This window comes from Phalacrocorax carbo, chromosome 9 (assembly GCF_963921805.1).
Source record: "Phalacrocorax carbo chromosome 9, bPhaCar2.1, whole genome shotgun sequence".
Taxonomy (NCBI): domain Eukaryota; kingdom Metazoa; phylum Chordata; class Aves; order Suliformes; family Phalacrocoracidae; genus Phalacrocorax; species Phalacrocorax carbo.
Genome location: NC_087521.1, coordinates 4,179,189 through 4,251,277, shown reverse-complemented (window position 1 = coordinate 4,251,277; position 72,089 = coordinate 4,179,189).

Sequence of the window (72,089 nt, the reverse complement as noted above, 5' to 3'; positions counted from 1 at the left end):
TCATTGACTAAAACATTTGTAACAAACAAACAAACAAACAGACAAAAGCTATACTAGGTGGACAATAGTGAACAGCAAATACCTTTGCTATTGTGAAACTTCGGTGTGTTGTCACTCTGCATATCTTCATATAAAAAAATCATGGCATACATAAACTAAAGAGGAAATAGGCAAGTAATGCAAAGGGGGACTGTGAATGCAAGTATGTTCACAAAGAGAAATCCGGTCCGGCTTCTTCTTTTCTCTTTTTTATCTTCTCTACCCTTCCTTGCCCTGCCCTCCCCTCCTCAACTTTTTCCATTTTCCTTTCCTTAAGTTAGGCTGTAGCTATCTTACATTGTATCCTAGCACACGCTGTAGTTTGTTTCCCCCATAAATAGGCAAGATGGAACGATACTGTACAGTTCCTATAAGAGGGTACTCCCTTTGTTTCATGACAGGTTTCAGTAGAGGGGGGAACTTACATAAATGTCCTTCATGATTTATTACCTTGGTCCTGCAGTCAGACAGTATGTTTCTGGACTCCGGCTGACTTAAGCAGGTAAAAATACTGGCTGCTTACAGTCTAGCTGCAGGAGAATAGCTTGCTATGTTAGAGAATAATATCCTACAGAAGAGAGAAACCTGTCAGAGCTTTCAAAGTTTCATTTTCCTACTTTATAGCACTTATTTACAAGTTTTTCATTAACCACTGTGTCTTTTTAAAATATATTATTTTACTTCTACTTGGTCCATCCTTGCAGCATCAGTGTATTAATTTATAGTTATTTGTCCATAAAATCATTTATATTAACATGCTACCACTGTCTCATGGTTCTTTTTTAAAACTAAGACTCTAAAGAAGAAGAGATGTTTGAAGACAGCAACCATTCCTCCTTCAAAAAAAAAAATAGCATCATATAGTTAACACCACTCTGTTCCCTAACACAGGTAGAAAACTTTTAAAGCTTCTCTCAACATCTTACCGACCGATAACAGTCATCAGACCACTGGAAAGCCAGCATTTCTAATTTCAAGTCATCGTCTCCTGCCCCCATTTGTGGAGAACTGGTGACGCCACCCCAGGAAGGTGGTGTCATGCCTCGAATAATCATAACAGGAGGTAGGTTTAGTAGTTTCAGCAGTTGAATGTTATTTACTTGAGGAATGTAAACTGGTGACCAGCAGCTCCAGGGAACAGATGAGAAATTCTGAAGACAATTTTCAACTGTCATCAGTTCTTTCATCAATTTTTTCAAGTTCTTACCTGAAGAACCTACTGCCAGGATGCAGCGACATTGTACAGCTGCTTATTAGCAGAGTCCTCAAGCCTGAAGCAGATACTTGGGCTTTCTGACCTGTTGTATGCCAATACATATCCCTCATCACCGAGGGTGGTTTGTCCGAAAATCAGCCCTTTTTCAATCACTATTTTGGTACCTTACAAGGAAGTACATATCTTCTTCCACTGAAGAGTCTTAGCTTGAAATATGTACCTCAAAGTAGATTTGTAACCCCTTTCTTTAAAAGAGTAAGGGTGGGAGGTGAAGGGAAATCATTCCCCACAATCAAACACACCCACCTGAAGAAATTACGCCAGTGATGGCATCTCACTTCTATCAGAACAATAGCTTGATAGTTTGTGCAGTCATCCAGGGCAGAAAATTGTTTTCAGGACCCCATCACTTCAACAGGTGTCTTGTACCTCAAACTATATATTTTTCTAAAAGGAGGCGGGGTCTTCAATCCAGCTGAATCTTCTCCACTTCACGCAATACTTCTCACCCAGTGACCGAATGTCATTCTTCAGCCTCATGATTACAACACTCACCTGGCAGTGGGGACACTGGAATTCAATTCTTCTGCTAATTAGTTTGACTGGTTTCCTGAGTGGAAGCTATAACCTGTGAGTTAGTCTTGTTTGCTTTCACATTGTGTCTCTCTGGCCTAACGAATAGTTCTTACCAACTGCAATTCATCACACTAAAAAAGGTACTGAGGGCCCTCTTCCTCAGCTGCCAGGGTGGCATATGCTGTGTGTGCCACGGTGGGTCCAAGTGGGCTACGATCAGGTCAGACGCACAACTGTGCAGTGCTATTGCGTCGCTGTATGGCAATGCCTTGCATCTGGCGTAGTAGTCAACGTAGTGAGAAGTCAGAACAAGGAACAATAATTGGCTCAATATGAAGCAACCAGTCTCTAAGTAAAAAATTACCTAAAAAAACCTCAACATTGTTTACACCAGTGATCTGAAATTCCTGGCAAAAAAAAAATGATTGGAATGCATCGTGTATTACCCAGGCTAGGACAAATTATTAATTACTTCTTTTTCAAAAGTGTGTTCATCTTTATATATGTGCTTGAAGGCTCTATTTGACACAGCATGCTAGGATTAGAAACACAGTGCTGCTGGCCCCTTGCTAGCGTCAAGGGCTAATCAATTATTGCTATACTATTGCAATAAAGACAGTGAATCTGTTTGATGAATTTCAGACTACAAGAGAAATGTAGGTGCATTTGTTTTGTCATTATTTATGAAATCTGACCTGGAATGAAATGTTGCCTTTTGCTAGTTTCTGATGATGACTGGATTTCATACAACTTAGACAAGTAAAATTCTCCATAATTTCATTGCAGAATTAACTCTGCACCAATAAAGAAAAAAGTTTAAATAAGAGATTTGCCTTGAGCTGGACTATAGAAAGAATATCCTGCATCAACCCCTGCTCCCTTCATTCATGCATATATATTTCTATTAAAAATAATGGTGATATACTTGAATGAGCAGGACTTGCCCCTGCCAGAGGATCTGATATTAAAAACGATCTCAAAGGAATAAGACCTGCAGCATTAGAAGTACACCGGAAGTAACTGAAATCAGTGAAACTAATAACATAAATAAGAGCTTGCAAAATCAGGTGGTTTGTTTTTGAGAAAAAGAAGAAAAATAGAAAAGGGAAGAAAAATAATAGAATATTTGCCACTTCTTTAGTGAGAATAAATACACTTTGGAAAGAAAACGGTTTCCCTATATCTGATTTATCTGGCATGGCAGAAGGATTTACACAACAAAAGACAAAACCATTTTATAAAATTGGATGCAATGTGTGTTTACAAAGTGGACATTTCCTCTTGTCCCAGTGAATAACATAAGGATCTTGTATGCCATTTTAGTTCACAACACCTGTGATGAATTATTTGTAAATGCAATGAATAACATTACTAGGAACATGTCAAATTATACGTTGATAATGAATTTTTGGATGCATCTGCTATGTAATTGTTCCCAGCGGATGTGTATTCATCTTCACCTGGCATTATTTTCCTGATTTTGGGGTTTGTTTTATTATTATGCATTTTCATTTCTATCATAATTGTTACAGTGATCCCTGTTCCTTTGTTCTAATCAGGTCCCTTTAATGGTGTTGCACATTCTGAACAAAAGAGGAGGGGAAAACACACCAGGCTATTGGCAAAACAAAACACTGGTCTTTATTTGTGACTTTCTAAGTGCCTGCTTGGCCTCAGAAGGTTGGGTGGTGTTGACAGGGACCAGTTGTTTCCCTGAATGTGTCTGCCAGCTGCTCCAGGCATGTGTTCTGCAGAATAGGAGGTGAATAAATGCTAAAGGCTGCTCTGCTGACAGACAGGTACCTGCTGCTTTTACTAAGTGCATCTGAGATTTTTTTTAAAAGGTAAATAAAGCAAATTAGTAGCATTAGAAGGCATGGTATTTTCACAACACTCTGATATACAGAAATGCTTGCAATGAAAATATCTGTCATCAGTTTATGGTTTCAGTAAGCGATCCTACATTAATTGTGTTTACACAAACTTTCTGTATAAGGTATTGTTTATCATCCAAAGGTCATTTTTACTTTCTAGAGTATACTTGTCTCTCAATAAGAGTAATTTTAAAAAGCTGCCAAAATCAACTGATCAAATACTGGATCAATGTGTGCGGAACTTAGGCTTTTATTAAAATTTTACTTTTTTTCTAATTCAGTAAATAATTTACAGCATCTGCCTGAAAGTGTTTTCCCCTCTGAAATATTTCCTCTACACTTTACACCCCTTTGACTTCTATATTGGTAAGCACAGCAGCTGATAATTCTCTGTCTCACTGGGTAGTGGAGTGAACGACATGAACAATTTTAGCTGTGGTCAAAAGAACAGTCTGGTTTTGGTCTTTTTCAGAGGTTCAGGATTTCTCTTCCAGGACTATTTTTGAGAGCAAGGAAATCACTGAACTTTTTGTATCTAGATTTGATTTTTTTTCCCTTCGAATTCAGAAGGATGAGTTTGGCCCTGTCTATGAAAAACATCAGGTGGACATTTTTTAAAACACCTTAATTAAAAACAAAACAAAGCCTGAAACAGGTTTGTTTCTTGGTTGGTTTGTTTGTTTGTTTGTTTGTTTGTTTGTTTGTTTCTTTCTTTCTTTCTTTCTTTCTTTCTTTCTTTCTTTCTTTCTCTTTCTTTCTTTCTTTCTTTCTTTCTTTCTTTCTTTCTTTCTTTCTTTCTTTCTTTCTTTCTTTCTTTCTTTCTTTCTTTCTTTCTTTCTTTCTTTCTTTCTTTCTTTCTTTCTTTCTTTCTTTCTTTCTTTCTTTCTTTCTTTCTTTCTTTCTTTCTTTCTTCTCTTCTTTCTTTCTTTCTTTCTTTCTCTCTTTCTCTCTTTCTTTCACTCTTTCTTTCTCTCTTTCTTCCTTTCTCTCTTTCTTTCTCTCTTTCTTTCTCTCTTTCTTTCTCTCTTTCTTTCTCTCTTTCTCTCTTTCTTTCTCTCTTTCTTTCTCTCTTTCTTTCTCTCTTTCTCTCTTTCTTTCACTCTTTCTTTCTCTCTTTCTCTCTTCCTTTCTCTCTTTCTTTCTCTCTTTCTTTCTCTCTTTCTTTCTCTCTTTCTTTCTCTCTTTCTTTCTCTCTTTCTTCTCTCTTTCTTTCTCTCTTTCTTTCTCTCTTTCTCTCTATCTTTCTTTCTCTCTTTCTCTCTCCCTTCCTCCCTTCCCTCCATCATGGTAATAATGAAATGGTTTATGACTGTTATTTAGCAAAATACTCCATTCTCTTTTGTGGAACACTGGAATGGAAGGTACTCCCAGCTGAGCTGCCTGATTTTGAAACACTCATTGGCATTCTAGATTGTTTTACATTTCTTTTAAACATTTGTAGATTGCTACATTCAGCCTGACGGTTCCATGAGGTCTCATTACAATAATTTATAGGATACTGTCCTGAAAAAAAAAAATAAATTTCTAAATATTTGGCCTTCTGAAAGGGTATACAATATGAAGGTAAAATACAACTGGTCTCTTTAATCAATTGGGAAATGTTTGTATTCAGAATAATTTCAAAATATTTTTCCCCCAGTGTTTTAACGTCAGTCTCCCTGTATGCAGCATGGCATGCAGCTACACAGTATGCATCTAGGTTTTTTTTCTTTAATTGTGAATGTGAAAAATAAACTTAGCGTTACATCACAAATATTAGTTTGCAGTAATTTTTACAGGGCTACAGAAAATGCCTTCAAAAGAGCCCTGCATGAATGCAGATTATATTGCATTTATTTACATTAAATAATTAGAAAGTGAACATTAAATTGACGGTAATGTAGAAAGATGTTTATTTATAAGGCTTAATAGCTATAACCCCATACCAATACTTCGTACATGGACAGCACCTCTTAACAAGGAGTACTTTCAAAAACTTTAATGAGCTAAATGTTAGGGACACATGGAACTAAATTTTTCTCTTTATTATGTTGGCCTGAGCTAAGGAAACAGGTGTATTTAACCTCATAGTTACTTGAGGAAAATAGGGAAGAGAATCCAGTCAAATGTGAGCTGTTTAATATCCGTGTTTTGTAGATACGTTGCAATAAAATTTGGTTTGGTCTTATAGAATATGTTTACATTTCACATACGGATATAATTGTTTTTCTCTTCACTATCACTTTCTGTCAGTAATATAATCAACAACACAAATATCTATTCACAGTGATTTAATAATTTATGCCAGTTTTCCCCATTGAAACCTGGACTTTAAATTTCTTAAAAAGAAGATATACAGCTACTGTATGATGTATATTTGGGAGTTAGTCTGAATTGCAGCAATAGTCATACATAGCAAAATATTTGATTTAATGATTCATTAGTGTATTATATCTGTTCCTCCTCTGATCCTACAAATTTCTAACAAGGCAATTGAACACCCTCAGCTTTTGATCCTCTGGGATTTTTTCATCTGTCAAGAAAATTTTGCCCAACTATTTCCAAAAAATTATAAAAATGAAAACCAAGTGGCTCAGTTTACAAAAGCTATAATAAAATAAATGTCACTTTCTTCATTATACTAAACCAATTAAATCTAATTTCTCTTCTGTTTCCATACATAAGCAACAGCTGTACATGCCATCCATGGATAATTAATTGCTTCCAACTGCCTGCCAATGAAAGTGGTATTTCTTTAACTTGGAGACACGGCACAAGATGGGCCTCTAAGTGTGTCAGAACACATCAGATCATGCAACATGTGTGACATACTACAAGGCACACATTTCTGCACACACAGCTAAAGAGCAGCGCACACCCCTGCAGCCTGCGTCCTAGAGCTGGGCTTGCTTTAGCTGTGGAATGATCCCTGACACCACGGGGCTCAGCACGCAGGCTGCCTATAGGGCATCCCGCAGAGATGGACGGCAGATGGCACGGTTGGCACCACTGAGCCGAGCAGGTAAGATGTAGGGCACCCTCCCATGGTACCCCCACTGCCAAACACAGCTGCCTGCAATCAGCAGGGAGCCGTTGCTCCAGAAAAGTGACCTGCCATCAGAGAAGGAGCAGTACAGGTCTTACCAACCTCTAGCAGTAGTTGAAGTTCCATAAAAAAATGGGGTGTATTGTGAAACAGAGAGTGGAATTAGTGTCCCAAATGTGCCTTATCAACCTCTTGCCCCCTCAGTGGATAAAGTAAATGTTTTTCTTTCAAAAGAGGACATACAGCCTGAGAGCCTACTGCTATAACTGGATTGTGTCTGGTCTGGGTTGTTACAGAAATGAGTTTATGTGATCCAGAGACAGCAAGGTAGCCATGTGGCTCATAGTTAATAATAAATGACATATTTTTCCTTTTTACTGTTTGAAAAATTCATTATAAAGATTTCATATAACAAGAGATTTTTTCCAGCTCCATTAGGGAAAAAATGAAAGATGTTTGAGCTGGGGGCGGGGGGGGGGCAAGGCATGGAAACAGCTTTTATTGTTTACTCTTGAAGTTCAAAAGAAGTATCATGTGTGCCAAGCCTTTGTAAAAGCAAAGAATAAACAAACATTTTTCTGTGAAAATGAAAGAAGTCGCAAGGATTTTTAAAAAGGTACATTGTTTTTTCAGGTTCAAGCCATTGAGTTAAAGCTTTCAGTCTCTTTATTCTGACACGTTTTTCTTTATTTTGATTTTCAGGTTTTGTGCTCTGTATGTATGCATATGAGTACAACTTTTAAAACTGTATGTATATGAAAGGGAGGAGAGGAGACCCGATCCACCTTTTATATACATCGATATGAAGTAGGAGAGAAAACACAGAAGTCTTTGAAACTACACAAATGTAAAACTGGGGTAACTGAGAAGAAAATTAGACATGTGGAAAAAATTAACACACGTTAAGAACGTTAGAAGAGCCCAACAGCTTCAGACCCATGGTCAACATAGCCCAGTATTCTGTCCATGCCAGTGGCATGGGAGACACTATTAGGGACTTTCTACCTCATATCCCAGGTGTCCAGAACTGCTGCATTAAGAATATTAGAAGGTACGTCCCTGCCTAGACTTTGTAAGAGCCATTCATGAACGTGTTGTTTTTCTAATTCCTTTCTGAACCTGTTTATGCTGTCTGTCCTCCACAGCCTTCTCTGGAAGCAAGTTTCTGTAGTTATCTACTCACTGCACAAAGAAGTACTTTCTTTCATTTGTTTTTAGATGGCTCCTTATAGGTTTCAGTGAGTGCTGCTTGCTTTCATATTGTGTGGAACTTGTTGAACATTTCCACACTCAGATAATCCACTTGGTAATAACCCTTGACCACAATTGTCCTCAGCCATCTTTTCAATCCCAGACTTCCTAGGCTCTCCATATGCAGTTGATCCATCTTCTTGATTACTTTTATTGCCTCTTCTGTTCCTCCTCCAATTTCATGGCATCTTTCGTGAGACACGGAGACCAGAACTGCATACAGAACTAAAAATGAGGGCACAGTCACATGTTTATATAGCAGCAAAATTGTTTCTTCTATCTTGTTCTAAAAACCTTTTCTGATGATGCCCTGCGTTTTGTTCATTTTGACTGCTGCTGCAGACGGAGCTCATGACCACAGAGACTTGCCAGGGGTGATTCCAAGATGCCTTTCCTGAGTTCTGAACGGTCATTCTGAGTTCAGCATTACAGGGCACGGCTCAGATTATCCTTCCCTGATACGTTACCTTAAATTTATCTAAACTGAAGCTCATTTGCCATCTTCCTTCTCTGCTCAGTTTTGCCACCTTTATTCTCAGCTCTGAAGTTCCTTCAGCCGGTCGGCAAGGACATTGATCACACAGAATAGCTTGATATCATCCTCAAACTTGGAAATTTCACTGCACACTCTCTTCTCTAGGTCATTGATTAAAATATTTAATAAAACCAATGTCAGTGTCTGTCGCTCAGGGGGGACAGATCCATCCTGCAAAACAATTAAAAAGCCCTACCCTTTGCTTCCTATTCTTTAACCAGTTTGCAATCTATGTAAGACATTTTAGTCAACACCTGTGGTAACAGTTTCTTTACTAGCCCTGTCAAAGGCTTTTTGAAAGTCCAAATATATTACGTCCTCTGTATCCTCTTAATCCATGTGCTTACTGACACCTTCACGGGACCCGAGCAGGTTATAGAGGCAGAATTTCCTGTTGTAGAAGTTATGCTGATTCTAGGCAGTTTCTATGTGTGCCTTCAGTGATCTTACTCTTTATTACAGTCTACCCTCTTACCAGGAATAGAAGGATACGAGAACAGCTCATGATTCCTGAAAGGCTTAATGAAAGATCTGTGCAATTTTTCTGTAAATCATGTCATGCACATGCTCTTTGTAATATGTCTGTGGAATACAGCTTTTTAATATCATAAGCATTATTTATTATTACAAATTCATTAAGAATGGAAGTTTTCTACTTGCCAGTTTTCATACCCTGCCGCAGAATTATCAATTATTCAATAAACTCTGAAGGAAGAATGAAGTTGGAATAAAAAGGTATGGACATGGAAAGAGTGTGGTTGTGCATTATGCTTCCTCCACGCACTCCAGGTCTTCTCCAGAGCCCAGCCCTGCACTCTTTCTAGCCATGGGAAATTTGTCCTTTGGAAGGAGACCAAGCTCTGGCACCCCTCACTTTTTTCATGGAAAGTCATAGTAGCATATTGGCTTTAGCCTGAGCAATTTTATCCTGGTTACCCCATAATAAGAACCCGTCTAAAGAATTTCTATTCAAATTCTACTTGCAAACCAGTATTTCTGGTTAAGTTTATCATTAGAGTCTACAGAGTTTTTGCCTTGACACTTCAAAGAGCAAATTCAGAATTTCTCCTTTAGTACAAGCAATAAAACAAATGCCTGACCTTTTCTACTCAAGGCTCTGAAACACAGGTCTTCTTTAAACCAAAGAACATGATCAATATTTTGGTAGCTTGTGTGTGTCTATTATGAATATATTAGATACACTGCACATGCACAATAAAAATATACTTGCTTCCTATAAATTCTATCCTGTGTACACATATAAACCGCTGCAATTTAGTTATTTACTGGGTACTACAAGAGCTATAAAATGCCACTTTCTAAGAATACAACTGAGGCTTAAGTCAGCGTTTTTATGATATCATCTGTACTGGGAAAACATTAAAGGCTCAATATTTAATAAACATAATAAACATCCCCATGAAACAAATTGTTCATAAACTACCTGTTTAATTTTTCAGGGTTCCTGAACCACATATTTTCTTATTAGTTGTGAGCCTGCTGGGTTGCAGGATAGATAGGGCCTGTCAGGGATAGAATATAATGTAGCAGTTTTATGAATTATTTCTGTGAGGAAAAGCCTATTACAGCTGACAAGAGGATGATGATATTAGCCCATCATCATTCAGATGGCACCACCCTTCCCCCTTTCATCCATCAGACCTCTTGTATGGAGGCTGAAAGCCATACAGTCTTTGCATAGCCAATACAAAGACAAATACTGCTCTTTTTCTGCGTCCATGAAACATTTAGTATTTCATTTTGAATCATGGCAGATGACAGTAACAAATGGCCTAATGAATCTCCCTTATTGTCCCTTGTGAATCTGAAGATGAGCTAAAAGTAAAATCTCTGTTTCTTTTTTTGGACATGCTCGTTTGGGATTGAAAGGTTTTTTGCTGCATTCTAAATAGTATTCCTCCGTTACGGAAAATTAGACCAATAAACAAACAAGCAAGTTGCAAACCACACTGCTATACCATTGTAGACCATTCTTCATCCTGTACCTGACAAACAGTATTTTGGGGAAAGGGCTGCAGTCAAGTTTGGCACAATTATTTAAAGCAATGTACAAATCTTAAAAAAAAAAAAGAAAAAGATATGTAAAGCCAATAGTAAAACTACATAATGAAGTTCTGTATTAGAAAACAAAAGTAATACATCAGTGGGCATCATGAATTATAGACCCATTTTTAACACCTTTTTGTTTTATTTAAAAGAAAACACACTAATGATGCCCATACTTTACTGCAAGAATATGGCATTGCCTGTCTTTATAAGACCTGATCGTGTAACCATTTCTTTAAAGAGGGCCACCACAAAAAAAATCATTCCAGATGATCATTCCCCTCTCACAGCCACCGCCTCCTGACCTACAAACTGAACGTAGTTACGCAGCCATCTTGTCTTCTTTTGCCCGTGCAGGATATTTTACAGGCAGAAATTCATAATGCGGCTAGAAACAGTTTAGTGAGCACTGTGTGATGAAATGCTCCTATGACAGCACCTTGCTCTCCTTGATCCAAGTGTAACACGAGCTTTTGTTTCAGTTGTACAGGCGATTACAGCACTTGCATCTCACCCCCTGCGGTAACTGTCTCAGGTGCAAGGTGAACACCCGCTCGGGTCACACTGGGCTGCGCGGTGGCACCCACACACTCCTGGCATTCACCCCGCATGACTTCATCTCAAACCTCATGCAGGCCGCGTCTGCCCTACTGGGTAGATATGCTTGGGGTGGGACATTTGGTTTTGATTCCCTGGCTGCATCCTGATTCCAGGTCAGAAAGAGAAATGCAAGTACAATCCCTCAGTCTGTGTGTCTCCTTTCTGTGGACACCTAGGCAGACAAGTACAGAGGGAGCTGCAATGCTCTGGAGTAAAGTCCACTAACCTAGATGATGAGGAAGCTTAAGACTATGGACTGCACCTACCCTGCAGCATAGACACAGGAAACCTTATTCTCATTGGCCCCATTCAGTCTGACTCCAAGACGTTCTGATGCTCTGTATAAGCATCTATATCATGACTACAGCTGTCAGGGTGTAACCTATTTGCTCATTCTTGACAAGGAGCTATCATATCCCTTTCATGGATGTATGTAATGATAGCGAGCTCACATTTGTTCCCTTTTACTTGAAAAAGTCTTCCCTTCTATTTATTTCACTTTTTTCCCCTTTTAAGTGGTTTCATCTGTCCCCAAAACATTGTGATTCATTGGGCTTTGCTCTTCAGTAATGTCTCTCCTGATTCCCTCTCATGCAACACACAGGCTTTCCTTTAGCAAAGCACAAGGCAGAGGAATGGCAGGAACTCTGTTTCATCTATTATGAAAAGTTGTGAAAGTACTTCAGCAGCAAATGCTTGTTTTGTTTTGTCAGGGAAGCTAACAAAAATAGCTTGCTTTATGTATGAAACTTTTTGCACAGCTCTGTTTGTATCTACTGTAGGCACATGTGCATTTTTGACGTGACAGATCATAATGGCTCTTTCAGAGCCATTACAGTTACCAAGTAAATCCTTCTTAGTTCAAGTACATATAATTGATTCCCATAGACTGTAATAGCTCCAAAACCAAGGCAATACCCTTACCAAACATAAAAGCAGTGGCAGGACTAATACATAATAGCAGTCAGTTTTTACCACCATGGTACTAGAAAATGATGCAGTGCTAACAACATGGCTTTTTTATTTGCTGATTTTTTGGCACAATAGAAGGGCAATAATTCCACAGTATTACAGTGGTATCATTCCTGCACAGTCCTGGTAAAGCTATAAATCCTCAAGTATCACAGTAGTCATCTCAGTCTCCATATGGAACATAAATTAAGGTCTTGTCCATTCAACTTCTATGCATACAAATATTCCCCTACAGTTTACTGGGGCAACTGCATGACTAAGTTGTTTTTGTTTTTTTTTCCTTGTAAATCAGGGATGCAGAATAAAAGCCAAAAGACTAGTTAACTTCAAAAATAACACCACAAATTATAATGTAACAGTAATTTAAGCAGCACTGAATACAATTTAATCTATAGGAAAAAGGAGAAGGACCTCAGTTATGCTCTCCTGTACTCAGAGTGCTGCAGGTTTGTACTGCTCACGGAGGAATTGTGCAAAACCCTTTCCCAAGCAGCTTGGTGAGCAGTGGTAATACAGAGCAGGCATTACTTTTTTTAACGTAATAGTGTGCTCCTCCTCAGCATGTCTGATAGATTCAATAAACAGCTCGGCAACATACATCCCTGCCTTCCGACTGCATAAGGGTATGCGAAAGGATAATCTCTGTGCTAGTGAACATAGATGACCAATGACCCTAGAAGGAAGGAGAGCACCAAATGATATATTGGCAAGAAGGGCCATTTTCTCTCACATACAGAAAATAGGTAGAGCGCAATAAGAACCTCCTCCTTCTCTTTCTTTTTTTTTTTAAATGACTTTTGAAGAAAAGACAAGTTTTAAACATTTTTTTTTTGTTCTGAAAGAGTTTATATTACAATAGAAAAAGGTGCTGTAAACTTCAAGGAGCTAATGTACCTTCTGTAAAGAAGTCTCAGTGGAGATCACAGAAATTTCACACGACTCCCATATGTTAATAATGCCTTTGAATATAAAATCCAAATTAAAAACTGGAGCTGAATAAAATACTTTTGTTAAAAGTAACATTTTGAAATGCTGTCAGTAACTATCATAAATATTTGAGAAGTTAATATTTTAATCTTCAGCTATAGCTCTGAAAACATTTTTAGTGACAGACAGTGCTTCATTAATAGAGTTCTGTATGTCTAATTGCTTTAGGCAAAGTGGGTTGCATTATTTTGACACATGACATGCAATTAGTACATGGTCACACGGCTAAAGGAAGATTTTACACCTTTTTTCCTTCTACATTCAGAGTGGATAATTAGCATATTTTTTCTGCTTAGAATAATCATCAGAGCCTTAGATCAGAAATTGCCTAATGAGGTAAAATTCCAGTTGTTGACATTAATACATGTGACATTTTTTTCAGTTGTAAAAGTAAACCTACTGCTGCCATTTCATTTACTCTTTCGAGCGTGTTCTTAAGATTCAGCGATGTTTTTTTAGCACTAACCCATTGAATAATCATATCTTTTCAACAGAGCGAGATGAATGATGTTTTTATATTTTAGCACACTTGCTTGATAGTGATAGTTTAAGAAGATTAAATTTGGCTATAACCTGCAGCCATCCTAGGTAGATTGCAGTTCTCTTAACGCAAAAGGTAGACCACGATCACGATCTACATGCTCCTTGATTATGAACTTTCTTGATATACTATACAAAAATTGAACTCATTTTGCTCAGTTATAAGACCCACTCTACAGACTGTGCTTAACACTCCTTTAATGGAAGTCTGTCTTTTTGCATAAAACCATATTTTGATTACCCTGTGTTGAAGAAATAATGAAGATTTATTACAGATAAGCTGATGTAACAAAATACACTTTTGCTACATAAGTAAGCGTTTTCCTAGAGAACAGATTTTGAAAATTTTAAGAATAATTATATTAGGTCTTTTTAAGTTGCTTTTTTTTTTCTTGCATTTAGCACAATTGCATATAATCACCTTTTATGTTCAAGTTCTAAAAAGCATATTCATTTGGGGCAAAGAAGTGGTTTGGTGTCTCGTTCCTTCACTCCTTATTCAGGAAAACTTTCCTCTGAAAAATTTGCATGTGGTGTGGTGTCTGCAACTGAGCCAGGTTTTCTGGATAAGCGTTCTGCTAATAATTCTGAGCATAGAACATATAAAGGTATTCTTCAGAACTACATCAGACAGTGCTACCTATAACAAAGGGCTGACTTAAGCATGAGGTGGGCAGAATTTTTTTTTACTTTAGTATCCTGCTATTCAGTTAAATGCACAGGACAGAGGAATCATAGAGCACACTCTTGCCTTATTTCAGATATTTGATATTTACCAGGTTTGAAACAGCAGTAGGGTTAGAACTTAACATTTACAGATAACAAAAGAGGCATAGACATTTACCTTTTTTCACAGATGGGGAGGTAAATGTATTAAAACCAAGCTTGCTAATTCCACAGGAAGGATGAGTTTATTCAGTGACCTGACTGCTTCATAGACATCACAGGAGAGCAGGATGCCTATCCTGCTTCAAGTAGGGTCAAACTTTATTTTTCCTTTTAGGTTTTGTTATTAAGTTAATTAAAAATGGGCAGTGTTAAGGTAACCATAATGGTTTTATTCAGCATATGTGTCCCTGGCATTCTTTTCCTACTACTTTTTACTTTGAGAGCAATGATTCCTTTAACATTACTTCCCTTATTACAATCTTCAACTTCTCCCTACGTGTGTAGCAGTTGGATTGATTTTACATATTAGATGATGAACAGCTGCTGATTGAAAGAGTCCTGACAATGCTAGCCTTACCTTGTAAGACCTCCTTAAAAAAAACCCCAAAATTAAAAAAAGAATGCAAAAACCTGTACTTCAGACCATCGTGTGTGTGATGAGGAACAGTTGAAGAAAGATACAAGTGTATGCTTTTAAAGAACCAAGAGATTCTATTGAATGGAATGTAACAAGTCAAAAGAGTAAGGCCATAATATATGCTGGCAACTGACAGGGAATGAAGTAAAGAAAGTCTCTTTTGTCACAGGCTTCACTTCCTCATCTTAACTCATTCCCAACATATAGTGTGAAGGTCAAAGTAAAACAGGACAGAAGAAGAGGTTATGCCAGTCCAAAGTCCTTTGGTGGCTACTGAATACAATGGTATAGGTGAAATGTCCATCTTTCACTCAGAAGCCCCCCGCTCCTGTAACAGCCAGATGCTTGGAAGATATGTTTCCAGAAGATAAACATGTATATACTCACTTTCACTCTTCCTTTATCTTTTTCTGCTCATTTATTAGGCTAGATAGGCTAGATGTTCTAATCTAGTCTGACTACTCTCCTATAGCATCCACGAAACTGTGTATTGAAATTGTTTAGAGATAGATTTTGATGAGTCTTAACTAGGGCTGATAAACTCTTACATATGGCCATTTCTAGCCTGAACATGTGGCATGCAGGATTATTTTATTACTATACTTTCCACCCTGCCATAAGGTGGTCATGTACCCCTGGTGCTACAGGTAGGGTAGCACTGAGCTCAGAGAGCTCATGTTACCGACGGGTGTATGTAGCACTAGTTACTCCATGCGTCTTCCACTGGCTTTTGGAATTACATTGTCTAAAAACATGCAGCTTGTGATAAGAAAAAAAGAAAAAAAGCTTTTCTAAACTACATTTACGGTTGTAATGAGACCGTGATAGTGGAGTTTAGTGGCAAGATGCAGCCGTTCATCAGCAAGTCAACAAGAAACCAAACATCCACAGATTATATTACACTGCCACAATCTACATCACAGTAAATCAATGAAGATCAAATTGGCAACCAGCAGTATGCAGGAAATCAGAAACACCAAAGAGGGTGTCTTTGTCATTTTTGTTTAAGCATAGGTTCACTGATCTTACTCATTTTGTAAAAGCTAGAGAGACTAAATAAAACAGATTAGAAATTCACAAACTTACACCCAGATGTAGAAAGATCATCACAGCTAAAGAAATATTGCTACAGATTCTCAGTATTGCCTGAAACCAAACTGAACACATACCAGCAAGATTTGTTTCAACCAGACCTACATGTGAAAAAAGGTATATCTGCTCAACATGTTTAAGATGGTATCCAGCTCGGACCATGATATAAATAGTTAGATTTTTTTTTTTTTTGGTAGTGTTGATCCTGATCCATTATTTCTTCATTCTCCTATTATTATCACTGGTACCAGCTGGTAGATATTTGAAACCAGAGCTGAGCAAATAATTGGATGTTTTGGTTCACTGACACGACTGAAAAACTGGAAGTGGGGGGAGGAAATGATAATTTTAGATTGACTAGGAAGGATTGTTTGTTTGGTTTTGGTTTTTCTTACCCACAGAACAATCAGGGAAAAAACGACTTCTGGTAACATAAAATGATTATTTCATTTTCAGGCTGTGTGTTTTATTTTAAAGTTATGAATAGTAACTGAAATTAAAATATGAAATATTTATTTAAAGAAGCCTTAAATTAAGAATATTTTTTCTATTTTTTTCCATTTTGTTGCTGGCTGAAACTGTTCACCAAATTTGTAATTATTTTTACAAGTACTTTTATTTACATAAATATTTTTTATTATTTATTGAATACAATATATGACCACAAATGTTTGCCTAGCTCTACTTGAAATATCACTGGATTAATGGCTTCCAGATGATTAAGTTGGAATCACATAGGAATCATTTTGTGCTTCTCTTGTTCATAGACTCCTTAGAGGAGTCAAGTCCCTGGGACGCATTAGGGCAGCTCTGGGAACTGCCATAATATCTACTTCCTATTCTCTGCCACAGTTCCAGAAGGCATGTAACAGTGAAGAATCACTGAGACACATGGAAGGCATTATACCTACACTATGACCCTTTTGGCCAGCTATATCTGGCACAAAGAGCAGTAGGGCAATGCTGAATCTTAGTTTTTCGTAATCACATATAAACACTTCTCAGAAATATGATCGGTTGCACTAGGCAATGTTTAATGTACTTGCATATTTTAGCCTTTTGAGTAGGAAATTAGGTGTGTGGGGAAATAGTGCAGATGCTTTTCTGATTTTTTTAGCTTTGATGAGTTTTTTTTCTTTGACATCATCCATTTTAGGGTCACCACATGAATTCCTATACTCCCAGATTAATGCACAAGCAGTCACTCCGTTACTGGCTTACCTAAACTCCTTTCAGTACCAGCTACAGAATTTCATTTCAGGAAAATTTCTCAGAGAACTCTGAGATTAAAAGTGATCAGATGGCCTCAACATACATTGCTTTCTATATATCCTAGTCTTTTAAAAGGCACAGGTATAACTGAAGTGGTATGAACCCTATGAGAGAAATACAAAAAAGAGTCCCTTCCAGTATTTGTTTGTATTGTTGCTCTGAAAACTTTCTAAGTACGCTTGCTAGAGAGAAAATTAAGCAACAGTCCTGCAGAATACACTTAATTATACTACTTGTTTTACTCTCCATTGTCTTGCTGATTAACCTGTTCAGCAGAAAGACTCCTGTAATATCTAACACAACGTGCACATGTCACTTTATTGCTTTCAAGCTGGCACAATAGATTCCCCTAGATTATGATCCTGGTTTCCATCTTCTATAGCTGTAATTCTTTTTGAACATATCTTTCCCTTATCTTTCATGATGAGAATGCAGATTCCTTCACAGTCCCTTCTATGCAACCCGAACAACCCTATTTTACAATGCCGGATTTTAAATTTTGGCTGAAAATGATTCTTACGAAACAAGGTCAGCTTCTGTGCATTCATACCCTAGGCATTATGTGCCTCATAATATTGTTCAGTGCTTACATCCTGTTACATAGCCACACGACAGAAAAGGATGCAAGGATACTAACCGGGGAAGGGCTCAGAAAACCAGGAAGTTGTATGTAAAATTTGCCAAAATTATAGTCTTGTAGATCAATCAAAAGTAAAGATTTTTGTGTTCAGTCAGAAACTTCTCAATAAAAGCCATTTCCAGCCCTGCTTTTGGTTTGATAACACTGACTAGGCAGTCAAGATACAGAAAATAAAGCCTTTTTATCTGTAATTTCAGAATATCTTTTTCACTTCCTTAATGCTGCAACACTGCCAGGAATTTCTACAAAACAAATTTTAAGTACATGGGCACATACACACACACAGGTCTCTGCTCTTTAAAGGAAATTAATCCTGTAAAAAATAAAGCATCTAAATTCAAAAATTTACACTATAAGAAGAAATATCTTGGAGGTCTTTTAAAATTTAATAGGTCAAACTTCTAATGAGAATTGGAAGATGGGAATTGGAATGCTCTCATAAAATTTTATAAGAGCCACAACATTTAAATTATTGTGCTATATAAATAGAGACATTAAATGTAAATAGGTGCATACCATTGGCCCCCACTTACATTCAACAGAGATCAATGATAACTTGAGAAATACTACATATGTAAGCACACCAGTGAAGCAAGTGTCCTTTGGCAGGATATACTAGCATATTCCAAAAAAGACAAGTGCTTAATACGGGGGACATAGAGGCAGAAAATCTTCCCCAGCATAACACTATTAATAATGTTTATTTTAGTTCGATCTTGAGTTAGAATGTTAAAAAATCAGTCAACAACACCTTCATAATTTCAGTGTTTCTCGTTCCATGTTTTGATTCCGATCTGCCACAATTGTTAAATGAAATTAGGTTGCAGTTACTTCAACTGGAAACACAAAAAGGTTATGACTTTTTTGTTTCAAAAGTCAGAACTTATACCTGAAGGGCCTATTCTTCTCTCAAAGAGCATATATAAGACTAATTAAGGGCAATGGGAATGACATCTCTCTACTAAGAGGAAAATGTAATATTTCATTAAAATATTTGTTAGTGATAATGCCAATTATTAAGGATTATAGTCTTAATTTAAAAGAACTAAATAATTTTGGTAACTTCTTGTAATACTTCTTTTTAATGTAAATTTAAAATAAATCTGTGAACCATTTTAATAGTAGAGAGAAGGTAGGATGGGAAAAAGTGCATTTATCCCACAAATAAACGTCAGAAAAGAGCTTTACACCTGTTTCCCCTTGGAAAGAATATTTTTTTAAAGTTAAAGATATCTCAGTATGTTGCTCATTGATACAGATGTATTGGTATAGCATATTCAGTCCCAGTATCTTGGAAGTAACAATTAATTATTTTTCAGCTTTGTATAATCCAGTATTCATTAATATAATTAATTAGTAAGATTAAAATCATAAAATATTTTTAATAATTCAGCTTGTATTAAATCCCTAACTGCTTGCTCAATGCCTCAGTTCTGAAGTTTCCTGCAATCACTTTTTAATTTTACTTTACATGTCACTTGGAGACACAGAGATGCTTGAAGAAAAAAAAAATGCAGTTAGTTCAAGTTTTAGCATTTATTTTGTAATGCATAACTTGTTTAAAGGATGGTTTTAAATACTTTGGAACTAGGTGCTTGGAAAGTTTTTGAAAGATGGTATTTAAGTTAGTAAAAACTTTTCTTATAATCCATATATAAATTATTTACTTCGATCATTTGGGAAACTAGCCATAATTATGATGACTATTTAATTAAGGCTTCTGCAGAACTTGACAACAATGCTAATAAAGCAATTGAGGAGGTACGAGTAGTTGATCTTAATTGGAAGAGATGACACTATTTACAAGAATAAATGACGGTAGATAATCTCACATTCGTAATTATCAGTGATGGGCCTACTTCAAAAGATGCTGTGGTTCTTGTCTGCTTTAGCTGAGCCCCCCAAATATATGTGTTTATTCAGAGTTTACGTGTCTATCTGAATTGTAAATGTAGCAATTTTTCTTACAGGAGGCAGCTGAGTTGCCTCCTGGACCTGAACGCTTCAGTGACAGAACAAGAAAAAGCTTTTATATTTGTCACCCAAACAACCTCTTCTCCCCTTCTCGTCTTTTGGAGCTGTAAGCTCTCACCCTGCAGTTTCCTAATGAAGAATGTATTTGATTATCTGGAGCAAATGATGCCTGGCTGCTCCATAGGAATACACTGAGCATCCATACCCTCTGATACCATATGTCTGCACCTTGCCAGGTGGAGCTCCACGTGTCCTCCGGAGTACTGATATCCCTCTCTCTCCCTTTCACAGACCTGGCCGACAAGCATAGTGCCTTATAGTTCCTGGCAGCCAGTCATTCCCTCTATAGCAACTCCAAACCTGACTGGAGGTCCAGGAGATGATGCCATTGGATTAGCATTTTCAAAATGAGCTATTTAATTTATACGATCAGATTCAGGTGGAAAAAACCTTATGTGGTTGGGTTTTTTTCACATGAGTACAAATTTTACGCTGTGTGTTTAACAGGGTCCTGAAACTATTCATATCTAGGCACTGGCTGAAACGATGCACAGTGAGCAGCATGTATCACAATATGTATCATGTTTCTCTCCCTTTCCCAACGAAGACTTTATGAGATCCTGTGGATGTTGACTGCTCATTGCTGGGATTTTGGGGTAATTAAGATATTTTAATTGCCATAATTTCCTGTCACATTCTGGCACAGAGAGGCAGATTTTGTTTTGTGATAGGGTTTGTGGCAGCAGGGTAAAAGGTACTCTAGAATCAATAACTTCAACTGTTTGTGGACTACCTCAGGGTATTACAGAAAAAGTGAATGAAGCAATTTGAATTCTCATATTTTGGAGTGGATACTATGCTTCCTGTACTGTTCCTCTGAAAGCAGGATTTACATTGATTAGCAGGTACTGTAAATGAAATCTGAAAAGAACACTGGGAACATATTTTCTGCTTGGAAAGGATATCACTCTTCTCCTTTGGATGAAACACGGCAGCAGATCAAAAGCAAACACTTTTACTCTTCTCTAGTCTCACCGATGACTTTGGTAATATTTAAGTTGTTTCTGGAAACCTCTGGTGATTATCTCACTGAAACCTTTTATTCCAGGATAACCTAGTCACTTTGTCTTCATTCAGTCCCAGTTGTTCACCACTTGCTTGATGGCATGCAAAGACCTGGAGGAGTAATAGTAGCAGCGCTGGGGTCTGATAACCAGTGACACAGTAGCAGTGAACTGTGACAAGTCTATTACAAAGCAAGAAGTATCATTCCCCTCCCTGCACTAATTTTTCAGTTATCTTTCATGTTATACACTGCATATAGAGAATTTCAATTTGCGCTAAGGATATCTCCTATATCTAACAAAAATAGACTATCTAGGATCATAATGTCTCTGCTAGGAGAAGACAGATGTTGCAGCTGAAATTAAGGGGCAATTCCTACCTTGACTAAACTAAAACTGGTTTATAACCTCATTTCAAAAAATCTTGAGAAAAATTCTCAATGCAAGGAAATACCAAAAGAAAACAAGAAAAGGTCACAAAAAAAGGTCTAAATCATCCTAAAAGCATTTTTTTAGACTCAGGTCCCCAGTAAATAGCATGTGAAATGCTTTGTGAACAATGGTCAAGCAAACAGGTTTTAAACCTAAAAATATGCCTATCAAGAAAGACCGTTTTTAAAAGAGTGATGGATCCACAGACATTGCTGTCTCCCTTCCCCCTTAATAGACTACCTCTTCTTTGGTTCTTAGGAGTTGACTGCTTTCCATCCAAGGAATTTGCATCCCTCCCTTCTGTACCTTTTCCTGTGACTTGCATTATTGTTTTCTAAACAGCTTATCACATGCTATTTATCATGGGAATGACTTTGATACCTATGTGTGGGCCCCACAGACCCCCTCTTCTGATGATTAAATCATGGTGTCTTTTCCATTACATCATATTCATAATGAATTTCTTTATCCATCAATTATTGCAGAACTATTCTCATATCGTGTGATAATGATATGGACTTTCCACACCATTCAAAACAGAGGGTATAGCAAACAACCCTGCCATCAACCAAATATGAAAATGAAATTGAAACAGCAGAGCAGTCAGCAGCTGTGACATCTGTGAATGCACAGCCAATACTTACATCACTGTGAGGAATGACACGCTTTCTTCCACCAGCACAAATACTGCGCAGCATATGATGCAGGAACATGACAAATCAAAAAGGTACAGCATGCAATAGCACTAGATTCTACAGGTATTTATCTCTTCTGAATCAAACCCTTCTAAATCTTGTATTGCTAGTCATTATTTCATTGCTTTAGATACAGTAAATAGTCATTTATTAGTAGATAAATTGGAAAAACTACTTTTACAGAGCTCTGATTCTTTTTGCCCTACAAGTGTTTTTGCTTAACAGTGCTGAGTTAGAAGCAATTTAGGGATCTTTTCACAGAATCATAGAAATGCTGGGTTGACGCAGACCTTTAGCAATGTCTAAGCCTTTCCTCTACTGTGAGCATGCGTATGAATACAAATGTTTGTCTACATTATTTTCCAAAATCTCTAGTTGACCTATTGTAATTAAATTATCCTTTATGCCAAAACAGTTTTCCCTACATATTTTCCCTAAAGCCCTGCAGTTGCAGATTAGCACTTTCTTTCCTCATGCAATCTGTCTGTACAGGTCTTACATTCCACAAGGTGTTGCATGATTTTTCTTGTTGTTTTCTAGAGTTTCTACCCCACTTTTAATTTTATTCCCTATCCTTAACCCTGTGTTACTCAAAACTGGACACAGAATTCCAATTGCAAACTCTGTGGTGATTATCACAGAATAATAATTACTTCAGTTCTTACATGCAACTATCTCACTGGTACGTTACAGGATGATTTTTGCCTTTTTTTTTTTTTATAGCATTATTTGTTTTTTCAGCTTGGATTCAGTTTCGTTATTGCTTCCAGCTTCCCTGCTCATTTTTATTTATGCAGCCAGGTGGAGGTAGGGGGAATATTTCCCCTTAGTACTTTGCAGTTATTCATACTGAATTATAGCCGATTGATTTCAGATCCTTCTTGCAATTTATCAAGATCTCTTCAAATTCTAACCATGTTCTCCAGAATACTCAACGTCCTCCTTGGCTCAATGCCATTTTCAAATTTTACATGCAAACTTTCCATTCAGTCACCCAAGTTGTTAATCAAAATACAAACACCTGGATAATGGGATAGATGGTCCACTTTTTCTACAGATCAACCTTATTAAGTGGAAGGCAGTGGCGAACCACACCTTGGCGTAGATCGGAATCCTTTTTTGCTTTAATAACCTTTTAAGAGGGATTTAACGCTTACATATTCTGTGGTCAGTTATACTGTCTTGATTGTCTTAGCACCCTACAATGAGTGGTCCTTGTCCAGGAGCCCTGTAAGCGAGCTTCATGCCTAAGGGGTTAAGCTTAATAGCACAACCATGTTGAGCCTAGCACCATTGCATCCATTAAAAACAGTATCTATATTTTAGTAGGTGATAGCAACAGACATAATACTTGTCATTGATTTTATAGGTTGAGTTTGTATCATAATATATTGACATTGTACTTTTATACAAGACTTGCTTCAGGGTGTAGCTGCATTCAGCATTGACTAACAGGCTAATAAAAACTAGCAGAAACAGCTTTACGACCCTCCATTGACTTGTGTTTTACATTGTATTATCTTATTGCAGACACCTGAATTAAAGGTTAACAAACACTATTTAATGGGTTGTCGGAATGAATGTACAGTACATGAATACATGCCTAGCAATGTCTATCAGTTATCATACTGTACAGGCATTGTGATTTGGGTGAAGACAAGACTGTAAATGGGTGATGGCTCCTGACTGACTCTTTTTAGTAGTATGAAATAGCACATTTTGTTATACTTCCTCCAATTAAGTGCATATCCACCATTAAAGCAATCTGTCATCATTTTAACAATGTCATTAACTTCTACAGTGTCTCACAGATGCTTTGTTCTTCCTTCAAAATTAGCAGCACATACATTTATATAGAAACTTCGAAATGCAAAATAGGGAAAACAAGTTAAAGGAGCCATCATCGGTAAATTATATAAATAATAAAAAAGTGGTTACTGAGAAATGTGACTGCTTTAAAAAGAAAAAGTACAAAGTACTTAATCTGCAGAAATTGTACAATAATAAAAATGTACTAACCTATAAAAAGATAAATTATTTTTCTCTCTCTGGTAATTATAAGGAAATATGGTTTACCATACTATAAAAATGTACTAACCCTATAAAAATATACTAAATTATTTGTCTATCTACAGTAATTATCAGGAAATATGGTTTACAATAGAACAAAATGTATTAAGCCTGTAAAAATACACTAAATTACGTTTCTATCTATAGTAATTATTAGGAAATACAGTTTACAACTCATAAAAGTAGCATTTTAAATATGATATGGTTGGCTACAGAACTACAGAATCAAAAATGAGACTGATCCTCTCCTATTTTATGCTCAGACAAGCTAAACTGACTTTAGGTGGCTCCAGTAAACACAGGAAGAGCTATTAAATGCCCTGCTCAGCAATGGGTGTTTAAAACAATTGATGGATAAAACATGAACACATAAAAAGAAATTAAAATTAATGGGTTATTTATTTCCTGAAAGTTTCACATTCAAATGAATAGTGATATGTCAGGCTGATGAAGTATCTGCTCTAGAGGCTAGCTTTGTTAATGCTGCACTGTATTTTTCTAAATATGGTTAAGCTGTTATCCTTTTAAATTTGATTTCAAACAATATAAATCAAGCATCTTATTTAGTTAAAAACTAAACCACAATAAATTAATCTGCATTACAATTTTTAATTCCTTTCAACTGAAACGGGGCAAAGATACCAAAGACTACTTAAAAATACATTGCACTGTGCCAATAATGTGTATAACCTATAGGGACTATCAAGGGAAAAGATTTCAAAAGCATCCAAATCACTTAGGAACCTAAGTTCTAATTTCAGAAGTGACTTAGGACTGGATCTTTAAAAGTATGAAGCCCATAAGTCCTTCATCATAGGTGCTTAAATGCTTTTAAAAACCTGTAATATAGATAAGTGCATACATTTGCTAGCTTTCAGTGAGGCTTCTGTCACTCACTGTTGTCACTTCAGACAACGGCACACAGAGTCTCAGGTCACTTTTGGGAACTTCTGAAATATTAGCCCTAGTTCCAATAGTAGCCGGACTTTGACTCAAGCACCACTGCACTGTTATCAGCTTCTTTAAGTACTCTCGTCAAAGGGACTATGTTTCTTTTATTCCTTAATACAATTTAATGTTGGACTTAGCACTGTCAGGAAACTGGCATTATTGCATCGCTTCAGATGATTTTTTGTAATATAGATGTTTGTCATTCTCTATATTCAGAGTTTTTCATAGCCTAAAATAATACTCTTCTTGAAAGCTCAGAACTCAAAATATTCTTCTGTTACATAAAAAGCTGATAATAGGCTTCTCTTTCCATGTAATGATGATCTGATTTGATAAGAACATTGTGTTTTCTTAATTACAACCTACAGATTTCACAGGACACGGAGTAGAATTTATATTAAACAAAATTTTCATAAGGCACAAGTTAGACAGGGATAGATTTATCATTATAACTCTGAGAAGAATAATTATCTCCATGTTATTTTAATACCTCAGGTGGGGCATTGTTTCCTTATTCATAAGTGAAACTGTAGTTATTTCCTACCACTTCATTTCAAGCAGTGGAAATGAGAAACCCGTCAGGTAGAAGGAGCAATTAGAGAAGGTCTCAAATATTGGGGATGTGAGAATCCTGATCTCCCTCTCCTTCCACGCTAACAGAAGTAACAGATCAGTCCTGGATATAAGGAGAGTTACTCAGGTCATACTGAAAAACCTAGTGCCTGTTCCACTTCTGCCTGCGTGAGATCCTCTGGAGAGGAGAAAAAGAGTAAGAATCTTTTGCTTGCAGTGTCTCGATTTCTGCATAATAAAATGGATACCCTACTACGCACTCTCCTCCACAGAAGCTAAGGGAAACAGAATGGCCTTGTCAGTATCTTGACATAAACCCAGAAAATTCAAGGGGATGTGCCAGTAATTCTACAAGAGCCTATTCCTTGGCTTTCATCCAGCTTGATCCTACAGAAGTTTTGACACCAGTCCAGCAAGACAGAAGGCCTGAGTCAGTTCTCCAGAGAGGCCTCTGCTTTGACATCACTGTGCTATTCAGTATACTGAGAAGCCAGTGACCTCAAGGATGCATGGCAAAGTCTACCACTTTAGGAGGCACTAGGCTGGAGACCTGAGAGAAACTTATGCTTTCAAATCAGCATGGCAAGCTAATGTTTCTGACCCAATCACTTCATTGTTACTCACTGCTTGGCAGCAGACCAGGAAGTTACAGATAATAAGCCAGAGACTTCATAGTGTTTTTTCCTCATTTCAGAATGTTCCTGGTTCTTCTGCTTCAATATCAGTTCATGGAAATTGCTGAAAGGGCTCTGCCTTTGCTAAACTCCAAAGTTGTATGGTTAACACAATGGCCTCTCAAATGCTCACTCTTTCCCATGCTGTCAGCGAACTAGGGCTGCTGAATGAGACAGTGCATGAGAACCTATGCCTTCCTATAAGACTAGTAAAATGAATCTGGAAAATACAGTTTCACTGAGAAAAATAACCCTGTTTCACATGGGAATTCAATATCTAGCATCCCACAACTCTGCATTTTTAAACAAGTACCTGGCTTAGAGCCGTTGACACTGGAAGACTCACGTCTGCGTTCCTGGTCCTCAGTTACAGAGCTAGCAGCTTCAGGGTCATGGACCCTAATAGCCTTTGGATCATGAGCTTGCAGTCAGCTGATCCCTGAGAAATCAGTGAAAAATAGCCTTGTCCGTCAGACAGGATTCTGTTGGAAATTCTACCTTCCCCCCACCCCCCACCTTGCAATTAAGGTACAATTAGGCCATCTCAACCACACAGTCCAATTCATCAGCTTGGAAACCTCTACCAACGCACTTTTTTGTTGGAACATAGCAAAGCAGCTCTCCAGAAGAATACCGCAGACCTTTCTTTGGCTTGATATTATCCCAGGTACCCATATGTGATGAGCTACTTATTCTGTATTAAACAAGACAGATCCTCAGAATGGTTTTTGCAGGAGGGCAGGAACCCCATATTATCTGACTACTTGATATGAAGATGGCATAAACCTGCTCAACATTTCTATTTATATTTCTGCAAAAATTGCACATCCTTGCTTTCAGCTACTTTTTTTCCTTCTTGATTTGCCACCTTTGAGGCAAATTAGATTAACAAAAACTGAGAGGCTATGCCTTCCCTGATGATGGAAGATTGTAGCATGGGAAAAGGACATGGGTGAAAAAGGATACGGCTAAGTGCAGGATCTGCTGAGAACGATTCAATGCATGTAGATAGTAAGAGGTGGCAGAGAGGATGGAGTAGCAATAAAAACGTGTCAGCCTGTCGGGTAGACAGCAGGATTTGAGTGAGTCAGAAAATATCATAAAAAGTGTCTCAGCGTTGTGACTGTCTTTCATCCTGGTGCCTATCCAAGAGGAAGAGAGTATGGCTGCCAGTTACCAAGGGCTCCCTCTTATCCTCTTTTCTAACAAGCTGAAGCCTTCTCAGAGTTGTTGCTTTCCTTAACTGCCTTTTTAACCAAGTTACTTCCTTCTGTTTGTATGCATTACTTTCAGGTGCCCATAGAGGTACGTGTCATGGGTGGTATGTCCCCAGCTTGAGAACCTTTGCATTCATAGCTCTCACATCATGGGAAGTAGGTATGATGTGAGCTCTAGTGTGCCAAGGGAGTGGAGAGCAACCTTTCTGCTGGTGCCCTCCCCTGCCCCAACCTGCTAACTTAGAACAATGCAGCAACCTGTTTGGTTCTTGAGCTAACAGATTTCATCACTGGAAACAACAGGCCTCCTACAGTGGGCGTTAATTTAGGAAAGAGTATGAGACAAGTGCAAGCATATTGTGGTATTTCCTCAATGTACACTCCTAACTTCCAAACGTTTCACTCTAACATAGTGTCACCTATCAAGATGTACCAGAAACTGAATTTAAAAGAATGGTAGATCCATATCCTCGCTTGGCTACTGTTCCTCCTGTATTTGCCTGTAAAGGATCCATGGCATTGTCTCAGTAGCATTACGGTGGTAGCTTTTGAAAAGTTAGATCAGGGAACAAAGATGTATCTGTTAACGCTAGAAAGATTCACATTTCACCTGCTTATTGGCAGTAACTCACTTGTGACAATTGAAAAAAATGAGCTGTTTTCTAAATGAGTGAAGAAAATGACATAACTACAGGAAAATGTATGGGGTGCGGTATATTTTTATTCAAATTATTTACTATGCTATTAGTTATATGCATATTCCACTATGAAGGAATAGGTTTCTATCCATTTTCCTAGCCATATGACTGAATTCACTTATACTACATTGCCCTGTTGAGGATGTGGTGTGACGGTCACTACTAAATGATATATGATGGACTTCAAATAACCAGACATCATGTCCTATTGATTGACTTGCCAAGAACGTGGCAGCTTAAGAAATTATAGACAATGCAAATTGCTAACTTCCTGCAACTTCACTTAAGTATCTTACTGTTGAAGTAATTAAACTGAAGTGGCAACTGTAATTTATGAAACAAATAATTTTGAAGTTACATTTTGTATCTTTTTTTTCTCCGAGTGTTGGTGAGTTCAGGGAACCAGATGCATTTTTTTATTTTATGGATTTTTATTGTCCTCTGTTGCGAAATATTTTTAATATTGCTTAGATTTTAAGTGACAACATTAGAGTTTTCCCTCAGTGAATTACTAAATGATTTTCTGGTACATGAGTCAAACATCTGCTCTTATAAAATCCTTTCACAGATAACAAATATGACTGATTACATTCAGATGGCAAAAAGGCACAAAAGGGAGTATAAAGCTCTCTTACTCTTATTTTTGCTAAAGGTATTAAAGGAGATACCTACCGACTATTTTCTCAGGAGCTTCTGGAGTGGGGGCATGCCACAGCCAAGGCCCAGGAAACAAGGTACATAACAAGCTGGGAAGGTGTGAAGCTTTACTAGAGGATTCTGCGCAGTGCTACTTCCCTGGGCAGCTGGTGACAAGCTTTTATAGCTAAACCATTCAGTCCCTAAAGCTGACAAAACCCCAGAGAACACAAGATTGTTTTACCACAACTTTAATCCTGTTTCCCTAGGGTGTAAGTTTAATGCTGCACCTCTTCCCACACAGCAACTTACTCAAGCTTCTAATTGTTATCCACATTCAGATACAAAACCCACAGTATTGCTGTTGGAAGGAATAAGAGAACAACTTTTTTTTTTTTTTTTAACTGAAACAATGAATATCATACAGACAATACAGACAGTACGCTACCACTTAACGACAAAACCTGGTAAGTCAGAAGCTTTCCTGCTGTCTTTTATGTGCAACTGCAAATATTTGTCCTGCTTGTTTTAGCGTTATCAGATAAGCAGTCTTCCAAGCACTGTCTGCTAAATGTACGTTCTTTACTTATGAACCATTGTGAAACGAGTTATCAGGAACATAATTTCCTCTGTTGTATGGAAGACTACAAAAAAGAAATAGAACTTCACTTTTACTTTTTACAACGTAGGCAATGGCACATCTTCATGAGCTGGGACCAACGAACCAGAGCAGCAAAGGCAGATACGAAAACTGTTGGAGTTGAGGAAAAAATTCATTTTGAAACTTGATATACCTAAGTCCTGCTGCCCGCAAACAAGAGCTGTGATCAAGGGTATTGGCTGCAATCCAGGTGAGAAAAAGACAAATAAAGCAGCAAGAGAATGAAGTGGGTCAGAAATAACCCTAGTTAGATGAAGGAGTCATTCTAGTTACCACTGGAAGTTCATGTGTAGATCAGGTAAGTTTCTTAGTTGGCAAACTTCATGTCAGTGAGGGGAGCATACAGGAGAAACACTTTGCTGGGATGAGATGTTAAATTCTGGATCATATTATATCACAAAAAAACCTTTGTGACCACCCAACTACTATTACTATTTAAGAGGGGGAAAAGGAGAAAGAAAAAAACAAAGAATAAATTCTTCCAAGTTTAAAACAACGATCTTAATATACAAATATGTCAAATATATACAAAAATGTTTTGTATGCTAATTTCATTTTTTGTATTCCATAGCATACAAATAATGTTGCAATTTCAGGCCATTAAGCTGCTTTACCAACCACAGAGTTTAACTGGCCACAGTTGCACATTGCAGTGTTATCCAGAACAGTGAAACCTTTCTTTTGCTATTGTCTTCCTTCCACCAGACCATGTATGTATTAATTTACTTCTTATATTGGAGGCTGATGTAATGCCCTTCAAAATCCAAGGTGCCTTTCAACTCATTTTGTTGGGTTTTGCTTCAAGGGCTTTGCTTATACTTTTATAGAGTTTCCAGTATATCTAAGACAAATATGTTGTTTGCTTTACCTTGCAGTCAGACTTTAAAGCTTCCTCATTCAATCAAATTTGTCTTAATATTAATCATATTATTACTAAACTGTCCTTCCTGTGTCAACAAGAGGAATGACTATGATAAGTAGCAATATCTGCTCTGAGAAAGAGTTAGTTTTAATTAATCAAGGTCCACCTGACCTTTAATAGAAAAAATGGGGATTGTCATAGGGATGACTTGTTTTAAAACTCCGTGTTCATAGTCATGAAACGAGTCCAAGCCTAATGCAGTAGCAGGAAGGTTTAAGAGGAAACAGAGTGAACAGAAATGGAACAGAATGGATCAAAAATGAGGACTGAAGGTGGGGTCAAATCAAGGCTTAATTTTGCTATAATATAGTGCTAAACATAAGAAAAGACTATTCAAAATGCCATGGAGTTAGTAAAAATCTACTCCCTGGAACCCCTGGGTTAAAGCATAAGTATGTAACTGACCAAAGAGTTGAGGGCCTCATTTATGTCAATATACACTGTAATTTTACAGGTTTTGTTGCAAGTGTTTTTAAGAACACAAATTTGAATGACTATGTGTAAGTTTGCAAGTGCCCTTTTTATAAATTAAGAAAAGCATGATAAACATAAACCTGAAGTTATAAACTTCAAGCTTCTCTTGTGGGAGTCTCCATACATTGCAGTTAAGACTGATAGAAATAAATATATTTTTAATTCACCTTCCTTCCCGTAAGATTGGATGACTTTGTACAACAATAATTTTGTGTCTGATTCTTGTGTAGGAATGGTCCGTTTGAACTACACCATCTTTAGCAGACGATTTAATGCAGCGATTTTTAAAGCAAAGGAACTAGCTAAAATGACGCTGAGGTAATTCTCCAAGACTATGCTATTAAACCAGCCACTTTCTCCGTTTCCTGTAAAGTGATGCCAACTGTTCCTTGCTGAACGTAGTAAAAGGTATTCAGTTACTTAAAATGTGCTATTCCATTACATGGTAGAGAAAGATGAAAAGGGAAACTATATCAGTCCTCGTTTAAAAATACCTCCTCAAGTGTGTGGTCAGTGAAAACCTGCCCAGATGTTATTTTATACACAAGCATTTTGAAAGCTCTTTCAGAGGAATGGCATCTAGCCAGCGCACCTGCCCCATGGGGAAAATACACATGCGTAACTCAGTTAATTAAGGAAAAAGTATGTAAATGGTGTCAAAGAGGGAAAAAGGCAATGCATCTAGCCAAGAGCAGTCTGACCCTGAAAGGCATCCCAAGGACTGATTAATGAAGAGGCCACCAAGCTGCTGTATAAATATACCCTTTCCTTCATTTTATCTACTGTGTTACTGATCAGTTAGAATAACTCTTCAGCTGCAAGAACCAGCCATTTCTGGCACTGAGTAGATAATCCTGGAACGCCAGACTAAGGAAACAGTATTTTCGGAATAGTAATAGCACCCCTGGTATCTGTCAAGCAGGCAAAGCATAGTCTTGATTTTAAAACGACTACCCTACCCGCAGGCAGAGTTGAAAGCAGTCCAACTGATGGATGATTTACTTATTAAGGAATAGTTTCACAGCACATTTAGCCTGTACGCACAGAATGGGTTTGGATATGAAAACCATGTTCTGGGGCACATTCAGAGGGAAGGCAGCAGAGTTCTATCACCCTGTCCACAGCCAGGGCGGTACAAGCACCCTCCTTAGATGTGGGAGCACCTGGGTCCATCGCCTATTCTCCTACTTGCCCCCTTTTTGCACGCATAGGTCAGTCCCCAACCGCAGTGCTGTGCAAGTTACTCTCAAGTCTTTCATACTAACATGTTCCTAAGACACAAAACATTATCATCAGGCTCGCCGTTTCAAGGCCTTTTTCCCACCTAGCAGCCAGCAGGTAAACGAGGGAAGGCTGGTGAAACCCCTCCGTGGCAGGACCACAGTTTGGCAGCGGAGTTGCCTCGGCCCCCTGCAAGCTGGGAGCTCCCCTGGGGTGGCCAGGTGCCTTCCAAGGCCAGACCTCCCACCCCGCTCGGGCGCCAGCAACACGCTTCGTCTTCTGGCCCTAGCGGGAGCGGGGCCCGCCCTCGCCCTCGCCCTCGCCCTCGCCCTCGCCCTCGCCCTCGCCCTCCCTCAGGGCGCTGCCGGGGGTCAGGGTGAGCCTTACCTCTCCTTCGGCCTCCGTGCAGCCGTACCCGCGTCGGGGCGGGCGTCCTCCACGCGGCCTGGGGCTGCTTTCAAGCAACAGCAGCGAGCTTTCATAGGGGCACGGTGGTGGAGGGAGACCCGGGCTGCGGCGCCGGCCTGCAGAGTGGCCCTCTGACCGGGGCGGGAGGAGGAGGAGGAGGAGGGGAAGAAGAAAAGGAGCAGGAGGGGAAGAGGAGGAAGCGCAGGGGAAGAAAAGGAAGCACCTCCCCCATGCGTGGGGCCCCTGCGGCCAAGGGAAGGCAGGTGGCCACTGCTCCATCTCCAGCGGCTTTTGGGATTTCACCCTTCGTTTGCTTGCTTTGAAGTTGAACAGAAACTTTTTTCTTTACTGAAAATTGAATTTTGGGGAGAAAACCTTATTATTGATTTTTGTTTTTTCTTTTCATTTCAGTCCAGTCTCCTCATGCTTCTCTGTAGCGTGGCTAAGTACTGGTAGATTACACATGATGAGATGGATGCAACGTTAATATCAGCTGTCATAGGCCCGCGGAATTCAATCAGGCCGATATAATTTACAATCCTAGAGGATACGATCAAGTATCACTAGTCCTAGAAAATGAATAATTTTCTAACCTCAAATAATAACAATGAGGAATTAGTTTAATCTGAAACCTTTATTTCATGTGTTGCTGCACTTTGCTGAGGACCAGATTCAGAAACTGAACTGGGAAATGAAAAAAATTGCAGTTCCCCTTGCTTTGTAATGGCCCAGATCGAAAGCCTTGATTAAAGCATTGCTCATGGTTTATTTGTGAGGTGAGAACCAAATGTTGCAGCTGGCAGTTATTTCTCTTTTTAAAGCAAAGTAAATTTAATAAGAGACAAGTTGTTAGCAAGATTAGTGAAATTTGTGCCAGCCTACAAGTAACTGATAAAACTGGCGCACAGAATTTTGAAAAAGTAATGTAAATTAAAGGGTTTTTTGCAAAATGTACCAGTTGGCAAAGCATTCTCAGTTTAATTTAAAGATATATTTATTTGGTCTATCTAGCTGTTACTAGTTTCCAGCTCTCTTTCAGCTGTATGACAACATTCTACCTCATCCCAGCAGGTATGATGCTGTGCTGTCAGAGCTGCCATGGAAATTGCCAGTGCCTAGGGGGACAGGTAAATAAATGCTGCTTTTTTACTCTATAACATTTTTCCCAAGTGGTGTATCCCAGCAAAATGGGAGACAGTGAGCCACAATACCGATGGAATCTGAAGTGTGTACACTCAGAAAAGCAAGCTTATCATCACTTCATGTTCTGAACACCTTCCTTAATATGGAAGAAGAAAGGGGTCTAATATATCTTTTCCAATTAATAATTCTTCTCCAATACTAAGCTATTAGGTATCATATTCCTTAGGAATAACAACCAGAAACACCCCAAACACTGAAACGATAATGATGTGCGTGCAGCATCTGAAAAATCTGGAATGCAGTTTCCAAGTGTTGCGTTTCCACTGTAGGAATTTCAGCTACTTTAGCTAGAATCAGTAGTATTGATGTAGCCATGATGGTTACAAAGAGGAGAGTAAAGATTATGGGGAAAAGTAAAATATTTAATAAATATAGTCAGGGAAAAAAAGTTTTAAGGCAGAGAAGAATCTGAAGAATGGCGTGTGTAGCTGAAGGTTCATTTGCTTTCTATGGCTATATTCAGTGAGTCTGGTAGAAGAAATTACCTCTCCTTATAAATTATGCCTGATTGGATTTGAAGCTCTTCAGCAGCTTTTGGCTGCCTTTAAATCCACACTATTACATTGTCCTAAAAATACTGTGTCCTAAACATTTCCTAACAATTCTGTGTCTTGCATCGTGACATCAAAGAGAGATCAGTAGAGCAAATGTTTAATCAAGAGTGAATGGTAAGTTTAGGTAAATAAGTAGAGACTGTGAGGGGGAAAAAGCAGAAAGAAATTCTTCAAATTTAAAGTAAATGGGGAATTATTTCTAATGTGTTAATCCCTTTGATACCTTTATTTTCTTTAAAATACTTTGTTGAAGAAAAATCTTTTAAATTTTTTAAAAAGCAAAGATTTTCACCTGCCTTTGCTGGTGTGTTGAAACTGACTGATACTAAGAAGGTAGGATTGTTTTTGTTCTTATGTGTTTGTGGAGGCAGCCTGGAATATAAAGAAAATACAAGTGATCCAGCTATGCCACTTGAAAGTGGAGCTTTTGAGTTCCTGAGGAATTTGATAAGGAAAAACTGTAGCTGAAGAGAAGGGTTGATGAACAAGGAGCTGAGAGAGTATTTTGGAGATACAGCTGGTGCTAAGGCATGTATCTATTCATAAGGCTCCCCCGTGAAAAGTTCTTAACCTTTGGTTGCATATAATACTTTCTATTCCTTCCTCTAAAAGAAATAGACAGTATGAAGGTAAGATGTGTCTTAATGTCTTAAGAACTTTACTAATCAAATCTGGCATGACACATGCAACCTGTTACGTTTTGTTTAGCCATACCAATATATGTTATGATAAGGATTAAAATTTTGTCAGCGCTGTCCACTATTTCTTCATGTTGTTGGGAAGGAGATAAAAGAGAAGAACAAGTGTGATTGCCATTGTAAGGCAAGAAACCGTTGCATCCAGCTCAGAAATGTGAAGAGACAAAATAGAGAGAATTTTTGTAATAGGAAAAACATCAACTCAGATTTTTAAAGGATAAATTTGAAAAAGTTTATAAGTGTGTTAATATTACTCTGCATTTGGGAGTTGATGCTGCTGCTAAAAGATGAAACAGCCTGTAATCTGAGAGGCTAGACACTGACGAACTGCCTCAGGTTCGTGCTGATAGACCTCCTCAACAGACGGGGAAAACCTGACAGGTTTTGACACAAGCATGGCTTCTGAGTGTTACACACAGCCATAATGCATAAGTCCCGTGTACGTCTTAGAAAATATCAAATGATGGTAATTCCCTATCTAAGAAGTGAAACAGAGCAGGTATGAGTTGCTGCCAAAGGCTGGAGGAGGTGAACTCGAGGGCTGCCCACAAAGTGCAGCCTGGGGCAGCACATTGTGTGGTAGAGGAAAGGCTCTGCCTGTCTCCAACGGGAAGCCAGTGCCTGAGCTCCCTCCACTTAAATCCCCTCCAGATCTCCCACCTATGCAGGAGGTAAAGCCATCCTAATGGAGCATACTGCTATTTTGAGTTTGACAGCAACATTCGCTCTTTCTGGGTTTTCTCTTCTCTATTGGCAGTCGGCGGCGAGTCAGGGGAGCAGGCATGCTGCTCCCCTGCGCAACCGGCGGCGGTGCCGGTCAGGGCAGGCAGCACCGGAGCTGCTGCCCCACCTGCCACAGCAGACCATGCCTGAATCCCTGCTGCAACTGTAAAACCAAGATACGTGTAGGACTAGGCTTAATTTTTCAGTACCATATTTGAATCACTTGGAAGTGCAGAATTAACTGGCTGCCACTATTCATAAATTAGTGTAATTTCATAAAATTCTGTAATTCTGAAAACTTGAAAAATAATAATCTTAGAAAAAAAAGTGGAAAAAAAATAAAAGATATTTGGGTTGTTTGGGTTTTTTTAAAAATTACTTGAATATACTTTAATGGATAAAAGTAATCTTCATGGCGGGAAAGAAAAACAATTTAATTTTGAAGTTGCCTGACTTTTTCTGTGGTAGCACTGCTTGCAAAAAGGTGATATGATTTTAATAGATTGTAAGGCAATGCACATTCTTTGGAAAATAACAGTGAGGATCATCTCTGCTGCTTCTTGTCTCATATATTTAGACTAACATGAGCTACTAACGTGACTGGTATTGTAATACCCAGTGCTGCTCCACAGTTCAGTTATTTTCTAATCTCTGCAGATACAGTTGGGCTTTATAAAAAGTTTAGCAAGAACCAGCTCCTAAAGAGAACAACATGGGCAAAGCCACAATTTGCTAAGCACACACTAAAGGAATTAATTTTAATTAGATTTAGTACATAAGTTAGTTTTTTGAAAAGTCTCTGAAACTTAGTTTTTGTTTAGAGATTCTGTACTACAGATTTGAGCATGAGAAACTATATATCCTGGCAAACAAAGAGGATGAATTCTCTGTGTTTGAAAGTCTTATGTCTCCCTGTTCAAGCCCTGGATTTAGAGTTCTTGTGAAAATTTTACATCAGTGGCAATGATTTATGAATCTAGTGACCTTGCTGTTGGGATATTTTCTTTCAGTACTGTTGGGCCTTTGGCATGTTTGAATTAGGCTTATGACATTTAACTTCATAGAAGCTTATTGGGGAAACTGTAAGGCAGCACAATGCTTAATATAGCAGGAATTAGTAGAAATCTGTGCCCTAGCTTTTAGCTACTGGGGTGCTACTTTGAGGATCACATCAGTGTTACACAACTTCTTCCATCAGTGCTAGATACCACAAGATCCAAATGAGCGCATAAATGTTTAAAAAGCATGCTTTTGGGGCTGGGAGGTTGTTGTCATGCAAAGCAGATGAAAACAAGTTGGTGCTGCTGTAGGGGCAGAAGAAACAAATCTTTTCAAGCCACTTCTCTTAAACTCTGGTTTCTTTTATGTTGGACTTTGTTTTCATTGTTAATATCACGTAATATTTTGTGTTAAAAATTCTATCTTGGTAGCTGTATTAGCTTTTGGACATGAGCCCCCCAAAGAAGACTTAGAAGTGCAAGATCTGGAAGTCAAATCTAGCATCTTAGCTGAGGGTGAGCTGGCTTGACCCATGGCACGACCCATGGCTCATGGCGCTGTTGCTTACAGTGGAAGACAGGGCTGGCTCCTTGATAGCAGCCCAGGACCTGTGCCAGACCCTGCCCTCTCCCTTCAGCAACACGTAGCAGCTCCCCAGGCACACTGCTGTGCTGCTGTAGCCCTGCTTTGCATTTTCTTCTCCTGCCTTCATTCCCAGGTGCTGCGGACATTGGGGATGGCTCACAAATTGGGAGGGAAGGAGGCAGGCAAGGAGATCTGAGCTTCTTGTTCCCTATTATTTTCCCTGTCCTTGCAAAGATGTCTCAGTGGGTACATGTCTACCTATTTGTTAAGGGCTTGGCTCTAATAATTGTTAAGGGTGTTGCTCTGATAGATATTCTGGTAGTAATACTGCATCATGTTCAACATGTTAGCTCAGTGGTCTAAAAGTTTTTCCAGTCCTCTGCATTGCACAATTTCTTTAACTCTGAGTAAGAAACAATTCAAAACTCAGTGGACTCAGTATTGACTGAGTCCACCACCTAAGGTGACATGATATGGGAAGTTGCCACCAGTAGCTGGTGTAGATTTTGTAGCAAACCCCTCATATGCCATGTTGTTGTTTAAACTCTGGTGACAGTGACTGAAACTGGTGGATTGCCTTCTGGTACTATTTCTATTGGACACCATGACAAGTTGAATTACTGCTGTATAACAAATTCTACATTCTACCATAGCTTTTAGAAAATTGTTTTTGTTACATAAGAAATTATTGATTGAATAAAAGAAAATATATTTAAGGTCAGGCAGTGAGACAACTGGTGAAATGGTTAGGTATAGTGTACTTTCCCAGAAATCACCCCTTAAATTCTTCAGTAATCAACACGAAAACCATGATATCACCTAAACTTCCAGGTAATCATCTCTAGCTACAGAATATACGCTTTAAGAGACTCAGTTTTGGTTGCATAGAAGAGAAACCAATAAATAAAACTTCTTACTCAATGAAAATGACATAGGTGAAACTTGTTTATTTCCTTCTAAGCTAAAGGAAAATAAAAAACCCCACGGTAATTAATTTATAGGTAAAAGGCAAGACTTCTTTTATGTGGCAGGTCAGCAAAGTTTTTAATTGTCCCACAAATACAATTCCTTGAGGCCCCACAACTTAGGGCCTGCAGACTCTCCCCCAGTTCCTGAAAAAAGTATCTTATTGTTTCCAAGAGAATTTTGTAGAAAATTCCAGCTGTCAGAACCCCTCTATTTTCAGGTGAGTCCTTCATTGCTTAATTTGCTGCTCTGTGTAGCCTGATAGTGCATTTATGAAAAGCTTAAAACTTCTGTTAACTTCTGTGGGAGCAGCAGATAATACAAGTACTGCTGGGCTGATGCTTTACTGCTTTTTAAAGCTATCCTTGTGTCTATGCCCCTCCTCTAGGATTCTTAGAGGTTTCTGAAATGGCACATATACAGAATGTGTGAGCTATGTGAGCAGTTTGAGCATAATACCTCTTCTAGCTTCACTTGCTTTCACCAGCTAGAAATTTATTTAGTTGCATATTCTAGTTCCAGATTTTTTTTTCTTTAACAATATGATAATATCAGGCTATCAGTGTAAATACACATGCAATTGTCAGTTAACCTTATGCTATTATTTTCAGAGTGCCTGCGGCACTGTATCAGTACTGTCAGAGGAAAAATACCACAGAACAAGGTATTTCCACATTCTTTTCCATGAGCCAAGACACGAAATGGGCTCATTACCAACATGTGGTTGTCTGCAGTTCAATATTAATATGTCTGCAGCTATTCAAAAAGTGTACTGTATTTGTGTAATTCAGCAAAATGTAAACATGTGTTCCTGAAGAGACCAGGTGCTGCCAAAAAAAGACATCTCATTTCTTTTTTTAATCGCGCATAAGTAGTTTTTGTGAGAAACTGTTCAGAAAGCCTTTGGACTAATTTCATTGTTGGTGTAAGCTGTTATAAGTGTGTTGGATTCGGAAAAATTGCAGCTGCCTATGGCAGCTGAAGGTGTGACCCAGAATTGCTTAAAATCATCTGGTAACATGTTGGTGTACTGGGTCTGAGGACTGAAGAGGGGAAACCCCACGTTCCAGTTCTAGCTCTGCTGTGAACATGCAGAAACGACTTGTTTAAAATTCTTTATGACACTTAACTAATCTGGGTAAATGTATCCCTACTGTAGCTCATGTACGAAGTTGGCCTTCGGTGTCAGCTTCGCCACCTGTAAATGGTGATGATTATAGACACTTACCTCACAGGGACGTTGTCAGGATTCATTAGCTGTCTGTGTGGTACCTTGAAAATGTTAAATGCCACATGCTGCAAAGCAAGGTATCATTAGAATGGTTTCAAAAGACCATTTTAGAGATTTTTCTTGATTTGTATACACACCTCTGTTGATAATAGAGACTTGTCATGTGCCCCAAAAGGGGAATAATACATAGGGGCTTAAACACTGTGGGATCAATTCTCTTCTCATGGAAGAATAACCTAAAAGTTTATTCACAGGACATCTGGAGTCTTGCTATTTAAAGTTCTTAGGACAAGTTTTGAAGTTTAAGTGGACAAGATTGGATACAGATTACTATGATCATACCACATCCACTACCATACCTAATGCTTGTTTAAAATGTCATTATGAATCAGCAGTCACTTTTTTTCACTGCTATATGTCCTCACACTATGGGTGGTGTTTTTGTGCCCTTCAATGTTGTATATGGTGTAATTATTTCTGATAAAAGGTGCTCCTGTTGTAGACATTGAGAGAATCTCATTGTTATGAGGTGCATATGTTTTCATGCTGAGTAATGGTGGTCAGGTTAATTCTTAGCAATTACACAGTACTATAGGCCTCATGATATTTTATGCAGACAAATCTCTGTTATATTTTTGAGGCAGGTGAGATAACAGAGGCCAGTTCTGCCTAAAAAGAAAGTACATCTTCTGAGTGTTATCTAGTAGTCTGGTCAGTGAGTGCTGTTCAGCGAAGTCAGTAAAGGTACACCAATACAGTAAATGTAGCCCTTTGTATTTACATTTGGGGTGTGGGGTTTACAGTCATATCATATAAAAGTCTGAATATCTTCTATTTTGTGGAAGTCTATATATATTTTTTAAGGTAAGCGTAGCCAGTAAGTGCACTTAGATCTGGACTGCGAGGGAAACCTTGTAACATATAAAAATTATTGCAGTCTTTTCTAGGTCAGGGTTGTTCTTGACAAAGCTGTAATTGCACATCAGGATTCAGATACTATTGTGGTTAATCTCCTGCACTAAGTGTTACCAGGATTGTTCATACAATCGTGGGAAGAGATAGGCATCCAGTTGTTCTGCCAGACATGAAATGATGATATAATGACTGAAGTTGTTCCCATTCTTAGCCATTGCTCTGCCCTCCAAAAACATTTCCAAGGTAGAGAAGTCTGATCAATTCATTAACTGGCTCTCAAAGCATTGCGAGTTTTAGCTCTGTATATTAAGAAAGAGCACAAAACTAGCAACAAGAACTTTTTCATCTGTCCAGCTTTAATTTGTCTGCTTATCTCTTGAGTCTTCACACAAATGCACACAGGAGCTAATGAACTGAATGAGGGTCCACCCTGCTAACGAGCAAGATATACTGAAGACAAAGCGGGGTACTTATGTATCCGAGTGCCTGAGCTAGGTCATCTGTTTCTCATTTTAAAAAAAGGGGCGGGGGGGGGGGGAAATCCAATAACCACTCACACACACAATTCCCACACGTCTTGTTGCAATCAGTAATCCTGTTAGGAGAGAAAAGTCTTCAGGTTTGAGGATGGGGAAGAACAATTTGAAAACATTTTACATGTCTGGGAATGTCAGACCATCACATAATTTTCTAGTTGTTTTCTCCAAGTCCTTTCTATTGAACTGTTTGACTTCAACAAATTAATGTTATTTGGGATAAGAATCTTAATCTAAGGTTCATGTAGAGCCAGTATTTCTCTTCTCTCTTTCTGGACAATGTAGTTATGTCAAAGACATAGAGAGCAATACAGCTATCTTTGTTATACTATTTCTCACTTACCTAAGTTTTTAGTGCTAAAGATCTAGCTGTCAAAAGCAGATGAAAAAAGTTTGACAGGTGTGATACTGCCACTCTTGCACCTCAGTGTTGGACTTGGGTGCCTAACGTGACAGCAAAGTACTTGTAATATACCCATAGCTGTTGACTGCTGGCTGTCTGAGTGTAGCACTGAGGCTATGTTCTTAAAGGAAAGCGTATGCCCTTTATGCTTACAAATAGAGGACTCCCATTTTAATGGTCAGAGCGCAATTTGTTCTCTGCTGTTTAAAAATAAAGCTTCTCATGATCAACATGAGAAAACTCTCATGCTTCTGAGACAACATAACTTTGACTCTGTGAGCACACTCAACTATGAATAGAAATACCCACCTGTCAGTCAGTCAAGGTAGTTTAAAATACCTATGCTGCAAAAGCCTATGTGTCATTATAGATTTAGCAGTACGAGCAATGTTCTCTTTGTCAAACAATGAAGCAATATGACTAATTAACACTCACTAGGGAACCTGAAATAATGATCTCTCTCTCTCTTCCTAGAGCCAATTACCCCAAATATTCAGATTAGCTACCTACTATTTCTCTGAAAGAAATGTCTTGCTTGCTTTTTCTTTTTAATTTAAGGCATTATGTACCATGTAGCATCATGTTATAGGATGTTATGTCACATCCTGACAGCTTACAACTAGGGATATGCTGAATTTATTGGATAGTTAATACCTTCCTGAATTAACAAGATAACCAACTTTTCAGGAAAAGGAAATCTGGGAAATATTTGCAATACCTCCTTCTATATCTGTCGGGAGAATTTACCTGGTTGGTTTAATCAGCGGTAGTATTTCCTTATGGCTTCCCACTAAGATAATGTTTAAGTACATATGTTTATTTATGCAGACATTTAATTCACATAAGTGTATGATCTGATTTTACGAATGCCTACAATACATATAAACATACATGATGGTCCAGCATTGTAACATAAAATTATTGATGTTTGAAAAATCTTTGATCAATAATATATTTCCAAGAATAATATTTTGGTCAAAGTTTTGGTCAAACTTTGACCAAAATACCAACCAGAAAAGTACTTAGGCACGGCAGTTCTCAGTTTGCAAGTTTGCAACAGCTAAACCTTGGGCACCTGGATCTCATGAAAAGCAGGACAGTGTTAGATGTGGAGGCTACCAGTACATATAATTAATACAGAGCTAAGTAATGCAGTTAATACAGAAAGATTTAACGAAGTAGGATCTGAAATACATGGAATAAAGCCCTAAAATCAGAAAACATTTTAAATATCACACCTTCCCAGGACTTAATCAGGCCTGAAGAAAGATGTTTTTTGTGAACCAACAGCTGAAGATCCTTTCCTGAAGGTAGAACTGTATGCTCTGGTTTATAGAAGTGGAGCAGGCTTCCCCACACCCTCACCCCCAAGACGAGAGATTGGATGGGTGTGTTGCCTGCGAAGCCTGGTTATACTAGTTGGGGGTTAACAGTTGGGTTGAAAGCAAATTATATCAAGGAATTCAAAACTTTTCTCAGCTGTCCTGAAATTGCTCTGACTACAAGGGTGTTTTGAGATGTCTGTGTTGTCAGTCCTTTTCTATTGAAGGTTTTCCACTGGTCTGAAAAAAAATAATGAATCACGGAAAGGTGCAATGAGAATGACAAAATTATTTGGAACTTATGAGAGAAAAAAGGCCCAGAACTTGTCCTTGTTCCAATCGTCGCTGTTTTATATATTTTATCTAATAGTTGTTTTATGTGATTTGCGCAGAGTCTTCTGAGCCAAGAATGAAGTGGATGCCCTTACCACCAAATTAGTCATGCTCATTTAATAAATTGTATATTTAAAAAGAAAATTTTATATCCCTGAATTGTAAATTTTGCACATTTCCTTTAAAACGTGGTAGAAATTCACTAAGTTTGGCATTTTCCTTTGTAACCAACACTGTTGAGAAGCACCTGTCTGTCTTTGCAACTGCTAAAAAATACAGAAACTAAGTTCCCAAAGTGATTGCCATCCAGTTTGTACTGAAATTACCCGGAACCTACTGATCAGACCTAACTTTTAAACCATTTTCTTCTGTCTTTTATGCAACTTGAGGCAAGATCAGACCTGATTGCCAAACCAGACTTACTTAAGACTGTATGAATTAGGCGATGAGTACAATAATTTTTTGCCACATTGTACTAACATAGAGGGCTGCTACACAAATGCACTTGAAGTTACGTTGTAAAGGTTTTGAAAAATTTTAGGGACACGTCTGTGTTTTGAGTGGAAAAATTGGAAAAGCTGTGTGATCCGATTCACCAGGATTTCTTATGCAAACATTTATTTCTGATGAAAAATACCTAGACTCATAAACATTCTTATTTCTGCTACTGTTTTTTAATTACTGTGCTACTGGTACTTTCTCTATGCATTCAAACTTTACTGTCACTACTCAGAGTGTAAAATCATTCTCTAGGCCAAAGGTTTGCATAAGCAGTCTTAGCAGTGCATGACACCGATACACATGTACAGATAGAGAAAAATGCTGTTTATTTTCTCACTTGTACATATTACAACATGTAGTAAGCATAATCAAGGCTTATCACTCTGACGTGGTTCAGTGGATTAGCAGAAGTTATCCAGCTAAGGCAGGGAAGTGGTTGACTCGGCCACGTTGGACACCTTCAAGAGCTGTCTGGACAGGGCGCTGGGCCGTCGTGTCTAGGCTGTGCTCTTCCCAGAGAGGTTGGGCTAGATGATCCCTGAGATCCCTTCCAGCCTGGGATTCTGTGATTCTGTGATTTGTGCGCTAACTACAAAAATAGTCTCTGTATCAAGATTTGAAAAGGACATATGTGGACATTTTTTCTTTTATTTCTACTTGTGGCTGGCAAAAAAAACCTGGCTGGATGGACAGAGGTAGTGACATCGAGGTGACATGAGGCTGTCAAGTAGGAAGTCAGTTTAAGACAAAAAACAAGGCAGCTTCCATTGACTTGACTGGAGTGCACGCTAGCTTTAAGGGGAAAAAGTGTACTATGTCCCCAGTCTTTACAAATTAGTTCAGGGGTAGAAAGTGCTTCTAATTTGCTCTGGACATGAAATTTATAACAGTTTTAGAAGAAAACAGCAGAAAGTGTTGTGTCCTTTTAATTTGACTCAAATTTAAGTTATCTTTGTCTTACCTATGCTCACCCTGCCTCTGATTTACCTAACTTTAGCATCGTACAGCTGGCGGCTCTTAGGGCAGATCTATGAAAAGTCAGATCTGTCAAGTTCAGGCTTCTTCGCTTGTGCCATTCTGCTGTACTTTTCTTATTTAGACAGACTTTTTTCGTATTAAAGAGCTTGAGTCCACCAACACCATTTGAAGTGGCAGCATAAACCTGTTATGTAGAACCAAAACTGCTGGCACTGAGGGTCTGCCACTGGCTTGAATTGCTGGCTTTCCACAATTTGGATCCTTCAGATGCTTATATAAAGTAATTAGTAGCAGCCCATCCTGTTTAGGGATTTTTGGCTATCATAGTACCAGAAATTGCAAGACATTGTAATATATATATTTTATTATAGATATTTAGTGATTGTTTTCTTTTTCTCCCCTCTCTTTCTAAAAAAAAACAAGGTTTCTTAACTGTTTCTTTGCATACTGTGCTTTACAGAAAGCTGTTTGCTGGCTGGCGTTGTAAATGGAATACTGATTTGTTGCAGCTTCCATCCCTTACTAGTGCTCCTGCTGCTCTCCTATCTTTAGAAACTTCCTTTTTAGACCATGAAAACAGGATAAAAAGACAGAAATGTACTTAGTTTATTCATTCTCTTTCTTGAGGCTGCATTATATGCCCCGTATTGCAATGACTAATGTGATAAATTATATGGCTTTGAGACTGAAACAAAGGTACTTACAGGAATTGGAAATACAGCTCTACAAATAATTTTCTGTTACCTTTTAAACTAATAGTTCAATAAAATTCCCTGAAGGTTCTTAGGATTCAGCAGCCTCCAGTTAATGCATCTTTGTTCAGAGTTGTGTGGAGTTTGGCCGGCTGTTGGCCACACGATTACAAACTAAATTAAGAGGAACCCCTTCAGCCTGTCTACCATGTGTGTTAGAGAACCTGCTGAACCACATCAGTGTTTCTGTGATCACTTTAAACCACAGAGGAATACTTGGAACTCCATATAACTACAAAACAGGTTTTTTACGTGGCTGTAGTAAGTTAACACACAGAACAGCATAAGATGGCCCAAGAGTCCTTTGTTCTATGTAATGCTGCTCACTGCTCCCAGTAGCATTTGCTGCCTTTAATTCTCTGCTTGACTTCTGCAAAAGCAAGAGGACTATCATACTGACTAACCACATAATCTTTTTCTAAAATTATTATGGAGCTTATTTTACTGAGCCTCAAAAATGTAAAGGCCAAAGAGCAAAAGCATCTCAGAAACAGCATATAAAATGTGTATAAAAATAATATTTCTGAATTTGTTATATGCTGACCTCCTTCAGTTCTTTTTGAACTCATTGCTATGGTCTTTGTAAAAGCACAAGCTTTTAGAGCTATGACTCATTCAGATAGAAGTTAATTACTTGCAACTTTTGTGAGCAAGTGTGAACAAAGGAGAGTAGAACAGGCTCACTCTTAGGCAATTTAGAAAGAACATTTCTACATTTTAGGTTGAAAAGCTGTGTTGCTAAAAATGTTACTGCCAGTGAAGCTTTCCAGTGTGATAGCACCGAGACTGCAACATTTTCCCTTGATAGCAGTCTAATCACTGCCGGATAGGAAATTATTTTTGAAAGAGGTGTTTGCTGTCCTTTTCTTGTTGCTGTGCTTGCTACCAGGGAATAACAGCGTGCAGGTCAAGCCCACTATTGTTCTTCTATTCCGAATGAGAATTAGCTGCTTCTAGCAAAGATAATTTTAGAAATTACCACTATGGTAAGAAAAAATGCATCAGTAATCTGCAGTTTGTGAATACATTTGAAATGACTGAATCTTGTCAAAAGGACATAATTTTGTTGGGTGCGCATCAACTTTCGTATTGGTGCTTCTCTCGGTATTACTTTTGGTATTACGTTTGGCTTTCTAGCAAAGCACATTCAGTTCTGTAGTGCTGCAGTGGTCTGCTAGGAGTGTGCTGGAACCAAAGTTGACACAGGTCTTAAAAGTCAGTTGTGAAATGAAAACGGTAGTTTTTCTTCTCTGCCATCCTGCCGTGCGTGGCAGACGGGCTGTATACATGTGGACTTTTGGAGCTGGAGAGCTGTTGAGTTAGGAGGATCAGGTGCTCCCACTGCTGGCTCTAGTTAGCACAAAGCAGAAAGAGGAAAACTAAAGAAAATTCAGTGCTGATTACAGATATTGTTGAACTCTGAGTCCCTGTCTCTGCTATTCCTGCTGCTCTGATTACAGTGTTTGCTCCTGCAACCTTTCTGGCTCAGCACGGTTACCTCTGTGGTAGTCTAGGGCAGACTTGCCCTGTTGGCTCACACTCCCTGAGGTGTCACTCCTCTTGGACTCGTTGCAACACTCGCAAAACTGAGTCTTCTTTTTGTGTGTGTGGTGTTTTTTTTTCTCTCTCTAGCAACAGTATAAGCTCTCTGACAGAGTTTCTGCTGCATGCTGTCACCCTGTGCAGTTTCTCGCTCTTGGAGGTCATTGAATCAAACAGTTTAGCTGTGTTTTGTTTTAGGGGATGAATACTTTTATTTGGGTTATGAATGCATGTATTTTTCAAGACTCAATAAGTGTAATGAGATGAGATGCTTCAGGGTGTATGTTTGTCCCTACCTAGAGGGGTAAGGAAGGAGTATGTTCCTCTAGTGGACAACCTAAATAATTTGAGGACTAGAAGCTAAGGACGGTCACTCTTGACTAAATAGGTGTTGGTTATTGCAAGATACAGGAGATCAGTGATGGAAAAGATACATGCTGGAGCACCGATTCGTTCATATTGTTTCTGCTAATGTTCAGAATTATAAAAGTTAAATGTGTGGCATTTTAATTTTCATTATTTCATTGCAATCACATGTTGACTAGTACTGTTTCAATACAAATATTAAAGAAAACTGTGCACACAGTGGAGATGACAGATAGTGAGGCAAATAAAGTCCTGCATGATTTCAAGTTTTAAGTGATTTATCTTGCCACAGGCTGCATACTTAGTGCAGGTAACCACTTCAGTTAGATTGATACAGTTGTTGTTTCAGAGCTTGTCCAAATAGCCTTTTATGTTGCAATCAAGTAATAGATGCAAGATTGACAAGTTACAAAGAAAAGGAGCTTTCAGTCAACAAACAGACTAAAATCCATTATTGTGGTGTGTACACTGTGTCCTGGACCTGTAAACACATCTTCATTGATCCCATAGAAAGATAGAAATATCTCCCCTTGTATGGTTCAATCAAGACCCCTTTCACAAAGGCAAAGTGCAAACAATATTGAAAAAGCAGAAAAAGACTGACATTACAGTCAAATAGTAAATAATGGTTGTGCTCAGGAAGCCTATCTATAACATTTCAAACTGCTGTCAGCTCAGATGAAATGTATAACCTCTCTATTACAACCTTAAGAAAGATCAAAACACAGGTACTGTACATTCCCCTTACTGTCATACCCTTTTTACCAACTGACCAAATCAATAAGAAAAAGAATCTCATTTGTTTCAGTTTTGCATGTTTGTGGGTGTCAGATCTGGAAAAATCATTGAGAAAAAGCTTTGCTCTTTGTATTATTTTTTTTATTCTCATCATTGCAGTGTCTGGCAAAAAATGTTGAAGTATTTTTAGCGGAGTTTCACGAGGTGCAGCAAAGGCATATAAGATGGATGACCTGATAAGACATTGTTCTTTCTATAGTTTTTTTTTAAATATATTTTATCATCTACATTAAAGTTATATTTAAAAATATAAGTACAGACAGAATTTATCTATATAATTAATAAAACGCATATTCTATTGCTTTGCATATTTAGGTCTAGAAACCACACACAATGAGTTCACAGCAAGTGCACCACCCTGGCAAATGACTAGCTTAGCCACTCCTTTCACTCCACATCCCAAAATCCCATTTAAATCCTTATTTGAAACGTTAAGTGGAATTGAAATCTAGCATAAGCTTGGGTCTGTCTCAACAGTGGCAGCGAATTTTATGCATATTGCACCAGGTGGTGCTAATAACTGTAAGGTTCTGCCCAAGGATTAAGCATGGTCTATAAAAAGATTAATTTGCTATTTAAAGTTAATATTGCTCATCTTGAACTGTCATCTAGATGGTATGAAGCTGCTCCTCACTTTCTTGAGCACTGAAAAGGGGCTTTTATATAATGAATAATTACAGCCTCTGGCTAAGGTCACTGGAAATCTGTCCTACAGGAAACTTGTGCAAATGCATGGAATTATGATATCTTTTGGAAATATTCTTTTATGAATTGGATTGGAGGGCAATAGCCATTGCTGGCTGACATCTTAGGAGGTACTGCAGGGGGCTGTGATTACCCTGCTTTATTAATCTACTTCTGTAGAGATATTGCAGGCACCTTTTCTTTGCAAGGTCAAAGTAAAAATTTGATCAGTAGTATTTGGTAAGAAAGTAATAATAGCATTTACTTGGGCCAAGTAGTCTAATTCAATTGGGCAAGTGTTACAGAATGACAGAGTGCTTGAAGCTGGAAGGGACATCCATCTGGAGGTCATTTGGCCCAACCCCCTTGCTCAAGCTGGGCCACCTGGATCTGGTTACCCAGGTCCATGTCCAGAGAGCTTTTGAATATCTCCAAGGATGTAGAGACACATCCACAACCTCCCTGGGCAACCTGTGCCAGGGGTCAGTCACCCTCACAGTGAAAAAGTGTTTCCTGATGTTCAGGAGGGACCTCCTGTGTTTCAGTTTGTGCCCATTGCCCCTGGTCCTGTCACTGGGCACCACTCAGTTGTTATCTTTTGTCATTATCTTTTATCTCATTGGTGTTCGCTTTCTATCTAGAAACAGTAAGTATGGGAAATCTTACAAGTCACTTTATTATGAATTCCTTTTTGTTTCATAATCAAAGTGATCCAACTGTTGAAGCAGATTTCAGATTAACGTCGGGGTGAAATCCTGGCTACGTTGACACTGAGGGTAATGAGACTGTTGCCAGGGCTTCAGTAAGGGTGAAAAGCTTTGTATCACCAGATCAGTCCTGCTTATCATTTGCTCAACAACATCTGACTTCCTCACAGGAATGAGGATATTGTGATCCTAGATTAAATTTTGAATGTATCCAAATATTTAAAGTCCTTCCAGTAGAGCAAAAGACAATAATTATTTGGTATTACTATTGTAAATAGAAGATAAAATAGATAACAGTATTTTCATTATGATAATTTGTAGGAAAAATTTTATAGGAAAATGATAGTGTATGTTACATGCTGCAGCTGTTTAGGGTAAGGGAGAGGGAGAGAGCGAGAGAGAGTTACCCTAAATAGGCAGGAAGCTGGATGAATAGGTGGATGTATGGATGTTTAAATAACCATGTCGTGAATCTGGAGCAAAAATAAGGGTGGATTCCTTACCAGGTGTTGTATGAATTACTGCATGTAGTTGTGTGGCCTGTGCTAGGTAGAAGTCAGAGCAGGCTGGACTTAATGACTGTGTGTCTATTAAACTCTGAACTTTGCACTAAAGGTTCCCTTGTACTGTTTATTCATGGATGGGTTGTAGCAGCTAACTCTTCTGTTCATTAGTAAGTGCAGTTGTTTAATGCAATCATTTTCTCTAGTACCTCTCTACTGAAGGCAGCTCAGACTGAGGGAAATTTCTATGAACTATAGTAATTTCTTCAGTTGCTTGCACGGTAAAGCTTTGGCTATTAAATTAAGGGAGTTAATAGGTGGTGGCAACTTTTACTAAAAATATATGGGAAAAGTGAGGCTATTTGGTAGACGATGATAGCTGCTAATATTAGAGCCTTTCAATAGACATCAAAAAAGAAAAAAAAAAGGGAAAAAAAAAGGTGTGAAGGTTAGAACAACTCACAGTGTAGCAAACACTTGCCTGCCTGTTATGTGAAATCTCTGCTAGGTAGAAGACCTAAATTAAAGACCTTCCTAATTAGTCTGACTAGGTCACCTACAATCTATGTAGGTGCATCAGTATAATGAATCCTTAATTTTTTACAGAACTGAGCTAATTGGAAAAGCTTCATCCTACTCAGATATACAGCTGGGTAGTTAAAGAACTCATCTATAAAATGGGAGCCTAAGGTTAATCGAGAGCTTGATCCAGCAACTCTTACACCCTACATGGGTATAATGGATACTGCCTTACTGGTATTTGGAACTTGGTGGTCTTTTCCTCCTTGTTTTTTCTCTCCTTTCTGCCTTTTTTTCCATGAAAGTCCTTGGAAAATATTGAATTCTTCCCCCAGTGTACTAGTGGGGAGAATTGTTAAAATCGGACAAAATGTCTGTCCAACTCTCCAACTACAGATCCAGTTAAGAACCATGAGGGCTAGAACTGGTACGTAATTTTGAGAGTTGTGCTCTGCTTGCTTATTTGTTGCCTTACCCTTCCATAAAAATAAAACCAGAGAGAAGGTTTTTCTTTTCAGCCATGGTTGAACACTGGATTAATGTGTCTAGAACAGCAGGGCTGAAAATCTGAAGTGGATGTTCAAGAGGCAAATAGCGTTGGTTAACAAGAATTGACCTCCGAAGTGTTAGATGTGAATTGTGTTCCCTAAAATATTTCATGGCAGGTTTTGAAATCCAAATTTTGAAACAATATCTGATTGTTTTGCAGTTACATTCTTCTCTGTTCATGGTAAACCTGCTATTGGAGGACATGTTGGGGTTAAATGGAACAAATTCCTGTTTGAGGCTAAATATCCATTCAGCAGCAATGTCCTTTATGCTTTGTTAAGGTGGTTTCATTAGAAACTGCTCATTTTAAAAAGTTTTTTGCTTGTCCATTAAAATTCACTGTGTGCTGGAATGAATTTGTTTTTGTAGCACTGATTGAATGATAATACAGATTGACCATTTAGGATTCCAAAGTGGAAAAGAGTGTTCTTAGTTGTTTTTCTTTTATTGCTAAGTATATATGCTGTGTTTAAAACATCTTAACTCTCTCTGTTTTAATTGTACACTCCTTGTCTAGGACCCCGCTACCTCTTCCTTCTAGGCCATTCCTCAGCGAGAACTCTACAGGCAATCTTTCTGGAAAAGCACGAGGGTACCAAACAGTCTTTCGGTGTGATCAGGATATAGGAAGGTATATGGTGATTGAAATAGAGAGAGGGCTATAGAAGTATAGGTTCATAAATTTACTGCATAAAGCAGTAACCATAGTGGTTTAAAAAAAAACCAAACTCTCACAAGAAGATGCTTTTCATATTTGTTCTTTTCTACAAGTATTTAAAAACAACAACAAAAAAGTCCTGGATATTGTCAGATCTTTTAAACTTTGCATTCCATCTATGAAAACTACATTAATTGGTAATCTCCTAGTACAACAGCAATTGAAAGTAAAATGGCAAAATATCTATATGTTGTAGGACACCAGCCTCTCAGAAAACCACAGTGGTCACACTGACCACTGACTATGTCTACATTAGTGTTTTGTTTTGGATAAGGAGCATGTGAATATTCCAGTAGTCTCCACTTATCATGCTTTGGCTCACATCTTGGCATGGTTTCTCAGTGTGCCAGCTGGATTCTTAAGGTGAATGCTAAAAAAGTTGTGCTCCCTAGGTGCTCCCAGTGCACACAGATTACTAATGAGCAGGAAGTCCAAGGGGGCAGGCTAGAGATAGCCAATGTAAACTCACCTGACACGTGTAGTGTATATAGCGGATCCTTGGCACAGTCTCTTCTGCTCCAAAGATCACTCTACTTGCTAATGCAGGCACAGGCACTAGGTCCACAACCTTTTCTCTGTCAGTACCCAGTGGCAGAGGTGTCCAGTGGGGATACTAAGAGAAAAGCAAACATAGGGGTGCTTCTGTAATGTGCTCTCCCAGCCACCAGCAGTCAATGTCCCACTGATTTTCTAATCCTGACCCTGATAGTCTTATTCGTGATCAGTACAAAAAATAAAAAAGGAATTTAGGAGCTGTGATACCAAACTCAAGTTCTTGGTTCAAGTGCTTAACGTTGAAGACTGTGGAATTGAGGTGCCGAAGAGGTGCTGCAAGATGTCCCAGATGAGTCTCAAAAAAAATGTGCAACCAGAATGGGCAAAAACCTTGAACAAGCACACTCAGTCCAGCAGTGGCTGGGGCTAGGCTGAAGTCACACTCCTCAGATTGCCTTTTCAAGGCTAAGAGTGGCACTTCCATCATTTGAGACCCACATCACTGCACCCCCTCCTGTAACTAGGTGCCCAGGTCTCCACTTTCAAAGAAGTAAAAGGGAATTGTTTTTCCTTTAAAACTGGCAAAAATAGAGGAGATAGCACTTCTTAATGCAGTAGTGCAGTGGTTACAACATGCACACAGGGGTCTTCATTCAGTTTCTTAACCTGAGACTATTTAACCAACAACCAATAAGTTGCTCTGGGAGGGAGGGCTACTCAGCAAATTAGGGGAGATACTTTAGTTGGTATCAGTGAGATTTATACCTAGAATTTAAAGAAACAAATGCACATCCTAGCTGCACTGAATGAAGAACAACTTCTGAGCACTCAGTATTTATCAGTCCTACCCACTCCTTCAAGCAGATCCCCAAAATAAAATGCTTAATAGTCTGTTCATAATATATGAATAGGAAAAGTAAGTTAAGTTCTCAAATAAACTATTTGCCCATCTGTAATGAAGCTATCTGGGACTATTATGACAATACCTTTAGACTACATTGAAAAAGAATAAAAATTGAGTTGGTGAATGCCTGGATATGTAAGGCTATAGAAATTAGCTGATGTTGCTTGAGGAAGAGTAGATTTTCAAACACTTATAGACTGTATTGTAATGAAACACTGAGAAATTTCAGTGGAAAGCCATGATTTAGACACTGTTTTGCTGGGGTTCTTTTTGTCAACTGGTTGTTGACTTTGTGGTCAGGAAAAATTAGTTTTATAACATAATATTATAATATTAAATATTAACTCTGTGAGGATATGTGTTTCCCCAGAATGTTAAGCACTCAGTTGAAGCACTGAGTGTAGAAGCACACTTTCCCTAGGCTCCACCTATGGAAAATGGAGGCAGCAGGGACCCCAAAGTGTAATTCCATTCATCTGAGATCTGAATTGCCTTTTGGCAGTGCCTATCAGTCTTCATTGACAGTATAGAGAGCCTCGGGACAAATGTGCATCTAAATCCATCCACCTAACTTAGGTGCTCCAGTTAAACACTGAATGTTAAGTGGCATAAACCTGAGCACAGTGGATTGTGTAAATTCTCACTGGTATTTAATTCAGTCCTGTCATAGACCAAGGTCATTATAATAATAAAAGTGAATTACAATCATTTTTCCATAGACACCCATATCAGATAGCCTCAAGCAGTATTACGTATAATAATTAAACAGATACTAACCAAAATAGCGTATTCAGTTGGACAAACAAGTAATGCAATGTATGGATATTGGTGCTGGCATCAGAATATTTTGCATGCATATTTATTTTTTAATTAAGGGAATAAGAAATACATACAAATTTTAAAATGAAGGGGTGCTTTTTTTTATTTCTGGCCTTTCCACAAAAGATTTTTTTTAATCAAAAGATAGAAATTGCTTCTAGCTCCCCTTCCTATTTTCTGTTACAATTTGTTTTTAATCAACTAACAATAAACCTTCCTATATCCCAGCTTTCATTCAGTTTCTTTCAGTAGCCTGTTCTTTATTGTTGTGTGACATAAGCCTAGATAATGGATTTAGGATTTTGGCACTGGACCAGTGCTGAAAAATGCACAGTACAGCATGTTCAGCCTCTGGGAGACAGACACCGACTTAAAATAATTGATAAACTATCTCTGCTGGGTGATCCTCGTTTGAGGTACACTCACTGCTGTGTTCTCACAGAGAGGGTGGATGGCTGTGAAAAAAAGTACTTGAAAAATGGCTTGGATTTCCATATGACACCCAAGAACAATATGACTTCCAATATTCAGTAATGCAGTAAGAATTTTGTAGCTTGCTTTCTGTAAAAAATATCAATCACTTGTGATTGAAAAATGAATCTGTAAAGTTAACCTACTCTGTCAAATTTGATTTATACAGAGGTAAACAACATTCCAAGAGGATTTAGTGAGCCTGTGTTTGGCAAAGGGGTATGTTCAGGTTGTGGCACTACATAGATTGAATGTCCAAACATTTAAAAACTCTTTTATCATTGGCCTGAATACAAAAACGACAGCCTTCATTTGGTGACCTTAGAATGTCCCTGCTATTTGTTATGGGCTTTCTGTATTTAGTTTAACCTTCCATCATGCTGGGGTTAAATAAATGACAAGTTGTTATTTTTCTGATTTTTAGATTAATATTGAGCCATTAAGCTATAAACATATTGAGCAAGATCTCAAGCCAGTGTAAATCAGCATAGCTTCATTGTTTCCAGCGGAGCTTTGCTGAATTTCATCAGCTGAAGAGCTATCCTGTTATTTGGAACAGTGCTGTATCTTGCTTTCCTACACAGCTTCTGGCTGGAATGTTTGATCTGTAAATCACAATATTGTCACTATATTTCTTATCGTAAGCTCTGCCTGCTCCTTCAAACATGTCTTTATTCTTACTTACAGCTGTTCTCCCCTTCTCCTTGCCCTCACTTCTGAATATTTGGAAACCAAATAATAACCCTGATATACACTGATATTTATGAGGAACAGAATTTTGGAGTGGTAAATCTAACTGTGCTCTTATAAATGTGGACCGCATTTAAAATAAATAACCAAGGCCTGAGGTCAGTTTCCCCACTATATTTACACTTGCAATTACCATAAGAGTGCATGCAAATGGGGTGACTGAATGCAAAACCAGTGAGATAGGTGTCTGTCTAAAATAGACTGATGGTAATTACATGCAGAAATGTCAGGGAGCAATTGCGCACAGACCTTTAGCCTCCCTTTCAGCTGAATTTAGCCTTTGAACTACTTCCCTTCTTTTGCAGGCCACAGTACTCCCTTATGATATAACTTGTTGTCTTGAGGAAAGCAAGCAGGCACACGGATTCTGTATTCTTTCATCGTTTATTTTCATTCGCAACAGGCGCGTGGTTGCTGTTACTGTCAGGAGAAAAGTCACCAAAAAAATCTACGTACAGGTATACTTTTCCAAATACCTAGCACAATTTCTGTGTTCACTATCTCCAGGCTTTTAGGTGTTGTTTCCAACCACCCTGGCGTTGCCGCAGATCACACCGAACCCATTACACTCTGATTGTATAAAAGCATATGCCTGGCCTGCTACTCTGAAATTACAACACTCGCGTGGCTTTGGCCTTATGGTTCAGAGAGTTGTGACAGTGGGGTGTTCCCATCAGACGAGTGGCAGTAGGCTGTAGTTGTGCTGCTATAAAAGCCGCTTAAAACAATTATGTCTAAAAATGAAATTGCCTTTGAAAGAACAGATAAGGAAATGTGGTGATTATTATAGAAATTTCATATTTCTGTGCTTTAAGTCATTAATATCAACCTATAAAGAAAAAGTGCTAAATTGATGTATTTCCTTTTTTTTAAATATATTTTTACAATTATGTTACAGTATTTTGGATAAATGATACATGTTTATGCTAAATTTAATTCTATCATATTTATAAGCCTGTCTTAATACATAAAACCAATTTCCCTCTCAGAGAAGCATGTTACAAGTTTCTGGTTTATTGTATCCCCTCTTTCCCTTCATAGCTTTATTACAAAACACAGCCTGAGCTCCTTTTTGAATACTGTCTATATTGACTGTCCAATACAAAACTCTAAGTCTAAAAGGAAATACTTATCACAACATAACCATTTTTTTAAAATGTAAAAGGCTTTCACAGTTAAAATACACTAATACTGCTGCTGTAAAAATGACAGTTACTTCAAGGAAACTGTTGGGCATGTCCACAACACAGGTGTATGGTAGAAAAAAAATACTACATAATTTTGACTGTTTCTGTGAGCTTTAAAGAGTGCATGAAGTAGTACTTACGCTTGCATGTAGAAACAAAACCACTAAACTTAAAAACCCACACATTTATCAACGTTCTTCTACAGTTTTTTATTCCAGTGGATCTTTTCCTGCATCTACTTAAGCACTGCTCAGTAGGGAACATGATTCACTGTACGTTTTACACCTTCCAATGATATGACAGGGCTTGGTCTGCGAACCCACAGGAAAACCTCCATTTAGATGTTAATCCTGACTAGAAGCAGCTGCCAGACATCTTTGTGCCACCTGCCTGGTTCCATGGGCAACAGATAAACTTACCTTTCTGTTTTCCCAGTCAATTTACTTCTTTTATTTATTTTTTGTCTGTTCCAATACTCCCACTCCTGAGCTGTCTACTCAGCACCATGGTGGATGACACTTGGTACTGGCTACTGTGCTCCTAACCCCTGCAGGGCTCTGAAATACTTCAAAGGCAGCAAAACGCTTTTTGAGGAGTTTCTGTGTGTTGGAGTTGATTTTACCATTGTCTTTTCATGTGGGTCCTTAACATGCCTTTATTCACGCAGCCTGACGCCAGATGCTCCCTACTAGAATTTGCCAGGAGTGGATGGAAGGTCCCATGGGGCAGAGTGCTGCCTGGCTTTAGGAGCTGACCCTGGTTTCTTAAGAATATGCTTAGTTTGCACATTGGTACAGTGTCATGTTATAGTTGTCATATTATCTGGGAAAGAAAATATGTTTGAAAAAGTCACTATGTTTTGGGGTTTTTTTAAATTTTGTTTGATAGAGTTGCAAAAAATATGCTTGCCATTAACATGACATATTTCCCTCAGGTTTAGCTATTCAGAGTTTTCTTCATTGTTGTTTAAAATGTACTACATCACAATGTCCTGTTTATGAAAACTGTAGGATTGGTTATAGACAGGCATTGCAAGAAGATGCGTCCCTGGAAAGTATTAGCTTGTGACCTGTGATACCATTGCTGTTCTCATATCCTGGGCCTTTTAAATGGAAAAATAAGAACTAAGAAGAGACATCAAAACTCAGTTTCAGTGTGACCTGAGCAAGGCTTTGTATTGCAGTACTTCTTAAACAATAAATTGATACTGTGCTAATTTATTCTGCCACTTAGTCCCTTTTCTCATTCTGTCATGTGAAATTATGCACAGAAATTCAATTATGGTGCCATTTCCTACATCAGCGTCAGTGTAGGTGGCTGAGTTGAGCTGAGAGTTTGACCATTCCAGGTACAACACATGCTCCACCATCACATGTGACGATACAGCCTGATGCAATTGTGTCCCTGGGAGCACTAAGGAACTAACCAGCCGCTCACCTTGGAAACCCTACCACATACCCAGGAAGCTCACATTAAGGTACTCTTCTGTTGTCAACTCCAGTCCCGTTCAGCCACTGTTTTCCAGCATGCAGTCACTTTCTTGTTCTGAATATTCAATTCTTGTTCGTCGGTGTATAGCTTTGCATTTAGTTATGTTGATATTTTACATGAAGGGACCCAGAATACTGTACTATCTTGACCGCTGACCATGGCTTTATTGATGTCTGGGTTACCTGCCAATTTTATCAGCCTTGATGGTTTTTTGCTGCCATAGGGTGGATGCAAATTTTAAATAGGATCAAGCCCAATGCCAGTTTCACACAATAGAAACACCCTTATTTGGTGGTAATTCTTCACTGAAAACCACCTGTGGGACCTGCCAGCCTGACAGTTTTTAGGCCACTTAACTGCATAGATTACCCTGCCCTAAACCAAGTCTACTGGACAAAGCTTGCTTATTCGGATTACTATGTATATATCAGTGGTCTAATATGTATTCTTCATGTTTGTAACAATTGTGAAAACTTCTCAAGCCTGGTTTCCTTTTGAAAACAGGTGTATTTGCCTCCATTTTTCTGTCTTTCTTTCTGTGTCCTCTGCTAATAACTTCTGAAACCAGTTCCTGATTTCCACAAGTAAAACATGTATTTAGGTCCCAAGTGAAGGAGAAGGCTTATCTAATCATTCACACATTAAAAGACTCCAGAAAACCCATCTGGGAGAGTGGGAGAGATGCTCATATATTGGTCCCAGTGTAGCTGGGGTCTGCACTTTGATAGAAGAGTCAACACTAGAGAAATCTATGGAAAAATGAGTTTAATTTGTTCAGATTATGAATAGTTTAGAGGGGTTTTTACCACTATTCACAAATACAAAAATAAAGACACTCCATAAATTATTCTTTGGAACACCACAGAGAGAGGGTGAAACAAATGTTGATATGGGAATGTAGGGTTCTGCAGAAAAATCTTCTCAAATCAGTCTGGGAAGCGCAGACAGTTTGCCCACACTTGGCCCACACTTGACAGACTTGACAGATTTTTTGGCAAAGATACGGGTGGATCCATAGACAAGGGGAGAATTTTATCTTTAGCAAACATAGCCACATTCTGCTAATATAGTTTATATCTTCTGTGGTTGAGGTTGCAAATAGGATGCTTCTATAGTGCAGTGTTAGCCTGAGAGCTATAAAGGCAGAAGTACTAGGAAGAAACTGCCAATTTCAGAATAAGCAGAAAAGGTTGTTTGTTGCCCGTGAACCAGATCAGGCAGACTAAAAGAACTGCTGGGTTCATATGTGGTGTTATGTCTACCTGGTTCTTTTTATGGTGTCTTAAGGTGCTTGGGAGAATGCATTTAGTGATTTAGATGTTTTGATTCTTTCAGCTGCTGTTTGTTTCTACAAGAACTGTTTGGAATAAACGTGACAGTACAAACCATGTTGTTGCTTACCGTGGCTTTGATCATGTGTGGGGTGTACAAAGATCCATTGCACGTTGGACTTGTTGCTGCTCCTCTGGCTTTCTGAATTCTTATCTGGCAACTGAACTTTCCATTAGGCAGCGTTGATGCAGAGGAGCCTTCTCATCTGTCTCCTGAAGAAGTAAGGGCCAGTACTGAGAAGTCCCACAGAGCTCTCCAACGTACGACCTGTTACAGGAGACAAAAAGGAAGGAGCACATAACCTTCAAAATACCTGCACTAGCCGGTGTGAATATCCATGTTGTCTATAAAATCACTCATTTTAGCTTTTATTCTGTGGTCTTCCTCTTTGGACTGCACATAAGCTGCATACTGCGGAGTATTGTACAACGACTTTCTCAAATTTTCCTGAAATTGATGAAGGTTGGTTGAGCACAAGACCAGTCAGGGCCACATGACACAGTACTGGAGACTCATTTCATTGTAACTTTCCCAGAGTCTGTCTTTTTTTTGTTGGGTTTTTTTGAACATACGTCCATAAATTTTGAAGAGAATATTTTCAACGTTGGTTCTGCATTTTTCGTCATTATCTTACTTTTATGATAATAAACTATCATATGATATCTAAATGGAATAGAGTGCCAGAAATCAAGGTACTAAATCTTGTTACATAAAAAAGAAATTATTAAAAATTTTATTTTCACCCAAAGGAGAACCTAGAAGTATTTAATGGTGTTAAAATTCACTTCAGCTCATCAGAACGAACCACCCAGCTGGATTCTTTCTCCCATATTTTGGATTTTTTTCTGACATTTGAGGGAAAAAAGAGGATTAAGAATTGATGAATAATCTTGGCTAAAGAGACCCAGCTGGCTAACAGGGAAAGAAAACTCTGCTTCATTTTAGAGTAGAGCACTGTTTCTTAGCTTTTGTCTGTGTCTACAAAACACCGTAAGAGTCAGAAACAGAATTCAGTGTTTCAGTATAAGAAATAACTACAAACTCAGACCCAGAGTCCAATAACCTAAAATGCAGCTACTATACTGTTTTAACGGTCTTATTGAGGCAGCTTTTATGACAATATAGATTTCTTAATTTATAGTTAACTTTATCACATAATCTATATGTGCATGCACAATGAGTTCAGTGTTTTCAACCCAGTCCCTCATGGACAGTAATCTACATCACAAAGCCACCACACATAAGTCACCCAAATTGACAGTCTTTCTTCAAAAGAGTTTTGCTCAGACTTGACCTGTAGCAGCAGAGGAGTTGAACTGCTTTCACTTTACCCCCGCTGCTCCTTGTTTAAAGTGTGGTGTGCCCTGACTGAAGTTGAGGTCAGTGACAGGGCAGAGCCAGAGTAAGTGCCGTTACTCCATGCTTGTCCATTTCCCCCCTCCTGGGCTTGAGGCTGGATGCACAACCTTCCACTTTGACAGACCCTGTCAATGTATAGACATTGCACAAGTTAAGAAATATAATTTTTTTTTCCCGGTTATTATGTGTGACCATGAATTCTCATTCTGTGCATTGCAATCGTAAAGCAGGAGGAGAGTGGTGAGTGTTACACAACAGTTGTGCTGCAAGTACTTTTCATTTAATGGAATCAATCAATGAACAAAATCCTTGTCCTTCACTGCTCAATCTGCATCCTATTATTCTAGATGTAGGAATGTGTAAATATGCATGTAAAAATGCAATAACCTGCCAAACATTGGTGCACCAGTACGTCATACACTCTACTAGATGGTTACTACTAGATATGCCAGGTTTAATCTCTCTCCTTCACACTTTCTTCTTCATCTCACTTTGCACAGACTGAACAGGACTCCAGAGTCTCTCTGCCTGCTTCATGTACCTGGTGCAGGATATGGCGCTGGACAGGAGAGAGCAAAAGGCCAGGGACTGTGTTTCTTAGTCATGCCCTGGGCTGAAGCAGCATTAGGAGCTACTGTGTCCCATATATTTGTACATAGTAGCCCTTCTACTATTGCATGGATGGATGGGGTGCATCCCTTATGTCCCTCCCCATGGGACTGTGGTTCATATTTACCCTTACTCACGTTACATGGGTTCTCATGCCTTAGCACGTTAGAAAGTTAAAAAGCCTACTACTGGGCTGTGGAAAACCATAGTTATGCAACTTCCAAAACACCATTGTAGAGTAGCTAACCACACTGGAGTGAGAGAAAGCCTCAGGTTTCAAGAGGAGACGGGACGGAATGGGAATGCAAAGTGGTGGGTCTGCTGCTGAGGGACAGGCTGTAAAGCCACAGCACAGAGTACAGGCTTCTGAGCATGTCTAATAAAGCTCTGGTTATTACCACTCTGCTTGCTTGTCATGTCACCTAGGGCAGTAACAAAACACATGTGAAGCCCCCTAACCTGCAGGCAGACCTGGAACTATAACAGCAGATGACAGAGTGCTCACCTCACCACGCTGCTTTGGGGACCTCTTCCAAATGCTAACATGCCTATCAAGGAAGCCATGCTGTAATTTAAATGTTCTTCTCTTCAGGATTGCTTGGTAAGGGACTAGAAGAGACATGAAGAAATTAGCAGTGTTTTTAGCTGAAATAGCTTCTGTAGAGAGTTTTGGTGGGGAATATCAAGGAAAATGCACAGGGGAAATCATACCCATCGCAGATAATTTATAGAGTACTAAATGCATAAAGCAAGCACCATGTTTGCTGGGTACTGATTTTCACTCCCTGTTGCTCCTTTTTCTGTGTTAATTTAGTAGGACAGAATATTGCCTTTAAAGGAGTCTACTTTGGTTAACTTATATTTCAACAGAAATTTCTTTTATACTGCGTGGGAACAATGTACATTATAACTTTCAAAGTACAATGCTTGCAGCACTGAAGTAAATAGTAAATCTCTCATTGGCTTTGACAGAGCCACAACTCCAGTTTTATTTAGCTTGTGGTGTTTGTCAGGTTGTATGCTCTGTTGATTTTTTTGCAGAATATGCAAAATGGATCAAAAGTATGATTTCATCAAAGTAAAAATGTTGTGCAGATCTTTTTGTGTGTAAAATCAATGTGGACTAGCATCATCTGACTTTTCCACACATAGATCACACCACCACTCTGTAGGGTATTTACAAAATACTCCTTGATCAATATTGTAACAATTACAGAAAATGCATTGTAAATATAGTAGGGAAAGAGGCAACCAGATCATAAATTGAATGACTTTGTTTACTTGAATAGTCCCTGAGCAAATTGTAGTCCATAAGAAAAAAATCCATAATTTCAAGCCATTTTGCACAATTGACAGCCCCAGGAGAGGAAAAGATTAAGGAACAGAAAGATTCCCTACCTTGATAGTAGAGAAGACTCACTTGTTTTCCTTTTGCTTACCGTCATTAGCTTGGAGCTGCAGACTGTATTATTCAATTATTGTGTATCTCTGGTAAATTACCTTGAAATGTCTTGATGTTTCAAAGCACTGTATAAACCGGATTTTGTGTTGCACGAGATAGTTGCTTATTATTGTACTTACCAAGTTTATGTGTGGCAGGACCCAATGTGCAGTACTTAGAAAAAAATATAGACTTAGTTTGACACTTAATCTCTTGAGTGCGTGATATGAGGTACATGGTGCAGGTGCATTCCATATGGCCTTGTGAACGGGCAACGTGGGCTGAGGCATTCTGGTTTTCTATTAACAGGACTTTCTAAAAGAAATATTCTGTAATTTTCTTTATTCTAGTAGTGGTTTCTTCTCAAGAAGAACTGTACTTTTTAATCATACTAGGGAATATCTTTTCTAATACAAGAAGCAGGTTCTTCCCTTTTAGATGTAGTATATTCTCCAACGCTTTCTATTTCCAAGTCTAAAGAAACAAATCTACCTCTACCCTAATAGAAAAAGGAAAGTTCTACCTGCATAATAGAAAATTACTTTTGAACCTTCCAAATTTTGTTGCTGTTGGAATGTATGTATGTCATTATTTTTATATTTTTATTGGAACTGGCTCAGTATTGAATGCATCTGAAGTTGTAATTAAAGCCTAAAACTTATGAAACTGTTAATTTCACTTGTACTAGGGCCTCTTATTTGCAATTTAGGCAAATAGAAAACATTACAAACCATTTTATTGCTTAGAAAAATCCTTGATTTTCCTCACTTGTAAGCAGTGCAAAACAAGCATGGAAGAAACGTTAGTCATGTGTCTTAATACACAGTAGAAGAGATCACTTAATGTATATTCAGGGACTACTCTGGTGAATACAGTATAACAGGAAACACAGAATGGGAGAGAACGTCATGAATAACTGCATTTGTATTGGGGAAATGGAGGTATGAAGAAGCATACCTGTTGTTGTCTCTTCACTGTTCTTAACTTGCTAGGTTTACGTCCAAAACATTTGAGTCATCAAAAGGTGCTGCAGAATTAAAAAAAAAAAAGAAAAGGTGACCTGGATAACCAGTCTCACTGAAGAACACATTGCAAAGAGTCAGAATTAATATATTGCAAATAATCTGCAAGCAGATATTCAGTTAAATTGAAAAATAGCTACAGGTGAGAAAGTGGGTAGCAGAAACCAGCTGCTTCTTCAGGGCTAGTATAAAGGTCTGCATTGCACTGATTATACCCAGTGAATAGTTCAACCTGGGTCGCTCTTTTACACCCCTTTGATGCATTCCGGTCCGGACAATTTCATAAGGTAGCTAAGTCACGTGATGAGTGGTGATGATGTGTTATCGTAGCATTTCTGTAGCAAGGAGCAGACAAAGGCAGCATTCTTCTTAGCTAGTTGGGATTTTTTAACACCATACCCTCTTGGAGAAGCTTGGTGGCTACACTGCTATGACCTCAACTTTGATAAACAAACAGAAAAGGTGTGAATTTATTCCTGGTGTTGGGCAATTCATGGAGGTTCCCTCCATGCTGGATGCATCATTGCTTTCAGTTGAGGGACAGAGACAGTCTCCAGAGAGTGATGGCTAGCTGCTAGGGGAAACACAGGACATGTGTGCACATAAATTAGATGCCCAAAGTGAGGTCTGATGAATCTAGGACAAAATTCCCATAGAACTTAAACATTTTGGAAGAACTGTTTGCTTTCTTAAAGTCAAACTCAAGTTGCACAAAGCAGATGTACTGACCTCAGAGGGGATACACAAGTTTATAGTCACTGAGAATCTGGCCCTTTGTATGATAAAGATGGAATTAGATTAAGTTTGTTATTCTAAATGTCACTTTTACAAAAAAACGAAAGGCCTTGAGAGTGACTGCATGACAAAACCTGCTATGAAAGGGTAGCGAGGGGTAAAAGGCAAAGGAAGTCTAAATAAGTCCATTTACCACAAAACTAGAGAAGAATAAGCAGAAATTATAATGTATGTAGAGAAGAGAGAAAAATCTATATTGGACAGTTTTTCTACTTGGGAAAGGCTTATTCAATTTAACAAGGATTAAACCCAATAGGTTCCTATGGAATCTGTATAGGGTTCTTTAAAATTATTGTAGGGGGGAAAAGCACCTTAACACAAAGCAGGTAAGTTGACAATCGCCACTCATCAGCGCAGTAGCTTTGCTTTGCTTGCATGTTGCTTCTCTTCCCCCACTCGTAACAGTAGAGTCACAGGAGTGGTAGGAGAATGTATTTCAGTACAGATAGGCTCCTTCAGCTAGCTGTAATCTCACTGGAGTGGCTGACGTTAGCTGAGAAGCAGCGACTGCACTTCGTTTCAGAGTAGCCACTGAAATATGTTGTATTTTTGGTATGCCAGAATGTTCCCCATGATTTCTTAATTGTCACATTTTTTCTTTTTAATGAAGAATGTCCTGTCTCCTAGCTGCTGTCCTCAACACCTACCAGTCGTGTTATTTATTGTTACACTGTCTGACATCATCTATGGGAACCTGTGAATAGTGACAGAATAAAATAATTATAATCATATTTACCATTAGAATTTCTCTCACTTTTCCCTTCCTTAAAATATTATCCATGAAACCTAAAATAAGATACCATGCTATTGTGGCAACCTGAGAAAATTACTATATTACATTGCTGGGTAGTAGTGAAGGATGCTTTGTATCTGGCTGTTTATTAAAATATGCCCCAAACAATAGTTTAATGATATTTGCACATTGTTAAGAGAAAACAGGAAAGCTTAGGTAAGGGGAATATTATTTTCTGCTTTTTGTATTTATTAGTTCCACAGAGTTTCCATCATTCTGTGGGAAGGTGATCAGTTAAGATTAGTGGACTATTAAGCACCCGTACACAAAAGGCATAATGTGGATTCTCCTTTGAGAAATAATGATTCCCATGATGAGTTCTTTATTTTAAGCCAGATGCTTAGATTGTGGGCAATACATTGCTCATTGTAATGCCTATGGCATGGTTTGCATATAATGCTGATAGAAAAGCCTACCATATCACTCTGATGAATCCAACCTACAAATCAGCTTCCCAGAAATGAGAATTAATAGAACAAGCAATAACATCCTAATTTCTACAGGACAGCTAGAGTAACACTTAAAAACATTCTGCATTACCAGATAAATACACCATTCATTTTCACAAATGGAGTCTGTTTCAATTCTCAGCTGTTGGATGATGATTTGACTTGGAGCAAAGGCAGCATAATTGGGTAACAGCTGAAATGTGCTTCATTGAAAAGGGTTGAAAGATCCATTGCTGGATTTCCAGGAGTGTGAATTACAATTCCAATAATATCAGAAGCAACTAATTCTATTCTTTAGAAGTGAGGACATAAAAGAAGTTTTAGGTTTTCTTATTTCAAGCTTTAATTGAGGCCTAGGTTGTAACTCATTTTCATCCCTGAATGGGTGGTAAAAACATACACAGTAGGTAATTCACACTACCTCAAAAACTGTTAGTGCCATAAGAAGACTAATCAGGGTAAGCTTCCAGTAGCAAATTATCAGCTACAAATTAAAACCTTGACGCATGTCTGCTAAAAGCAACCTTTTTTTTTTCCCCTCTAACATGCATTTTTCTAGATTAGTAACTGTTGGATTACTACAGGATATGAAGAATAGGGAGTGAGCTGAGCAAGCCTTCAAAACATTACGTATCAGAAGTGATCAGGGACCAGTTTTAAATGCTTGCTTTTGTTTAACTGCTACATTTACTACATTGTGAAAATCTACTAATTTTGTTTTTAACTGTCACTTTTAAAAATAACTCAAGGAAGCAAGTTTTTTTACAGTTAGTGCATTTGTTCTATTTAATTTGTAATGTATCATCCCGGGCTATGAACTAACGGAAAATACACACACATTTGGCAAAGCACCTACACTCATGTGAATACGTATTCAGGAAGTAACCTATCCCATCCACTCTTAAGCCCTTTGCCCTTTCCGGGGGCACATTAACTAACAATCTGCAGTCTATCATCAGAAGCCCTGAATTCACTGACATTTTCAGGCAGTTTCCATACCTAGCAGAGAGTTTCATTCCCTTTGTGATAAACCATTGGGTTCATTTGGCCCCTGAATCTTCATTTCTAGTTTCCTGTTGTTTGCCATAGCATTCTGGTTTTACATCAGACCTGAAATCAAATGAAAATGTAATCCTCAGTCCCATCAATAAGGGAAGGAAACACAGAGAAGCAGGAAGTGATCAAGTTAACTATCATGTGTCATGTGTAATATCAAATGTTGTCACCTTGATCTTGTACCTCTGAATATCTTTTCTGAAAGCATACTGTTATATAAAAAAGGGGATGGGAGGCATGACTGCTTGAATGTTCTTTTTCAGGATAGTCTTACTGTTCTGTTTCCTAGATCATGAGCTGTTTAAAAGTGCTAAATATATTTGCACGCTGTCTTTGTATTAGTAGAGGAGGTTTTTTGATATTGAGGGCAGGGATTTTTTTTTTGCAAATCACAGGAGACTTGCTCTCTTGCCTTAATCTCTCCAAGTAGAGTCAATTTATGGTGTGTGTTTGTTCGGTATTGGTGTTTAGGTTAAAAGAACAGTGATCCCTGAAAGAAAGGATTATCTTGTACTCTTTCAGAGTGCCTTATTTATGGATTGCTATATGTGTGTGAACAAACAAGTTACAATCAGAAAGTGTCCCGAATATCTTTCCAGAATGCTCATTTCATCCCCTGAATTCTGTTTCATAGATCTGAATTCCACAGAACGCTTAAGCCTACAGTTAAGCGCAAACGGTCTGTCCGCTCTTTAGCTTTAACTGGGGCCGTGTGCTGTGCCATGCTACAGGTAGTCATGAAGAAACTTTTTGGCCTCTGGTGATAAAAGTAATGTAGCTCGATGATGCCAGGTGAATTCTTATCAGTGGCCAACATGACAGCAACGCGAGCAGATACAGGGCCATTGTTATGGGGGCTGTTCTGCAACTGAAGGTAGCTTGTGTGCAAAGATTGTAAACTTTGCCCTGTGTCCAAAGCCAAACCGGGAAAAAAAAAAGCTTCTTTATATACATATCGTGCATGGAGGCTTTCTGTTGTGTATTTTGTATTTTCAAGTGCTTAATGTTGTTCCTGATAGAAAAAAAAAGCAAAAAAAAAAAAAAAAGCAGGATACGGCTTATTCTCCTGCTGGTTCTTTGTCTGGGAGCAGGTAGCACTGCGTAATTCCATGACAGTGACGTGTATGGTATATTTAATCAAGTCAAAGAGAACCTGAGCCAAATTAAATGAATTTGTTATATCTCTATACTCCCAGATTCTTTTCTTAATTAAGCCTCGTAAGTGTTAGGACTTTTCATCAAACTAGTCATCGTCTTGCATCAGGGTCTGGGTGAGTCCCAGATAACCAGGGTAATACACAATGCTTCTATTTTTGAGGTTCCTGACTGTACTTCATATGTGTTAAGTTATACATGAATGCTCATTAAATCTACTAAGATAAGTGTTTGATGTGTTACTCAATAGATGAAACATAAAACTGTTCTTTAAAAAATCAGCAAAATTGCTTGGAGGAACAACAAATTCATACATCAGCCCATTCTTTATGTTCTAAAGTGCAATTTACAGGACTGAACTAAAGCAAATGTCATACCTTTAATTTCGTAAAAAGTTATGTACAAGTCTATTATTCAAAATAATCACATAACTGGGAAATTCACTGAACAGCTACCTTTCTGCTCAGCAGGGTGCCATTTTATAGACTTTAAAATTCACTAAGTTCAAGCAGCTTTCGTTCTCAATAATACATGTGCTAAATATGTCACATTAAAAGTGCTTTTGGCATGTAAATGATCCGTTTTCACATAGAAATGCTTTTAAAAGAATCTGAGCTCACTTTTTTGGAAATTATAAGTGCATTGAATTTCATTGTCCTACAGAACCATGTAGAGTTGATCGAAGTGAACTACAATGACAAACCAACCCTTGTCAGCCCTTATATTTATGTATCATTTGAGCTGTCAGAAGTATATATAGTTGCATTTTCTTCTACATATTTTCTACTCAGTTCAAAAAAAAAAAAATTTGGTGTAAGGAGGGGGAGGTGGGTTTGCTTTTCTAGGCCTAAGTGCTCACAAGCGCTTCTGTGTATAAAAAGTTAACATTTCACTGGAAGACTTGCAGCACGTTAAACTGATTTCCTAAGCTTGTTAATTTTTCCTTAGAACTCAGCAGTACTTCTACTACTGCTTTAATGTTGAAAGATAAGGCAAATGTTTTACAGGTGATTTAGGATGCTTATCCTCCAAAGAACGAATTCTGAATTCTTATGCATAATATGAATAAAACTGAAAGCATAATCTCTGTCTCTCACTGCTTCATTATACTGCTGCATACTGAACAAATTCTCCATACTCTGTATACTGCAGAGCGAGATTCTTTAATGATAAATTGATTGTACCTATTCCCATTCTCTGTAGCTCCGTGTAAGGGACCTTGATAATGTCAGACACATCCTGCTTTTAAAAATCTTTTGTTCTTTGTTATTAGAATAAGTAAAGCAACTTGAATGCTGTTTGGAAGTCATTACGTTATTATTCTGGTTACCTATAATACAGTACATGGCTCCAGGGTTCTCACAGGTACGTGTTTAAGAAAACAAACTGTCAAAAATGTTCAATTCTTATTTTAAATATGGAAACAAAATTCATGAGATGACTCAAAAAAATTAAACTGGAAAGACTTGGTTTCAGGGAAGAAGGAAAAGAAAAAAAGAAAGGAAACATATATTGGTTTGCAAGGTCCAAAAAGAAATTAAGTACAATTTTTTAACTCTGGGGTGGCCGTATATTGGAAACCCTATACAGGCCTGTAGTAGAGATCATTGTGGGTAGGCATTAATCTTGGGTGCCAAAACCTATGTGGAAGGAAAGCTGAAGAAGTCCATTGCCTCTTGTTTTCTTATCCGTAGCTACAACTCTAAAGTCATAAGCTGCAGCTCCGAGCCGGGTGTAGGGTTGCATTTAATTCTCTTTCCGTAAATGAAATGCGTTATACATATATACGTTATACATATATAGGTGAGCATTTCTGCATTTCTGCTCTGTGTAATTCACAGTGTAAATAAACAAAACAGATTAAAAATAGGGGAAAGTGATGTGACATAAAGTAAAAGCAAAGGCTGAGTGTGTTTGTGCATGTTTAATTAAAAATTTAAATTCACTTTTTGTGTGTTTGTAATGTAATGTAATCTCAGCCTTTTTAGCATTTTGATTTTGGGCAAGAATTTCAATATTTTTTCTCTCTTCAGTGCTCTGAGGCAGTACAAGATGGAGACTTGAGGGATTTAGACTCTTTCTTGGAGACTTTCCTTGTTTATTATGTTTTATCTAAAATTAATCTGAACTGAGAATACTGGTTGATCCTTTGAACATGGAATATCTGACAGAAAAATGTCCAAAAGCACTCAAGCACAAAGTCTCCATCCTAGTAATGACTGGTTATCGGCTGGTTAGAAGCATCCATCTGCCCAGGAAAGTCTGCCTCTGGAGAAACAATTGGCCAAGGCATCCAGAAAGTTGTCCATTTTGCTATGGTGAGGTGGTTACTAGATGTCAACGGACATTTTAAGCATTCAGGGCTCTCAGATTAGCTATTGTAGACTTTTCTTACTGAGCATCAGATTGTTAGATTTCTGCATGCTTTTGTAATACCAATTTAATAATGAGGAAAAGCATTGTATTGAAGTGTCAAATATTTGTTCTACCATCTCCCAGAGTTGTGTAATTATTTCAACATCAGTCATGACCTTGTCTTCCAGATACTAAAACACAGTAAGAAATGTAAAGGACGTTAACCCACTTAATCCTGGTTTTCCATCAAAAAATACTTAATCGATGTTTCTTTAGGATCTGGGTCTGGACTGACAGCGTCCGCAAACTCCGATCTCTTAAAAATAGATAAACTTCTTAAAGAAATGCTCCTCAAGTTCCATTCAAGAAAAAAGCTGTTGAAGTATGGCCTCTGAATGTGTCTAAACATGTTCATAGCACAAAGACCCACTAAAATTTCCTGAAATGTGATGTAATTTCTTCAGAAATGCTACCCTTATGTGTGAGATATTTATAAATTCTAGTTCTGAACAGCTGTAACTCAGTGTGGGATATTTCTTATAGCTCATATATCTCATATACCCTATGGAAATACTATACAGAATAAATTACAGAGATGTAACCAGTAGGAGTCTACAGACATTGAATTGACTTTCTTAGAAATTAATCTAAAAGCTGATAGTCTTTAGTAAAGAACGAGGCTTTTTTGTCTATTTCTTTTTTAATCCTCTGACATAATATTTTATCACAAATCCTTTTCTATTTCATGGGGTAGGTAGGTTATAAAAAGGTAGATTGTAATTTTAAATAAATTCTGTAGAACTTTTTTACAAGGATTTGTTAATCCAACTCAGACTTGGTGCCAATAAGAACCACTTTGTTTAATATATTTCTGACTTCATACAAATTCTATCTAACTTTGTGTCTGGCATTCAAAGCTGTTTATGGGGATTTTTGAATTGCTGACATTTTTAGGCTTTTAGAGGTTGTGGATACAACACTGAAAGTACTGATTTACTTTTTAACTTTCTGAGGTACGTTTTAATAAAAAAGAAAGTGAAAAACATTGCCTAACTTTGAACATAAAAGAAATCTCGGTCTCATTAAGTCAAAAGTAATGCTCTCCTTAACTTCAAAGGAGACCATGATTTCATCCAACATATCTAACAGTTCCATAAAACACACAATGAAAATCACTTTACAGTATTGGCAGGCAGTGTATGCATTTTGTATGTATCTCAGTGAAGAAAAGGCAGAAGCATTCTGACTTATTTACTAATGCGTGCCAGCTAAAAATTAAAAAAGCAGGGGATTTTTTGAGCGATCTTGTGTTATAACTCTGGGAGTATTAAGTGTGCACTGCCTCCATTTCAAACGAGACTTAAACTCTACACTGTGAAATTACAATTACGTTATTCTGAGTACTCCCTTATTTGCTGGCTATGCAGTGTGGTGCGTGGTTTCTCTTACTGGGGGAAGTATGCTCAAGGGGTGTGGGTGAAATATGCACACCAGCAGCAAGCAACCCAATGAGCTCAAAGCTGAGAACACTCCAGTACGTGTTCTGTACAAGTATGATAAATTCAGTCACCTAAGGTTAAGTTGAGTGAGTTAATGCATTTGCTGTTAGTCATTTTCCTGTGCTATAGATAAAGTCTAAAGCCATACCTTGAAAGCAAACTGCAAGAAAAGGGAAAAGGCTGGACAGGCACATTTTAGTGAAATTTAATATTGATAAGCGTAAGTACTTTAAAACATATACCTTAGCTTAAACTGGAAGTGGGAGTTTTCTCACTTTCCTGATTCTCTCCCCCATCCCACCACGGGGGAGTGAGCGAGTGGCTGTAGTGTCAGCTAGGGTTAAAGCATGACAAAGGACT